Source organism: Lipophrys pholis (assembly GCF_963383615.2).
Source record: "Lipophrys pholis genome assembly, chromosome: 2".
NCBI lineage: Eukaryota > Metazoa > Chordata > Actinopteri > Blenniiformes > Blenniidae > Lipophrys > Lipophrys pholis.
The window spans coordinates 29304444-29375338 of record NC_137636.1 but is presented as its reverse complement, the minus strand read 5'-3'; the positions used below and the strand labels follow the sequence as shown (position 1 = coordinate 29375338).

The 70895-nt window shown below is 41.8% G+C and overlaps 4 protein-coding genes across 16 annotated transcripts; 2 read left to right on the top strand and 2 right to left on the bottom strand.

Annotated features, from left to right (window-relative positions):
* Window positions 1-13064: 13064 nt before the first annotated feature.
* Window positions 13065-33148, bottom strand: LOC308106752 (protein mono-ADP-ribosyltransferase PARP6). The gene is made up of 23 exons (XM_080458663.1): window positions 32866-33148; window positions 31452-31654; window positions 30836-30913; window positions 28764-28858; window positions 28537-28597; window positions 28240-28330; window positions 28012-28078; window positions 27711-27860; window positions 26081-26231; window positions 25573-25704; window positions 25111-25206; window positions 24842-24934; window positions 24185-24310; window positions 23824-23889; window positions 23426-23493; window positions 21962-22010; window positions 21634-21746; window positions 20227-20299; window positions 17997-18066; window positions 17290-17369; window positions 16917-16980; window positions 16153-16237; window positions 13065-15398 (listed from the first exon to the last, which is right to left on the bottom strand). The coding sequence occupies exons 2-23, from the start codon at window positions 31452-31454 to the stop codon at window positions 15296-15298; spliced, it is 1914 nt and encodes a 637-aa protein (XP_080314789.1). The 5' UTR covers window positions 31455-31654; window positions 32866-33148; the 3' UTR covers window positions 13065-15295.
* Window positions 33149-34853: 1705 nt separating this feature from the next.
* Window positions 34854-51728, top strand: pkma (pyruvate kinase M1/2a). 12 transcript variants are annotated; one of them, XR_013935150.1, is made up of 12 exons: window positions 34860-35045; window positions 40845-41026; window positions 41785-41876; window positions 44598-44729; window positions 44818-45004; window positions 45132-45402; window positions 45486-45636; window positions 45737-45889; window positions 47471-47637; window positions 50206-50387; window positions 50486-50672; window positions 50748-51728. XR_013935150.1 is itself a non-coding variant. In XM_080458217.1 (11 exons), exons 1-11 carry the CDS (start codon window positions 34999-35001, stop codon window positions 50590-50592), a joined length of 1671 nt encoding a protein of 556 aa, XP_080314343.1. In that variant the 5' UTR covers window positions 34854-34998; the 3' UTR covers window positions 50593-51728. The 12 variants fall into 12 exon arrangements, 10 of the variants coding, with proteins under 10 accessions (XP_080314343.1, XP_080314342.1, XP_080314348.1 ...); XR_013935151.1 differs by lacking the exon at window positions 34860-35045 and adding an exon at window positions 36249-36332; XM_080458217.1 differs by lacking the exon at window positions 47471-47637 and adding an exon at window positions 47958-48124 and having other exon boundaries at window positions 34854-35045; window positions 50486-51728.
* A 2423-nt stretch (window positions 51729-54151) lies between these two features.
* dhdh.2 (dihydrodiol dehydrogenase, tandem duplicate 2) lies at window positions 54152-60057 on the bottom strand. The gene is made up of 7 exons (XM_080488897.1): window positions 59946-60057; window positions 59027-59138; window positions 58479-58642; window positions 57815-58067; window positions 56981-57105; window positions 55070-55220; window positions 54152-54337 (listed from the first exon to the last, which is right to left on the bottom strand). The coding sequence occupies exons 1-7, from the start codon at window positions 60033-60035 to the stop codon at window positions 54234-54236; spliced, it is 999 nt and encodes a 332-aa protein (XP_080345023.1). The 5' UTR covers window positions 60036-60057; the 3' UTR covers window positions 54152-54233.
* Window positions 60058-64469: 4412 nt separating this feature from the next.
* LOC308106625 (trans-1,2-dihydrobenzene-1,2-diol dehydrogenase-like) lies at window positions 64470-69497 on the top strand. 2 transcript variants are annotated; one of them, XM_080458478.1, is made up of 8 exons: window positions 64470-64611; window positions 65685-65796; window positions 66185-66348; window positions 66931-67183; window positions 68105-68229; window positions 68476-68626; window positions 68938-69049; window positions 69340-69497. In XM_080458478.1, the coding sequence occupies exons 1-7, from the start codon at window positions 64522-64524 to the stop codon at window positions 69045-69047; spliced, it is 1005 nt and encodes a 334-aa protein (XP_080314604.1). In that variant the 5' UTR covers window positions 64470-64521; the 3' UTR covers window positions 69048-69049; window positions 69340-69497. The 2 variants fall into 2 exon arrangements, with proteins under 2 accessions (XP_080314604.1, XP_080314603.1); XM_080458477.1 differs by lacking the exon at window positions 69340-69497 and having other exon boundaries at window positions 64507-64611; window positions 68938-69105.
* Window positions 69498-70895: the final 1398 nt, after the last annotated feature.

Sequence of the window (70895 nt, the reverse complement as noted above, 5' to 3'; positions counted from 1 at the left end):
TGTTTGGCCGTGATCCAGACCCTGTTGTTGTTGTGCGGAGTGTGGACCATGAGCTGCTGCAGTGGATTTGATTTGTTGTCAGACTGCAGTCAACACGTTTACCGAGAAAGTTACTGTAAAGAGTGCTAAGTCTTCCGTCCACAGAAGCGCACGCCTGCACTGCACTGGGTTCCTGTACAAACTGAGGGGTAAAAAAAGTTGTTTAATATGCACACAAACATAATCTGCGTGAAACTTTCCCTGGGACTTTTAGTTTCTGGCTGTGTGTGAAAGAACCTGTCACTGTCGCACCAAACAAATATGTATTTTTCAATGAAGGGAGAGGTTTGCTGACAAGTGAAACCAAAACCAGTGAACCGGTACCTGTGGGTCACCGCCTGGACCTGTGGCACAGAATAATGTCTGACTTAATTCTTTGAATTTAAGCCGCTATAGGTAAGCACATTTGTATGGTAATGTCAGCGGCCACCCAGTTGCTGCTTCATCACACAAGCATTCAATCATATTTATCTACCTTGTCTACCGTACCACCATGGGATATAGCACTAACTAAAAATAAACCCATCTTTCACACTCCTGCACAGTCTTACTCTCTCGCCTTTGCATCTCCTCCTGTGTTCCTACTGTGCGTGTGTGTCTTGCTCTCTCTCTCTCTGTCTCTCCCCCCTCCCTCTCTCTCTCTCTATCTCTCTTCCTTGCTCTGCCCTTCCTCCTCCGGCCCGCCACGCTCTCATTTGTCACATTTACAATGGAAACATCCAAATTTACAGATGCTATCAATTAATCACCTCCGCTCTAATTACAATCCAATTAACCTCTGTTTCCACGCGCCATGCTGCAGGACGGCCAGCACCCTCACTACTCAATCACACTGCTCAGAGAGACAGACATGAGAGACGGAGAGGGAGAGAGCACAAAGGGTAAAGTGAGATTTAACGTAAGAAAAACTCAACGCAAAGGAAAGTTATAGTACGGACGGACTGAGGAATATGTGGTGAGTGTGCAGACGTGCCTGCCTGTTTGTTGGTTGTCTTCGTTTGGCGACACTGAATACTTACACCTGGGAAAACAGCATCATTCTGGAGTATATTAACCCATTTTGCAAGCGACACTGAAACTCTATTGCTTTAAATAATTTCATATCAAATGCTACATGTATTTTATTTATGAACGGGGCTTCCTGTTCCAACTTCACTCACTTTTTAACCATTTTGTTGTCTTTATACTGGTTTCTGAAAGTCACCAGTCAGCAGACCTTTTGATTCACTTGTAGTTTTGAAAAAAGTGTGTGAGACGAGCGTCCCCAGAAGACTGTCCAAAGGACAACCTGAGATATACAAGGAACTGGCTGTTGCTTCCTATGTGCCACGGCCATGACCAAGAGGAATCCTGGCACATAGAGCTCCAGCTATGTCTTTCTCCTTTTCTACCTCATAAAAGGAATTGTATCCCAAATCATCTTCTCCTGTTTTGAGAGACTAGGAAGAGGAGTACACAGTTTTCCACACCGGATGAAGCATTATTCTTCACATTTTGGATTAATGCAGTAGCCTGAATTCATACTGAATCCTTTAAATGTGTTTGTTTCCCTGACTGAATGGATTTTATGTGAAATATCTCCTGGTGTATAATAAGCAATAGGTTGCTTAATGCTGAACTTTAGATTAAATTATTGACTCTCTTTATACGTTGTCTTGCTTGATCAAACACGGCAGAGTTTATGTTTGTATAGATATAAAGCCTCTATTAGTGAAGTATATCTCAAAGTATCTCACAACATTTGTATCTTCATTTGTATGCTGAGTTGCAGGGCCACAAACATGTTGTTCATATTTCCCAATATAAATATTCTTGAAGTTCATGGAGGTATTTCAAACTCATCTCAATGCTTATACAAAATGATTGCTAATGTGTTTGATGGTCATCAATTCCCAATTGGTTCTGAGGATACTACGTTAATGCAAAGTGAATATTGTGCAACTGTGGAAAATGCAAAGAGAAGAATGTAAGAGAAGAATGAAGGTTCACAAAGATCTGTGTGACATACGAGTGTAATTCTGAGTAAAGTGTTGTTATTTTGTGGATTGTGACTCCTTTTTCTGTCCCCACCTACCCAAAACCTGTTGCAGCACAGAAATATGAAGAAGACTGACGGGGAGGCTTTCCCATTGTTATTCACATTGTACAATGCTACTGAGGTTCATGTCAGACACGGACATTTGAATTAAGTACAGCAGAGTTTTACTTTTTTAGCCTTACTTATCTAAATGATCAAAAAACTTAAGATATTAAAATGTGAGCAATCCATTCATCTTTCATACTAACTTTTTATAACTTTGGATGAAGTGGCATGAAAGGTTGTTGGGCTCTTCGTTGGTAGGGTACACCCTGGACGATTGTAGGACATCTCACCCACGGACAGCACCGTCAGTGGACAACTCGAGATTTCAGAATTATTTGGAGAAAATAACTCCTGATAATGTACTTTTACATATTGTTATTTTAATTTTATTTTAATATTTCTCATATATCTAATATATGTTCATATATAGTTAGTATAGTATCATGTGGCTTATTTTCTCTTGAGAATTGCTCAAATTTAGCTTATCACACCTCCCTCACCCATAACCCTGACCCTAAAGACTGCTTCATAATGAAATATATACCTTATGTTTTTGTGTCAAATATACTTAATAATCCTTCCAAATGTGTCAAATATACTTTGAAATCATTCAAATCAATAATTCTGAAAAAACTAGTCATGGACGAGGTGTCCAGGGTTGCAGTTTTGTGGACGAGTTGTCCATGCACCAACCTGGACAGGTCACAGTACAAACACTTTGCATTTGGAAACACTAATCCATCGCAAATACATATTTTTGGATGATGGGAAAATGTGTTTTTGAAAATTGGAGTGCCCAGATAGTAGCCACCCGCATAGGGAGAACATGAGGACCAGGACTCAAAGCATCAATATTCTCAGTGTGAGAAGATTTCTTGCTAAAATTATTTGAATTAGAGGAGAAAAAAAAAAAATTAAGCTCACACTGTGCAATGTAAATAGCTTTAGTGTTTCGTCAAATTTCAATAAAAAAAAAAGAAAAACAGGTAAAAAGTTTTGGGGAGCTGGCTGTGTGTTTCTCAACGCTACAAGCAAGAGCCAGGAAGATGCTTAAAGGAAGCAGACGACAGGCACGCTCAGAGCACTGAACTCAGCTTCATCACACATATCTGAGATGAGCTGGAACACCAACTGTGAGCCCATGATACACACATGCATACAGATATACGAATACAAAGGAGGAGCAAAAAAAAAAAAAAAAAGGGAGATCCGAGAGGGGACGGGTAGTCACTGAAAAGTGAGAAAGAGGAATAGAAAAGGGGGAGAGAGAAAAAAATGAAGCTCAGCTCAAGAGCTGATGTCTCTGCGGAGGATCACAGGTGTGACATGAGCAGAGACAAAGTAAGAAAAGAAAGCAAGAGGAAGGATAAGGGAGAGAGAGAGAGCGAAACGGAGGGAAGAGGGAGGGAGAGATGAAGAGCTCTTGCTGTGGATGTCAGGAGGATTGGAGAAAGAGGAACGATGTGTCCATTACGGACAGGACCGTTCTCCTGCTGCCACGGGGAAGCCGACTGTCACCATGAAACACCTGCGCATGAGTGTGTGTAAGCGTGTGTCTACCTCCATACATTTTAAACCACACGACACGCATAATACACCAGCGTATTTTGCTCCAACTTGCAGACATACTTTGATGCATGCGCGTACACAAACGTGCAATATATCCATACAAAAAAAACAACAACATGTGCAGCCATAAAAAAGGCACACTTAGACAGCACACGTTAGGATGTGCACACACGTACCATGCGGGCATTAACATCTTGTACGTGTGCACACATACAATAACAGGAGCACACACACATGCACAATCAGACACATACACTGTGATCCAGCTCTAACACAGATGGATATACACCACGACTATTAGCAGCCCTGGATTTACAGTGGCCCGTCAGCCTTCAGCTTTTAATGCCACGTGGGGCCTGTTTTACAGCTCTGCCCCAGGGCCCCAATCGGCTTTCAATTAGCAGGTGAGCTGCAGCCCTGTTCCCAATCAATAGCTCAGTACAGGAAGGCTGCAGGCACCCTGGGGCCCCCAGCTTGGAGGGAGGAAAGAGGAGTGGAGCACGAGGAAGAGGAGGAGGAGGAGGAGAAGGGTTGGAAAGGAGAGAAGCTGGCAAGACAGGCTGAGGTGGAATTATGCCATGCTTCTGGGCCAGAGGGCTGTTTGAAGGGGCTGGACCTGTCACTTCCTTGCTTTCTATACACTTTCTCCACACAAACGCACAAAGAAAAGCATCAAGACTCAAGAGGTAATTTGGATAAAGAAGTCTCACGACCTACAAGTTAAATATCTTATCTTTGATTGCATCAATTATACAGAAAGAAAGTTTTAGATTCATTCATTTAACAACATTTCAAATCTGCAATACTAAGTCCTGACAAATCCATCTTTCTTTTATTTAAAATTTATTTTTGCGTACAATGATCTGTCAAAACAGGAATAGTTTTGTGTGTTTCCTATGATTTTGTTTTTCCCTCCTCTGAGTTGAAGCATTTCCCTCAAAACAAGAAACAGTATATTCAAAGAAAGCGATTCCTCTGCTTTTTCATCTTCCAGAAAATGTCTAAATCAAGAAGAACATTTGAAAGTGACTCTGTGGCCAAAGACAAAAGCAAATTTGTCTCATGCACTGTTTTAATGAGTAAGATGACTGATTTAAACACAGATAATGGTATGAAAGAATACAAGATGGACATTTTTGGCTGTATATCTTTCATCGCGGCATCTGAGAAATCCCTCGCCTCTTTCCAGGAACATCAATAAAAGCAGCATGAGTCAAACTCGGCTGATAAACTGCCTGACAAGAGCGCTGCAATTTCTACACTTTGTGGTCAGGACATTCGAATGCGGCTGCATTGGAGGCTCAATTATTTATGACTATAGGACTGAATACAAATTAAGTGACTTATTAAAATGGGCATTTTTTTTTTTCTTTTTGCAGTGCGCGCACACGCACATACACAGAGGCAAATATGCATCTGGATGCATGCTCAGCTGTCAAATCCACACTCTCATCAAGGCTCAGCTCTGTTCAACTCCACAGAGAGGAGGAACCAAGCGAAACAAAATTAAGTGTTTCGATTCTCATCCACCTCTCTGAAAAACAATCGCATGGCGAAATAGCCAAGTCATTTTAATTAGACTCACAGAGCACCACATGCGTTGGTCCCTCCCTCCAATACATGAAAAAGAAAAAGAAAAAATCCCATTCCCTGTAGTGACACCAGAGAAAGGGGGGGATCTGCCAAAGCAGGCATCTTGGCACTGAACCGACATTCGCTGAACAACAGTACAGGGAGCCATTTTTCACTGATTGTCAGAGGAGCAACCCCCATCAAGCACTTTTCTGTCTGTATATGTCTTTTTTTTTTTTTTCTTTTGTATGTTTGTAACATCATGAGGAGTCAGTAACAAAGGGTCTGTGGAGCAGGTTCTAGAGGTTAGAGAAGATTGGAAGGCACCGAGGAGGAAGGAGAGGAGAATGAAGAAGAGGAGCTGAAGGGTTACTGGAGTGACATAGGTGTCTTTGATGGGCGCCTCCTTTCTCTCCCTTTGCCAATTTTATTCGAGGGGGGCAATGAGGTCTTTGAAGGCATCCCAGCAGGAGCCGTATGATTGTGTCTTTGCATGTGTGGTTGTGCTACACCACATATACGTGCACAGCCTCATCTGCACAGTCAAATGTGCATGTCGGATCATTATTGGGTGCATGTGGGGCAAAGAAAGCCTGCATTGGTAAATGAGGCTAAGTAAATGAGTTCAGGTATGTTATGTGCACGCACTGTAGGAAAATTAATGTAGCATTTGCAGTAATTAACTCGCTCCAATTATAAGTATCTATTTTGTACAGTGGTGTGATGGATGTGTTGTTTTTTCTTACAGTATGATCATCTTTACTGTAATTTTTTACAGTAGTGAGATTTATTTGTGATTTTTTTTAAAGCATTAATTTTGCTGTTGGTTTGTAGTGGTGTAATGTTAACCGTGATTTTTGTTTTACAATATCATAATCTCTGATGTCAATTTTACAGTCTTCTGATGCTTACTTTGATATTCTTTATGGTCTTCATTAGATTATTATCAGTTTTTTCTTTATAGTTCAGTATTTTTTCTTCTGCCATTTGTAGTAATTTTCTTTACCATATTTTCCGGAATATAAGCTCTTCTTTTTTTAGTTGTTGGCCGTACACACAACTTATATCCATGAAAAATACGGTGGCACTGTATGACAACAGTACCACCAAAAAACCTCCAGTAGCAATGGCACAAGCTCAATGTTGCTAAAAGGGAAAAGCTACAGAACAGAAATTTTAAAAAGTCATATTATCCAGCTTTTTAACACCCTCACATGGTCTCATTGGTCCTGAAACATTGTATTCAAAGTTTATTGCCCCAAATCGATCTTTTCCTTGGTTTTCATTCATTTGAATATTGGATCATATGAACTGCATTGAGAATCTGCTGTGTCTGTGTGAGCTGGACTGGACTTCTTGGGAAGAGGAGGAAGTACTTCCTCTCGTGGTGCCATGTGTTTAATTGTGGGAGGGTCAAAGGGAGGGCCTACCTTGATTGGGATTGGCTAAACCCCCGGTGACACGATTTAGGGTTTGATTTCTGATTGGCTCATTGGAGCAACACACTTTTTAAAGAAAATTTAAACAAGCCAGGAAGACAGATGACCGACTTTCTTCAGTTCTGATGTGTCATTCCAGGATGAATATTATTGTTGGAAAATGATGAGAAAGTGAATTTTGCATAATGTGGTTTGTATAAACTAAAAAGTTAAAAATGTGCAGCAGCAAATGGAGGCAGAGCAGCAGTAAGAGAGATCGTAGTGTCTGGAAACTTATGAGGGGCTGGTGAAAAAACAGATAAAGTTCCGCGAAAGAAAAAAACAAAGAAGCCTGAAATGGCCAGAGCTTGATTGGTTCTTGAATTGAGATTTATCAATGGAGCAGTGCACAGAAAGTCTGTGCCACTTAACAGTGTAACTTATGTTCCATAAAACATGATACTGTGGTTTAGATGTATTTCGTTGTAGGGGATCGTAAGAGAAGAGTACTATAATCACCTGGACAGAAACAGAGTAAATTCCACTACAGTTTTTCTACAGTGCGCGTATGCACGACTCCTTTCCCGGGTGCGCCTGTGTTTGCGCATGTGTTCCTGCATGTGTGAAGGGAGAGCAGCCTGCTACAGTACATCTCACTCTGAGTGGTGGAGAGGCAGGACTGGAGCTGCTGGAAGGCAGAGAGACAGGCAGCTCTTCCCTCCACACATCTCTGTTCAAAGGCGCCATCAAAGTCTGGCAGAAATGTCAGTGCTGCAGGCAGGGGACCGGCCTCTGAATGTCAGTCCTTCTCAGGTCAACACCGAGAGCCAGCCTGCCTCGCACAGGCAGAGTGAGAGAGAGACGGGGGGAAAGAGGAGGAGGGGGTTGATGGAGATAAAAAGAGAAAACAGGAGGACAGTGATTAGGGGAACATGATAAAATGACAAAGAAAGAGAAAGTTAAGGTGGGAAGAGAGTGATAAGAGGCGAGAGGGAGATTGCAGGGCAAAAATAATAACGGAGAGGATGAGAGAGCAGAAATGTTAGGGTTTTGGACGTTTGTGGCAAGACTCACTTTCTTTCATTCTATCAGTGTGTGTTTCTGCGGGTGCAGTTGGATGTCAAGTGACTTCGGGCCAGAAATCTGTGGGAGAATTTGAGCGGGGAACGGTTTTCAGGAAAAGAAGCAGAGGAGAAAAACGGGGCAAATCGTCCTTGCTCATGCATGCATCTGAAATGCAGGCACACACTCCGAGAGGCAGATGTAACGGCAGACGGACACACAGACACACACCCAAACAGAAGTGCACTTACGTAGAAGGCATGCACACGCATATAATAGTGATTGTCCCAGTGCAGGCCACGAGGAGCCTGTCAGATTACAGGAGGGTAATTGAATGGTAACGGAGCAGACAACACATCTAGCACAGCCGGACTCCAGAGGCAGCCGCCACCATGCCCGAGCTCAGGGGAAATTCAGGGCCCACTTAATAGTGAATTGGAGATGTGTGTGTGTGTGTGTGTGTGTGTGTGTGTGTGTGTGTGTGTGTGTGTGTGTGTGTGTGTGTGTGTGTGTGTGTGTGTGTGTGTGTGTGTGTGTGTGTGTGTGTGTGTGTGTGTGTGTGTGTGTGTGTGTGTGTGTGTGTCCGAGAGGTGTGGGGGAAAAAGAGGGCGTCTGTAGCAACAGGGAAAATAGTTTTTCTATCAAAGAAAAGGGGATGAGTAGAAAGAAAGAAAAAAAGAAAGATTACATACAGAAAAGCAGTGTGGTCTGGATGACTAGAGGAGTATACAGAAATGTGCAAAAAAAAGGAGAACGATAAGGGGAAAAAAGAGTCTTAAAGGGAGAATGAAATGCAGAGGCAGAAAGACATAAAGAGGGCAGAGGTACAGAGGAGAAAAAAGAGACTTGGAGAGTGCAAAAAAAAAAAAAAAAAAGGAAAAGAGAAGCAAAAACAAAGGAGCGCTCCGTTATGATGAACCCGAGTGTCCACCTGCCAATGAGCATCTCTAATAGAGAAAATTGGCAAGTGAGAGTTGCGAGGGAGTCAAAGAGAAGCACCGGCGCCGGCACATAAGGAGAGGAACGACAAGTGACAAATGAATGTAGATTTTATTCCCCAGTGGCACTTTAATAGCAATGAACACTCAGTGTCATTTTATTCCCTTCTGAATAGGGAGCGACGAGCAGACATGACATGCACAGAACACACATTCTGACTGACGGAGGTGGGAAGGTGTGAGCACCACTTCTGCTCTGTCCCTCCCCTCCGTAGATGGAAGCCCAAGAAACTAACAAGTAACTTCACTCGGGTGAGAAGAGGCCGAACGAGGGAGAGAATGTGGAGGGAAAGGATAGGCGAGACAAATGCCTGAGAGAACAAGAGAAATTTAGGGAAGGGGGGGTGGGGGGAGGGCAAGGAGGTCTGCTGGGTGTAAAGTTTCCCCTGGATATGATATGTGGATATGGGGATGTCATCAAGCCTGTGAAGTGGAAATAATAAAGAATTAGGATTGTCTCTGAAGACAAGAGAATTAATCCAAAATGAATTACAAAGGGGGGAGAGGAGGAGGAGGAGGAGGAGAGGGAAGGAAAAAAAAAAATCAACATCAGCTATTTCCTTTTCCTCTGCTTCGAGGCAGATAGGGGGCGGTTTGTGCGAGTACTGTGAATCCCATAAAAATTAAATTAATAACAAAAGGAAAAACACCGGCGTGTGCACGCGCACGCACACACACACACACACACACACACACACAGACACAGATAGAAGCGGAAAAATTAGTAGTACGGGGGTGGAGGGAGATAGTCGTACAGAGAGCAAGGGTACAGATGGAAAAAAAAAAAAAGACAAGAGAGAGATTTGAGGGAACTGAGGGTGGGCACTGTTGCTGCCAGATTGCACTGCTCTTTTGTTTCCCCCCCCTCGTCTTTCTGGAAAGGGCTGCCGGTGTTAAAGAGGAGATGCCGCGGAGGCCATTGTAATAAATGCCACTTGTAAATTGCGGAGTGGAATTATACAGCGTGCAGATGGATCCATACGCCTGAGCAAAACGTGGCCAAAAAAACCGGGAGCGATAATTAAGACTTAGGGGGTGAATGACAGAGCCATTTGTGACGACGGAATATGGCGTCTCGTAGCTCTCTGGGAAACAGAAGGGCTCGGAGAGGCTCGGTGTCACAAAACATTACCCACACAGCTGTTGGCTTTATGAGCAGCAATGGTGTACTCCCTTCCTCCCTCCCTCTCCCTTCGCATCCTCATCTACTCTCTATCTCTTTCCACCACCACCACCATCTCAACACCCACTAAACATGCTCAAACACCCACATACATGTCTCCCTTTGGTCGCCACACTGTGGTGCTATTCTTTTTAGTTCCTGTGTCGTTTTAAAACAGCCCATCCTTTCGCTACTACCCCCCACCAAAACATCACCGCCACTATCAGCTCCTCCATCCATCGTCGCTACATTGGCTTTCTTCCCTTTTTACAAACCATTTCTTGCCATCTCTGAGGGACCAGACAAGGACTTGTACTCCATCATTCATGTCCAGGCAAGAAGAGGAGGAGGAGGAGGAGGAGGAGGAGGAGGAGGCACTCGGCATGCACACAAATATAGAGTAACACCCAGGCTGAAAATTCAATAAAAACCACTGACACTGACAGTGCTTGGTACTGTTTTGAATGGGAGTTTGGGCTTACTGGGGCTCCAGGCTGACTGTAAAGTAGGAAAATCGAATCCTGTTGTTTTTCTTCTTTCTCCCTCTTTTTGGTGAAAAATAAATGTTTGTATGCCATCCCTGCACTCACAATGACCACACAGCTCCTTGCATGCTACACTACTTGTAAAGTTCAAGAATCATGTCTGTGGATTTTTCATATCGTCGCTTATTTCAAGCGCTTCTCCTCGAAAAAAAAAAAGATCATTAGATGCCACTTCCTCTGCACCTCCGGGAATTCACCACACCTGTTCAACAAGTGCAACCATACCGTCGTGCACCTCACAAGTACCTCTTTCGCTCTGTGGTACTGCATAAATTTGTGTCCGGGTCTTTGCAAGACAGCGGCAGAGAGAAACTTTGCACATATATCCTACTTGGCGAATGAATTGATTTTTGATTCTGATGTATCCCAAACTCTGACCTCTTGCCTCTCGCTTTCTTGAGTCTATCTATCTATCTGCCTGGCCCGCTGGCCAGCCTTGTCTTCTGGTCTTGTCTACTTCTTTGTCTCTGTCCCGGGGGCCTCCGTGGTGTGCAGAGTAGCCTGTGAAGTCTTAACTCAAATGAGACCCCTTCGCGCCCCGTTAAACCACCGACCTTCTCTGTCACTCCTGTCGCCCGCTGCTGCCGACAACGGAGGCCTGAGCTGCAAGCTAAGAGACCCCGAGCTCAATAAAAGTGTGGGTGATTAAACAACTCCCTGTAATTGCTCCTTTTGTGCAGGAATCAAATGGTCACACTTATTACAGAGGCAGGAGGGAGGGAGGCTGGGAGTGGTTGCTTCCGCCGAGGGGCCAGACACCCTCGGTGACCTTCTGCCCTCCCGTCACCGCTCCTTTATCCGACCAAACAACCACCGTGTAGTGTGTGTTTACCTGCACACGTGTGTGCCAATGTTCCGTGTGTATCCGCTGGTGTGTACGTTAAGTATGCAAAGGGAGGCGTCAAAAACAAAGGCAGAGCAGAGCAACACCAGAGCTCCCCTCGGTGGTCACAGATTGAACTGCCCATTGCAAAAGAAAAAAAGCAGCACGGCTGGACCTAAACCATGTGCAGTTGTGTGCTATCAGCCAGCTGGCTTTTGTAATGGGGGACACAGCCAAACCAGGGGACCATGTCCAACATGAGGGCCGGGTTTTAAAGATCATAGTAACATGTGAACCATACGCATCAGCTTGTCGCACGTGTACAGACAGATATCGGCACAAAGACCCAGCCACAGCCTCTGTCGAATGGGTCAGCTTGCAAAAAGGAGGGGCCCAATTACCGTAGCCACAAATACACACATAAAGTGCCTTTCAAGGGTCCATGAGTGCTTCAGCTTCCCTATGATTATGCCCACTCTCTACACACCCAGCACTTGTCAAACACACACAGGGCCTCCTGTGCCAAAACAGCCATCAGACTGGACTTTTGCAGAGGAGAAGCAATGAGCGTTGTTCCGCTGGTTTGGAAGCAGAGAGCTTTCTGTGGTCAGGGAGAGCGGGAGAAACAACAGCGTCAGTATTGGGCTGGTCAACAACTATTAGGAATCTGCTCCGTGTGAGGTGAGAGCACACCCTGCAATATTTAGACCGTGAGAGATTAGATTTAAAGGAATCAATAACAAAAACGTGAATGAATTTGTGAGACAGTTTATTGAAAAAATTGTTATGTAGTTTTCGGAAGGCATATAAGTACTGCAGTGAGCGTTGGCCTCTCCTGCACCACTTCCTTCAGCACTAAATCACTTTTGAAAGGAAAATCAGCTTGAACGCAGGAGGTGCTTAAAACCATTATGGTGTTACTTCTCTTTCACTTACCGTGTGTGTCTGTGCTGAAAATCAGCATTTCGTGTTGCATGGCATTGTGCAGCTTGCGTAGCATATGATCGTTTATTGTTATATACATTTATATGAATTCCATTAACTTTGTCACCCACTCTACTAAATGCGAAACATCTGTTTTCTTAACAGAGATGAATGTTTTTGCCAGATTCCTTTCAAAAATTGTAATTAACTCCCAATTGTTTCTGTATCATCTTTATGCTTCTGCATTGTCCTCAGTTAACTCCAAACATCTTTCCTTCACAGTCCTCTTCTATAGATAACATAAAACAGAAAGCAAGATATTTTGACTTGTATTTCTGTGTACACGGCTGTATATGTTGGTTTATTTGATGACAATAACGTACTTCGCTGATTTTTTTTTTCTTCTTTAGGAAGGACTCATGTATTTGCTTTTAATAGAATTATTTGTAAAATGCAAGTAACATGCAGAGCACAATGACAATATGTATATAAGATCTGATTTCAGTAAACTCCAGGTCAAAACTGCCCGTATATTGTAGCTCACTGGTTGATATCAACAGTAAAAACAAAAGAAGGGTAGGTTTGCAAACCCTAAATACACGGAACATAACAGTTCACTCATGATTGTCTTCGCATTTAAAAGAAATTGAATACGTGAGAGTTTTTGATACAGTTGAAAGAGTTTTGGGTTGATTTTTAGATGGGGCTCAAACTGGAATAGAGGACTCAGGTGGTCTGTGTGTGAAGTGGTGGAGTAACAGTGCCCCCTTCTGCTGCAAACACAAGCAGAAAACCTCAGGACAGGGACATTTCCCGGTTGATGGTCACAGTTTTCCCACAAAGACACCAAGGAAATTGAGTCGGTATGTAAAACTGTGCAAAATCAGGCTTTATTCTTTTTTTGTCTTTATCCCCTCATCGCCGCCTCTTATCTTCATCGTAATCACCATCATTGTCGTCAACATCATCTTTGAAAAACATCCGTCGCCGGGGACAGATGAGAGAGAATGGTCTCTCATAGTGACTCGCAGCTCAAACCCTCTCGACAAAAAAAAAAAAAAAAGGAAAGAAAAAACAGGTATCCGTTGTCTGCAGAGTCCCACAATGCAAAGGGTCAGCTGCACACGTCCATCTGTGTCTGAGCAGCACATTTCTACATAATCTCCAATGTCCTTATGTACAATTTTTTTTTTTTTTCCAGTGCCTCAAAGTCCATTCAGTAGTCCATGTTTCAGCTCCAGGAGACAATGACGGTCCATCTCAGTACAGACTTGGTACAGATGTTGGATATTATAGTCCTGCCAGGTACATAAATATTCATTTTTATCAGTGTTGTTCCTCTCCTGCTTGCCGACTGCAGGTCAGAGGACAGTCAGTTTCTCCAGTTTAGGCAAATGTTGAGTAAGTGCAATGTCTAGTATAATGTCAAGAAAATACAAAGCCACACAAACATACATACATACATACATACATACAGTACATGACTAACTGATAAACTTGATTAGCTATACAAGGTCGCCATTCTCCGAGGTGAGACCAAACAGTTGCAGATTAAAAGAACTCTGAAGGACTCAGGGTTTATTTGAAGTGTGAGCTCACCTGGACTGGATTACTGTCTGTAAGTAGCTTGGGAAACATTGTCCATGATTCTCTGTACAGTAGGTTTTGTCTGTTAATGCGGCAGTTGGTGAAGATCAGCAACAAAAATGACCATTTTGAGGTTTTTGCCACTGGACCTTCAAGTAGTAAAGGCTACTTAAAAAACATGGTGCATGACAAATTATATGAATATATTTGGAACTTTTTTTTTTGAATGCAAATTGGCTCTTTTTATTTCAGTAAGTCAAAAGATATGTAGATGTATTCATATTGCTGTTTGGACACACTATAAGCTTTAGCCTGACATCATCAATTGCAAAAGCTTGAACACCTGTGAGCAAAGAAACTAAAGTCTGGATACACGCCAAGGAAGTGTTGTTAGTATTTCTGGACTACAAATCCAATGAACCTTCAACATACTGCAGTTGCAAAGACAATAGTTGGAAAAGGCTTTAGTTGATGAAAATGATGTCGCATTTGTGAAGGTTAAAGACACGGAGGCAATCCGTATGTCAAAACACAAATTATGTAGTAATGCTAGTAATGCTAAAAACACTTTGTTTCCCCCTTAAAGGCCTTCACTGCATAAAATTTAAATGAAAAAAAATATTAACTGAATGGATCTCCTAATAAAATTTGATGACTCTTGTCCTCATGAAACTTGCAATGTTCATCTCATCTGATCAAACCGTTAATGTAATTCTCTTTATCTTAGATAATTGGGGGCTGTAAGGTGTAGTGATGCATAATAGATCAACTCCTTTTAGTTCTGCAAAGACAAATCATAATGTTAACACAATAATGGACGGATTTTACATTATCTTCATATAAAACAAAGTGCTTACAGTATAAGTAACTTGATTTCAAGCCACACCTCGCTTATTAGATCCAGGGAGCTTCATCCAGTGGACAAGGACAAAAACAACAGAACAAAGTTTGTTCCTCAGATAACCGACCGCATTAAGGGTACTGAGAAAAACGATGAGAGATAACGACTTTGCCAATAAAATGAAATAAACTTCACCAGGAAGGGATCTGTTATCATTTAGAAGGATATATAGATTTTATACTATATATTAACAATGAAGAATGGGAATATTTAGTGTGAGAAAACGGTAAAAGTGCATTAAAAAACATGGGGAAAACGCAGCAAACGCAGGATAAGAATAGTGTGTCAACAGTAATTCCAATGAATACTGTCTTTTTTTTTTTATATATTATGCAGATGGCATGAGAAAAGCCAGACTGAAGGTTAAACTGTTGATGAGTGACAATGTGGAGGAGAGCGAGAGAGAGAGAGACAGATACAGAGAGAGAGAGAGGGAGAGGGGCAAACAAAGAGACCAGAACAAAACCACTTCAGAGAAAATGTGCTCAAGAGCTCCCTCATCCCTCAGCATCAGGCCTGAGGATGGCTCACCCAAACATTCCATCGACACTGCCTGCCTGCCTCCATCAGAGAGACGTATAATATTTCCCAGCGCCACTCGGTGAACCTCCATTAGCTGGAGTAGATCTGGGTCCCAATCACACGCATGATCTCCTTCTGCACCTTAGGCTCTTGGGTGTTGATGTTGGCATCTCCCACTTGACCGTCTTCATACCTGCAAATTGAATATTTCGTAATTCTGTTAGACAAGTTCAGATTCACCATGTTACCATTCATTTTGCGTGCTAATATCTGGTGGCATAAAGGGCCCAGTGTAATGATAAAGTTTTTTTTTCTCTCATCTCATTTGAAGATTAAAGCGTATGGATGGTAAGAGGTTTTTTTTCCCCTGAGACGTCTGAGCTTCTCCAGATGCTCCTGTCTTTGTAAGTGATTTTATGAGAGGCATATTTTGGCCCGACACAACACATCCTGCTGTGTTCCTTCTAACAAAACAATCTATTTGTTCAAGCTGAATAACGGCCACACGCCGAGCATGAGATCAGAGTTCAATTATATTTAGCTGTGATTTCCATGTGATTGCAGGCCATCTCAAACTCAATCTCCAACTCAGGAGACGGCAGTAAACAGGGTAATAGACTTCAGCCGTCTGGTAAAAATAAAGCACCGTATTCAAATTTGCTGTCCTGAGAAGAACCAAGTTTAGTGGAATGATAACTCCACTCAACCGTCCCTGTCAGGATATCTGAGGCATCTTCCCTCATTTTTCATTTACATTTCATTCACCTTCATCATGTGCAATTTAGCCGGTAAGAAAAATGAGCAAATGCAAGTTGATGAACTCTGCATTTCAAGTGTGATTATGATTGGAAAGCTTCCAGCCAGGTTGCTGTGCCGTATCTTTTGGTAATCATTAGCATTAGTTCTGAGGAAATGATCTTGGATATGAAAGTGTCTTGAATACTTACACAAAGAAGAAGCGAGTACAGACGTGGTCGGATACAGGACATACCCAGATGTTACCGTGTTTCTGCAGATCCTTTGACGTTATAACTGTTCAAAAGAAAAAGGCATTATTAATAACAAAAAATGTAACCAAAAATTTGACTTTGTATTTACTATATTGATGAAATTTCTTTTGAGGGTTATTTTCTCCACGTGGCATTTTATCTTTTGAAGAAAAAAATAATAAATATGGATTAAAACACATATGTAGTGGGTAATACTGTTATATATTTCATTACAACTCACAATTAAGGATTCAAATGTATAGTAAATGTAATGTAGACAGATTTACAATCTAACAAAAGTGGGGGGAATAAAGTGAAAAGCCACAAGTGCAATGGTTGCAACTATATATATATATATATATATATATATATATATAACTATTCTAAAAGCCAACTTAACTTAAGAAGATAAAACTACTGCTTATCTGGCTTAAAATTAGTAATTAAACTATGTGATGCATTTTATATACTTTAAAAAACAAGTTTTCTCAATATCAATCATATTGTATTGGCCTTGCTATGACTTCGAAGTATGCTGATGTTTCATGTTTTATTTTTAGAGATTATTTGGACCATGAGTACTATATTTATGTATTACCATAGTTGCCTGGCCCACATTTTTGATTGGGATAGTTAAAGATAAGTGTGACTATTTGATTAAATAAATGGGCTAAGACCTCCTATCCCATCAGCTATGTGTCAAACCTTTCGTGTGCGAGTACCTTCACAAAGAGCGATGCAGTTCAAGTTTCGACTCTGAAGAAACCTTGATTGTATCGGACGGCTCTGTGGCGAAAGATACAGAGAAATATCAGTGACATCAGAGAGGATCATAGTCTCACTCAAACATCACACACATCAGGGAGTTAAGCAGTCTCAGTTGAAAAGGACAAAAAGTGTCTAAACACGAGAGTCTGATTATTAAGAATTATGAAAGACTAAACACAAAAAATATACTCTACATTTTTAGCAACAACCTTAATTAGCTGCCAATGCCAACCATCTCACAATGGAAATCTGTACTAAGAGAGCAAATTAGCATTAAAAAAGTTTTTTTCATGAATTCTACATAGAGAATAGGAACAAGCCCCTCACCTGTGGTATGGTGTTCATGCGGTTGTAACGCTGCACTAACTCATCTTTGGTGGGCATGCGATGTTGTCCTTTCCCCATTCCTGCAAGAAGCAGCGCACAGCCAGTAAATAAGCGTTAATCGGGATGGCTTTTGTCAGTCGCGTTGTGAGAAGCCTGCTACTGCCTGCCTATCTTCAACACTTTGCACAGAGAAATGATGAAGATTGATGAGACTTCAACCTTCACGTGACGGTTATTTATCAAAGATTGCTAACATGCTACATTGGAAAAAAGCTGAATATGTTTCAATATTCAGCATCAAAAGAAAAACAAATCAACAGGTACAGGTGTTTGTTACCCTATTTAAAGAAAGATGACGATGAAAAGAACAGCTGCCCAAACTCCAGAAGAAACTCATACTGTCATATCTCCATATCCCACGAAAACAATACCAGACAAAAAGCAACAAAGTACAGAGTAACACACATGAATCCACAGACAGCCACGATGTAAAATGTGTAACACCCAGGCCCCAAGGCCAATCACCAAGAATGAACACAATGAACACGTCACGGCACAGGAAGAGCACATGGAGGGGCTCCCATGTGTTGACAATGGAGGAATCCAGGATGAGTTCAAGCCATGTTACAAACACAAGTGAACATGGCGGTGGTGGTGGGGAGGGGGACCGCTGGAGTCTGAGGGGGTGAGGAATGAAACATTCCTACCTGAGTATCCAAAAGATATGCTGGAGATGGGGCTCAGATAGATGCCCTTTCCATATGCTGCGCCATGCAGCTTGGGTTTGAAAAGAGCAGGAAGGAAGGGAGGGTCACTGAGCAGTTGCACAGGACAAGCTTGCATATAAACACATGGCTGCACATCTCTCACACTCATACACACGCTGTGCAATTGATACCTAATATCAAGTAAAGCCACATAAAAATTCTATCTGAGTCAGTGTTTCTATGAGTTTCCCTGAAATCACACTCCAGTCACACTTCCACACACATCCTGAATCCCAATTGTGCTCAGATGAAAGCTGAAGAAGAGAGTGGACTTTTTACACTTTTCTTTTCTTTCTTTTTTTTTTTCAAAACGAGCCGATCCGTACGTCAACCCCCTTTCATTGTGTTGCAGTAGAGATCATTGGATGCGCTTGAATATTATGAGTGAAACCTGTGCATAAAATGTTCGGGTTCTCCAGAACACACGACATATGAGATGTAGACTATGAGTGGGTGAAGGTAAAGCGTGAAGATGAGCGATGACGACAGCAAGCCTTCACACAAGAATGCCCAACGTGATGAAAAGCAGAAGGACCGCAGGTGTAATATGGACAGGTGTTCATGAGTGGCAATAAGACCAGAGGGGGGGGGGGGGAAATCAGAGGAAGAGTGAAGAGCAACTCGATAGCTCTGGAACACGTGTGGGAGATGAAGGTCAGGACGCGACACATCTGGAAGAAATGGGGGGGAGATGGGGGGGGGGATAGAGTGACAGACAGGAGGATTTGTGTGATAGCTGGAGCTGGAGGCAGACTCCACCACTCCTCCTCCTCCTCCTGTGAAACACAATGACAGAGGAAGGGTGTCAATGCTCAAGGTGAGGCGGAGAGGAGACGGGGAGGCAGACAAGTATCGAGGCAAGATCAAAGATGGAGAGTTCAAAAAGTTTGAGAACAAAGGAGGCACAAATGAAACACACCGGCGCGATAGAGCAATCATAGCCAACGTGAACGATTCAAAGATCCTTGAGATTTCGGATTTAATTGCATTTAATCTATTTTCAGGACATGCCGGTGTATCTCCAAGCAGTCATTATCGCCCGTTTTGTGCAAATGAGACAATTCTGGGCTCTCTGGAGCTCGGCTCATATGCTATTGTTTTATTAATTTATCTTTCACTATTTTATCAGCCTGAATAACTGAGACGGCAGAACAACTGAATGACGGAGATGGATAGAGAACTGAATAAAGTATATCTTGGGTAGACCAGGGGTTTTCAAAGTGAATAACGCCCCACCTGCAGAGCTTGAATCAAATTGTGGCTTCTTCTCAACCAAAGTTGTGATCTTTGCTTGAAAACCTAACTTTCCTATTTCTCCACATTATAGGATATTAATATTAATGGCTGTTGGGACCCATCGGCAATAAAAAGTTGAATTGTTTTGATACTGGTTAAATGGCTGGTAATATACACTGCAGAATATATTGTATATTATACAGTGTATTCTACATAGACCATAGCTGTTTCACTTTGCTCAAAAGCTTATCTTATATTACATTTGTCTCTATTAAAAACACAATATATGAATTTCTCTGAATGTGTTTTGATCAAATATATTTCATACTTCTGTCCCTAGACTTGGCTGCACACCCGAGGATCGAGCTGCCCCACACTTTGAAAACCACTGGCCTGGTCAACACATATACTTTTCTTTTTATTCCCTTGAGTGACCTTCGTTTCCTTGTGGTTATTTATTCCGCTATAGTATGAACTCGTAATGGGTGGTGTGACTTACCAACCTCAAAGTGAGGCCTCTTTCCAGAGGCTTTACTCACAACCACAGAGCGTGTCCTCTGTATCCTTCAGCTGCAGACCTAGCCTACACAGTGCTCTAGGTGGTTAACCCTTACAGGGCACACAGACAGCTTCCTGACAGCCCAGCTGACATCACAGCCCCGTTCCCGGCGTCCCGCAACAGGAAGGGACGTGCTGTCGGCTGCTGCCGGCCGAGGGGGGCGCCCAAACAACGGGCCGGCATTAACCAAGAAAATCTCCCCGTGTGTCCTGCTCGCTCAAAATGCCAAAATGCAAAAGCTGACGAAAGGGAAGCTGGCATCCATTAACTGCAAAAATGAATCAGCCGGACAGCAGTCCTGCTTTGTCCCAGAGCAGGGATACTGTCCGAAAGGAGATGCAACGTAAACTCCAGCCAACTGCCAGGGCTACGTACCTGCAGTTTGGTATAAGAGGCATTGACTAGTCCATTTCTCAGAACAGAGTGCCAGTTCTCTATATGGGAACCACTAGAGCAAGTGTAGAGAGAGGGAGAGATGAGAAAGAAAAGAAAGACAAGGTGCTGTGTGAATATAAACAGCAGGGATCTCAGCGTGTGGCCACCGACGTGCAGCGGTTTAAGAACGCTGGGATAAAAACGCTCCTTCATTGTAATAAACATGATGAAATCCTTAGCTCATCTTAAATACATATTGCATAAAGTGTGATTGTGGCAAAAGAGAACAGAAGAAAAGAAAGACAAATCTTGATTTTAACTATTTTCTATCTACTTCCCCAGGTATTACTCACTTTGCATGATCATTGATTGAATACTACATCAAAACATTTTATGAAAAAATGTTTTCAGTTCTAAGAATTACTGTATTTAGATCAAAAGTAACTTTCAAATATATAAAAAGGAGAAGAAGCACAAAGAAGCTCCTGGAGTCGTCTATTTTTATCACTAGCGCAAGCACATTCAAAGGTATTCTGTTACATCATCACAGTCCTCCGTAATCATATCATTTTAATTTAGGAGGAAAAATGCTCAAAGATGGACATCAATGTACACAGAAGTCTCTACCACCACCTTTCAGCACAGTCGAGGTTAACTGACCTCAAGTTCCAGTGTGGGAATAAGATCCGTCTTAAAATAAAGTGTCACGGGTGCTGTTATTTTTAACAAGTTTGGAAGACATTTTCACATGGAGAAATAAATATTTACCTGATTAAAAAGTTGTACATATAAGCCTACAACCAACATTTGGCCTTTTCGGTCGAGAATTATTAAATTTGTAGTATTAACCGGGCAGAAAGAGAGACAGTTAGTACTGCTTGTGCATTAGTTGTGCCCCGCAAATGCCCAGATGGGTCTTGTGTATCTAAAATATTCAGTAGAGCCCCATCTGCTACTGTACAAATCTCGATCTCGCAGATCGTGTTGGCTCCATGTGCTGGCTAAGGAAGGTGGTTTTTGTTTCCAAGAGGCTGGTCACAGCTCTGTGCTGTTGTTTGTTATGGTTCCATAAAGAAATCTGCTAGATTGGCCTATTCATGCACGACACAATGACCAGGTGTTACAGCGACACGTGCTCATGTTGGACAGCGTGTGCTGTTCTGATACTAAATTATGCATGCGTCTTAGTGACTATGCTTGATTTGAGCTCAATTATTAACCGAATTTGATTACTCACATTATATATGCCCCAAAGCCACAACATGCTCAGTAATATATATAAAAAAAAAAGCAAATACACAAATGGTTCGGCTATTCTGAAATTGCCTAAAGGAGTTTAGTCTTCTAGCTTTAAAGCTGCTTATCATTCACTGAGAACTCGTATTTTGACTTGGAGGTCCAACTCACTGGAAGGCGAAGGTGCTGCCGTATAGCTTTTTGGCAGTGCGAAAACGGGCTTCCTTGGCTGGGGGGCTGCTGAGCAGCAGGAACTGGTGGGAGGTGTGCATGAATTTGAGTTGCTATTGCAATGAGGACGAGAGAGAGAGGGAGAGAGAGGGAGAGAGAGAGAGAGAGAGAGAGAGAGAGAGAGAGAGAGAGAGAGAGAGAGAGAGAGAGAGAGAGAGAGAGGCAGATGTAGTGTTAGTATAAATCATCAATTCACACAAAGCAGCATTAGAAAAAACACTAAGTTGATGCAGGTGACTGGAGGGGGGTTGCTGCGCTGGTTTCCTACCCTACTGAGTGGCAGCTTGACGATATGAGACCTGTTACTGGAGATAATCCTGCAGAAACACAAAGGGGGGGAGAACAGAATATAATTGACAAATTTCACCGTTGTGCTCCCACAGTGATTTCACCCCGCTGACGTGTTCCAGGTCACACTGACCTGTTCCAAAGTTTTAAAAAAGCGTTGGAGCGTGAAATTCTATCTGCTGGGCCCATTGAGTGGAATGAACATCCAAATAAAAATTGACATTCATTATGTTTCAGGTCAGTCTGACCTGGCAGCAAAAATTAAAGTTACAAAGTGTGAAAAATTTGGGACATTTGGACAAAAAGTCAGTTGTCTTTTATTATGTTTGAGAAATTAAATGGAGTGATAAAGTTGTATGTAATGGGTACATGTTTATAATTAAACCATAATGTAAAAACCACCCCTTTCTGTTGAATCATTTTTTTATCGAAGGGGAGAAAAAAAAAAAATCTCCATTTCACAATGTTTACGCCTCTTTTGCCAGCAGGCTGAACACAACATATCGAACACTGCAATTTAAACTCCAAATAAATTAGGGATAACAACTCTCTAGCATCAAAACATTGTTATATCCTTCTATACAGGTCTGCAACTGTCATAGCTGTTACACCTTTCATTCTTCCATATAGCTTTCCAATGGGAACACCAGCTGATATAAAGAATGCTTACAAAGTCTCCTTAGTTTAAGGGCCAGACAAATTCAAATTTAACTCAATAATCCTGGTAAAATAATAGAATAATAATCTTTATATACTCAAAGGTTTTACAACAAGTTAGTTCAGAAAAATACAATTATACCCTAAACATTTTTCACAGTTAATGTACTTTTTACAATGAATACTGAGAAAATTGACATTTTAATGTGAGCAAAGCCAGTTGTTTCTCAGGTTACAGGATTATTGTAGACTTTAGCATGCAGGTTACTATAGATGATATACAACTACTTTGTTCCCAGCCAAAACACAGCGAGGTTGGTTTCACTGATCAGCTCCCAGCAATCTGCTGCTAAGTCATTATGTCCTCTACTCTTACTGAAACAGTGCGACTCACAATTTTGACAACACCGGTTACTTTTATTAAAAACTTGCTTTTAATTGCAACTTGATTTTTTATAGTTTGCGATAGGAAACAACACTCTTCTCTGTTTTCTTTAGAAATAGCACTCTGAATATATTTGCATTGTCAAAGTAGGAATAACATGACATTAGGGTGTGTTCCACCCAGCCCAATACAGACAATTTCAGAGAATAATTGTGGAGGGCTGCGTCACTCCTTTCAGTATTGAACATGCGTTATTTACTCGAGGGTGACGGGCACAAGCACAGAATCATTATTGTGCCTCTACATTTCTTTACTTAATATGACTTATATGCTTTATTAGGCTTTCTATGAGTGAGTCAACGCAGAGCAAATCTATTTCTGGAGCAGATCCTCTCCACTCACCATTGTAGCAGGGGATGGGCCAAAGGGTCCAGTTTGTCCATCTGTTTCTTAATCTCCAGATACGAACCCTGAAAAAAAAAAAACCCACAAAGAGCATGTGCTGTTATCCCGTTTTGTTTAGTTTTTTTCTTCACAAATTTTGGGATAATTGATAATGCCTTGTGATGTGAATCATTGATAAAAGCAACAATATCAATAGTAGAATATTCTAGGTGCAGTCCAGCCGTGGGCAGAGCTGGGAAAAGATCCAAGATGCCACTTTGATGAACAAAATCAGAGACATGCAGTATAAACTACTCCAAAATAATGCAATTTAAGTATTATCGACATTGTCCGTGAGTACTTCAGTACATTTACACTCGTAGACCCTCGTTTCCCTCCCACCTCCTTTTTATTACCTGCGTCATCTCCCGGATGGACATAACACTATCGAGTGCTTTCTGCAGTCTTTCATAATTCTTCTTCTGTGTTTATCGATGGAGCCCAACATCCACATGGTATGCAGTGAGAGAGGGAGCAACATACATAAGATTAAAATCCCAAGCATGTCATTTCTTGCCACAAGCTGGTTATGTATGTGTTGCATTTAAAATAAATAAATAAATAAATAAAAATAACAGGAACATTGTTTGCATTGCAGTCGTTTTCTCTGGTCTGTTCTGACACTGTGCTCTGTTTATCAAATTAAATGTCATTTTGGAACAAAACCCGCATATTGATTTAACTGGTAATCGGGATTCTGGCGGTGTGGATGCTGACCTTTGGGTTGAAGGCCAGAGTTTTGGGGTCATTGGGATCAACAACAGACGGGTAGGGCTCAAAAATGATGCTCTTGCGAGGAGATTCTAGAGCAGCTCGGCACATCGCCACCAGCAGATCCACCACCTGCATAAAGAAAAGTTCACATTTTAGTGGCTTAAACATCATAAGTGATAGCGAAATAAATCAGAATTATAATATTTCACATTTATCACAAACACATTTAAAGTATTTTAGGCCTGTTTAGTTATAGTCCCCAAAATATTTATTTTCATATTAAAAAGAAACAAGTATTTTGTGTAGAAATATGTGCCATATTTTTGATTACAGGTGACATTTATCGTGTTTAACAAAATAAAAGATTATTATCAAAAATATGTTTGTCTGCACTTAATTTTCCTCATTAAAGTAATCTGAATTCTTTGGCCTGTAATAGCTTCTCTGTGGCTTTAAACTGACAAAAAACTCCCATGATGCTTCACTTGTAGCAGAAGATTTGAAATGTGCACAATGTCAGTTTGTCTCTCTTTTTTTTATATTATGAAAAGTTAATCAAATTCAGTGGTTTATTTATTAATGTTACTTGGTCAGTGTATGAGAGAATAAGCCACAAAGTACAAGTATTAATTTCATGCGCTGTTGGGCTGTGGGGGTCACCTCTGCTCCAGTGGCCACTTCCTCTGCGGCTCCGGACATTACACCCAGAGTGTAGAAGGAGAACACACACAACTCCCTGGTGCATACAGCTGGCTGAATACACACAGACAGAGAGGGCTGAAACTACACACACATCAATTCGCACTCGCTTTAGTATTGAAAACCAGGAGCCAAGTTTCAAGTTAGACTTTTTTTTTCACTGCATAAAAATGGTTTGTAATGATACCGTTTCGTCACGGAGCTACCACTTCTGGTTTTGTCTTTGATACCTTCAGCATGGATCCGTTCTGGAAGACGTGCTGTTCGTCACAGACCACACAGTACTCGTTGAGCGTGGGAATCCTCTGTTCTGAGTACTTCATTATCTGTCAGAAGAAAAGCACAGTGGTGTTCCCAGTCATTACACCCACCTCCAGCACAGCCGCACCACACAGGAAAGAACGCTAGAATTGATATATAACATGAATATTTCACATTTCTAGGGGTTTCTACTTTGAAGACAATGTTCAGTTGAGGCTCGACTCTCACTTATAGACACCTATGATCATGTCCCAGGGAGACATTTACAATTCACTCATGAGATAGTTTGCTGTTCTTACACAATGTACTTATAAACAATCGAAAGATATTTTACTGCTCTCCAGACTTTCCTCTTAAGCAAAGCTCATTAACGCAGACAGAGAGCCTCTGTGCCGTTTATAAAGTGGGCTCGCCTCTCCTCGAGCTCTAACCTGCACTAAGAAGCCGTACTCCAAGGTGGGGATGTTCTTGCAGTGTCCGCCCGCCTGGGATGAGAAAAACAATTCAATCAGCTGCCTCGTGGTAATCTGCGCTGGGGCCCTGGCCGCCGGGACAGCCACAGTCTGATGAGTCAAGTGAAGACAAAGCATTATGGGAAAGGGCGCACGAGGCATGTGACGGAAAGGGTGGGGAAAGGCTCGGGTGGGAACAGTGCGGGTGGCGGGTGACTCAGACGAGGGTCAGAGTGGATCACAGTGGGTCAAAAGGAAAACCAAAGGAAATATAATAAAAGAAAATATAAATTGCAACGCCATATGAATTCTATAAAAATTTGGTTGGTTCGCAACACTTTTTAAGGAATTGTGACAATTTTTTTCTGACGTAAACACAATGATAATACCTAAACATGTGGGTGACATACACTAGAAACTGATCAGCGGTATAGGATTGTTTGTTGTACTGTTAAATCTGAGCAGGTTTGTCTGGAGCGGCACTGACCTGACTATTTGGCGGGTAGCTGAAGAGCTCCCCTTTAGGGTTCTTCATGGTACACGAGATAGAGCGGTTCATCAGACGCGTCACTCTCAGCTCAGGGACACTGAGCTTCCCTTTCAAAACCGTGTCTTGGATCAGGGGGAAACTTGGAGACCTGGAAAACAATAAAACGCGCAGCATGTGGTCAACCACTCAAACACGAGCAGTATTCTGATATTTGTTCTAGACAGTGCAAGTGGAGGACTTGGCCTTAAAGTGGAAAATATCACGTTTCCGCATTGTGTGGTTTACATGTTTACATAGTCAGTATCTGGTTTTATAGTAACGTTTGTTGAAGAAATACTCACTCTGCTGTAATCACTCATCAGTCCAATTTTGTCCTATGGGACACCTTTGCATTTAAATTTGAATTGTTTGTTGTTTTTATTCTTAAATAAATGACTGCTGTTTCAGGTCGCACAGTTACAATAAGTGCAGTGGATGTTTCTCTCTTTGCCAGCACATTAGCATTAATGTGCTGTGACGTTAAATTTGTGAAAACACGCATGCTGACGGCTGTGGAAATTGTACTGCAGCAGGCAGGATTTCACATCTTTCTGCAGATTGGGATGATGGACAAAAGTGACAAAGTCGAGTAATTAATTCCATTTTTCGTTTCAAAGTTTAAAATGAAAATGCACTTTTGTTTTAAATATTTCACTGTGTTTTGCATCAGGAGTCAAGTTCACAATGAAACTGTGCTTCTTTTTCATTGTGAGCGTTTCAGACTTAATACATAGGTGTAAATATATTTCTCAATATAGATATCGAATACTTTTTGCAATAAAACAAGGGGGAAACTGTTCCCGTTGTGGTCCGTCATTTATACATTTTGCTGTCACTCATTTTTTTAGACAGTAGCTCTGGTCGCTAACTGTTGAGGTATAAGAACAGTATTGACATCTACCATTGCTCTCAGTACATTATCCATGTACCCTCTAGACATAAAACTCCTGTCAAGCGGTGAGGATATCAAGACAGCCTAGTAGTTAGTAAGGCTGACCTCCATCAAGTGGGCTGGGATTCAATCCCTGTGCACCCATAACTGTCAAAGCATCCCTGAGTAAGACCGAGGCGGAGTACAGTTGTTCCCCTGAGGCGGATTCGGTTCAGTTTGTCAAATTTTGATTTTAAGCCAATCTGCACACTCTGCAGTGTCAGAGCTTCCTCTCGCCGGCTTGTCTTCTCCTGTACTACTATTCATCTTTTTCAGACAGGCCATCACCATATATTTTCATCACTATCGTTTAAATGTCCTTGCAAAGATACTCCTAGCAAGCATTGGGTGATATGAACAAACAGAACCCTTTTTATCAGGAGGGTAAAGATTTTTTAATCATATCAAAAGGCCATTTTTGGAGATTTATATTAATGTAAGACTAACAAGGATTTGTTAAGATTATGAAATAAACTCAAATGAGTTCAAATCATCAATGGCTCAATGTACTATATCACCTTTCAGATATTGTCCAAAACGCTAATATCAACTGTACTGTGTCAGTTTAAAGGACAGACGATCCACACATTCGTTTTTCGTGGAGACTCAAAACTCTTTTGGCGAGCGAGGCTCTCTCTGTGGGGGAGCGGGACCTACTTAGGGATGGGGGAGAAGATGCTGAGCCCTGCGCGGAACTTCTTGATGGTTCCTCCAGCTTTGAACCAGCTGTGCCTCTTCTCCTGCTGGGCCTTGAGGAACTCATTACTGAGGTGCTTCCACTGCTGGGAGGTGAATGTGCTCAGGATCCTGCCACATTACACAAGCGGGGGAAATCAAGAGAGGAAAAAAATGTCGACCTACCCGGTAGAGACTAAGCTGCTTTTTCAATCAGTGTCCAATATGCTAAAAAATATATATATATATATATATATATATTCCAAAATGTCCCATCTCTTACTTTTTCAGTTGCAAGCCCAGGCTGAAGCCTTCTTTATTGGAGGGCTGGAACACTTCAACTGACGGCTCTAAATAAAGATGACTAACATCATTACATAGTACACACTCTTTCTTTCACTCTCCCACTTGTGCTGCACATATTGTACTCACCTCCCACGCTCAGTGAGTAGCACAAATACCTAAAGTCCCTCCCAGAAAAACCAACATCCACATTGACATCTTTACTCACCGGGTCCATCGAGGTACTGGGAAAGAGAAAAGCGCAGTCTCAGAATAATGGGCTCTGTTCTGATAACTTTCCAAGCTGTTGCAACCTCCTCCTGAGTCAGACACACACACGCACACACACACACACACACACACAAATATACAGAGTTAGCATCCTAATTAGGGACATGTCTCATTGCATAAATAAATGATGAGCACATGATGCATTATAAATGATGTGTTACTTTGCAAAATGTCAACGTTGGAATAGTAATGGGTAGAGTGGGAGGAGGCAGTGAGAGGGAGAGTGCTGACTCACATCTAAGAAACTGATGTTAATATGAAGATCGATGTCCACATCATCAATAGTTCCATACTCCCTGTTCAGAGACACAGACGCCGATAAAGGCAATTTATCATGCTGCACTCCAACACTTTCAGCATAATATCCCCTGAGGGTGAGAGAAACATCCTTTCCCCCTTTTCTTTTTCAACCAGATGGTGGTCAAAACTCCTCATTATGCAGTGAGTGTGATTTTGTTGTACCTGACAGAGACTGCACTGTCAGTGTAGATGTCTTTTACTGCTTCGATGTCTGCATCCAGCTGAGGATGGCGGTAGAGGTCAGCAGCACAGCTCCCCTGCAACAAGCAGCACTGTTCACAGTTATAGCAGTGAATGAATCAGCGGTTCAAAACCTTTATCTCATCAGTCACACCCCAACATCCCAACAGCCCCTTTAAACACAAACAGAGAATGAGCCCGATTCCAAAACATTAGGGCAATATGAAATGTAAATATAAATTTCCCAACATTTTGGTAGTAGTGCTGTATTATTTTCTTAAAAGCAGAAATTCTCAGCGTGAGGGAATGAGACCCCCTTCACAAAGCTTAAACTGCATCATGTCCCCCAAATGTCCCACATGGTTGAATATAACTGCTGTGTTCTATTGTTTGGTCAAATTCTCACATAAGTGAAGATTTTTTTCAGAATACTTCTAATGAAGTTAAGACAGATTATTAGTTAGTGTTTCACAACACAAGAAATAAATCATGATCTAATTTGAAATATAACATAAAATGCTGACAAAATTGTTTGTGAGCTGCAGAACTGTACATTATTGCGTCTAGTTATAGAATTTAAATCAATACCCATTACTCATGACAAATAAGTGCACTAAAATGATTCTGAAAGAGAGTCTGGTAAGTTATGCAGGGTAATCATGTATCCTTAAAGACTGTGAGGGCAGAAAAGGATCATGCTGTTTTATGTCATCAAAATAAAAAATCCCCTATTTTGAAATGTTGTATATTTTTCATGACTTGGGATAAAAAGTAGTCAAATCTAAATATCGTGAATGCATTTGTTAGTGATTCTAATATTTCCAGTGTTCTTCGACTCCCACCACAGGGAGTATTTGCCATAAAGAGCACATCTCAGTATTAATAATAACAGCGGCAGAGCCCATTCTGTCATGCAGTCCGTGTTCCTGTCTCGACTTGAAGTCAGACTCTCATCTCCTCAGCTCAAAGTGTGCAGAACAGATCCCTCTCTCCCGGCCTTATCTTCACCGCTCTGCTTTCATGTCCTCTGACTGGACTGAAATGAGCTTTACATCCCAGACTGGATTTACATTTCAATCAAACGCTTGGAAGATAACGGTTAGAAAAAAAAAAAAAAGGATAACTAACTGATTAGGATCTTCAGTTGAAGTCAAGCAATGAACTTTCCCGACATGAGATGATACATTTAAATTTCAAACTACAAATGAGTTACACAGTGCTGCTTGGATTTAATCCAGCAGTTGAAAGCAGTAAATAATGTCAGATCTACTTAGAAACAAAGCATTACGTTTCGAGCGCCTGCACTGTGTCGCTCTGGTAAATGTTGTATTTGCTATTGTGGGTTTCAGTTCGGCCGGAAACCTAAACAAAACTGTGACATATCCAATCTGAAATTCTGCAAAGAAGAACTGACAGAGGAGATGTCAGGCAGCAGGCCCATCTGTTCTGCACCACCAGAGCAAAATGTCTCAACCATCATCCACCACACTGTCGTGACTTTGGATCTGAGCATCTAAAATAATGTTGCCCACCTCTGAGCTGCTGTCTGGCATCACTATTGTGTGAAAAAAAACTATCTTGACCAATATCTGGATTTCTCAGATTGTCACAAAGACTCGTGTCTGTTTTTTTGTCACAGTGAGAATGGTTGTTTATAGTTGTGGATAATGGCGTTGGTATGCTTTTTTTTAAGTAAAAATGTTTACCACAAGCATATCTATTGAATCCAAGATACTGTAATCAATATATAAGCTGTTTGTTTATTTGATTTACTTGCTACCAACAAACACTGAATCCATTTCACTGAGAAAAACATGTAATAAAATGACCTAATTGATCTAAAAACCTATTTCTATATGTTGTTGTAATGTTTTCTCTTAACTATGGTAGCATGTTAATAATCAACATTAGATATCATATGTCTAATGTATAAAATATACCACACATGAGCACCATTCATGAAGACTACAATGCAGACATATTTAAAAAAAAAAAAAAAACAGCATTAAAACTCAACTTACATTGAAAAGGAGTAACATTTTTTCCTGCTATACCTGAATGCCGTACAAGAACTGTTCTGATTCGTTTTCCCCGTCCGACTCCTCGTCTGTCCAACACTGGCCTTTGATGTCCTGTGGGCCCACACATTGTGAAAAAAGGCCGTTATAGTGCAGCGGAAAGAAAGAAATGCAACCTCTTTCTATCGTCCTTTCATCTTTCATCTCCCTATTTAGCCTTCCGTTCAAGAGCTTCAAAACACTGCTTTTTATAGCATCGGGAAGAGGCGAGGCAAAGAGCCATGATTTATTTCAAAAACACAGGATATTGTCTGAATTTACCCTTCAAAAGAAAACCTGGCTGACAAAAAAAAAATGCTTGATTTAGCAAAAATATCTTTCTTTTCCTGTCAGACGTAATAATCATAATATCATGCATAGACTTTCCCGGCAAAACAGTCTGCAAGTGTAAATGAATCTAATGCAAAAATGGTTAAAGTCTAATTTATTATTAGCGTGACATGTTTAGAAATCTGGCTAAAAAGGAAATACGACACAAACATGTATTTCCATTTCACTTATTTAAGTTTAATAATCTTGAGTAAATCCATGAGTGTCCAACAAAGCTCAATCACATGCCGTGGTTACACCAATAGGACCTCAGCTGTCTTACCATTGGGTCCGCTGTTCATAGGGCACTCTCAGACAGGTTTGGGCCTTTGACTACTGCCAACCATCGCAGCCTGTTTCCAGGTGGAAGGGAACAAGAACAGAAAAGCAGGGAGCTTTCACAGACCGCCCCTCTCCCTCTCTCTCTCTCTCTCTCTCCCCCTCTTTCTCTCTCTCTCTTTTTCTTTCACGTCAGAATTACACAACCTTGGAAAAAAAAAACAGGAATATGAAATTCAGCAGAGCAAGAACACATGAAACAGAGGCCCCTGCCAGTGATGCCAAGCTTTGTAAACTGTGTCCTCCTCCTTTCTTTAAATGGGCTGCTCTTCACCTTGCCATGTATCCTAGCAACAGCCATCTCTGCCTCCTTTCAGAGCGGCATTAATCACTGAAGAGAGAATGTGTGGGAGATATGTGCTGTACGTTCAGTACCCAGGATGTCTCAGTTTCTTTGTTTTGTTTTCATTCCAGGAGCCAGTAATCTATTAATATCAAAGCACCAGAGGTGGATACGCCATGACAGACAGCTAGGCTATCAGTATAATTATATATGGGAATAGTAGAACAATAAATCAAGTGTTTTTATCATCTTTAATAGAAAGGTTGCATCAATATAGAAAAAAAAGAGATAAATTAGAGAGAGAATGGTGCAAGCTGCCTGGGTAAACAACATCACTCAACATGACATAGGTACTCACAGAGCACTTTGTATTTCACAGAGGTTCATTACTGTTAGACATGTCAATAATGCGTATTGACATTGCGGCATCAAAATATTAACACTAAAATTCAAACATGGAGGAGGACCTTCACCCAAAATACAGAGCAAAAGAAAGCCTTTGTTGGGACTGGATCTTCACAAAGACTGGATGGTGGCGGAGCTCAGCACGACGAGACAGAACGCCAACAAACATGAAAGTGTCTGCGCTATATATAGGTCAGCATATTTAAATATTATTTTCAAAATCTGCAGCACTGACGCCTAAAATATTGCTGATCAAGAATATTTATTCTTATTTGTTTGTGACATGGCTCCTTTGTGGGAGGAAAAAAAATCCCTTTCCCAACATCAGCTGAAGGATATAAAATGCTTGCCATGATTTAGCATTGCCATGTCCTCACCCATGCTAGCATACCCATCTCACCCCCCCCCCCCCCCCCCCCCCACCCACAGCCCCCCCTCCATCATTCCCATAGCCTCCGTCGTCTCACATACCAATGGAGTCACCGATAAACTGAGCCCACCCCCGTCTACATTCAGCATCACCGTCCTCATTATTCTTTGCGATTACTATTTTGCACAAACACAGACAGATGCAGTCAGGCAGATTTTCCCCCTCCCCCCACACGATGCAACCCCCCCACCACCACCACCACCACCACCACCACCACCACAGCCATCCATCCACACTTACCTCCACAGAGGATGGAGACTCGGATGCTGTCCTTGCCTCAGCTGCTCCCCCCCTCTTAAAGGGCACACCTGCCTTTCTCTCCCCACCTCGCAGTCGCCGACACGATGGATGACAATGAGCCCTGTTGAAAATAAAGATGGCAGAGGAATCTAACGCACAATCATCCCCGGTTCTTCCAGCGCTGTCTGCCTCTCTCGATGCGTGTCTGCGAGCAAGCCAGCCAGCCAGCCAGCTGGTGCGTGTGTGTGTGTGTGTTTATCTATTGCAGATCTCTGCTCTTACTGCTGTCTTATATTTTGCCTGACAACACTGAGGGGTCTGAGCATGCTCAGTGAGCCCAGGCAAGTGGGTCATGTGACCTGCAGCTGACTGCAATGCTGCTGAGAAATAAAAGGGAAAAATGGCTGCGCTTTGTGTGTGCATCTGCCAGTGTGTTTGTCTGAGGCGTGTGTGTGTGTGTGTGTGTGTGTGTGTGTGTGTGTCTGCCATTACATAAGTCAGAGCTTCGTAAAGCACTGCTGTGCTTTGGAGGCAGATTTTATTGAATATTTGAATAATTTTGATGTGTTTTACACATATTTTTAAATACAAAAAGAACAATAATACCAACAGAATGACTTAAATTTGAGCTTCACCTCATGACTATACTAACTTCAAATGGTTAGAAATATATTCCAGCAGTATCTTCCCAAACTCATGTACAATTACTTGAAAAGAAATCCTGCCGACAACGAATAGTGTCATTGTGTGCATGTGTATGACAACAGTCATTTGGCCTTTCCGCTAATCAGTCTTTACCCCCATTGTCTCAAGGTGTCTATTTAAGAACTGACCTAAACAATGGACAGATTATGAACCTGCGTTCGGCCATCTGTCTTGCTGTGTGTCACGGTGGGTAAAACCAGATCTTCGAGCTTTCATTTGGTCTGCAATGAAGCATAGACCACAAATGCACATGCAAATGCCGGGGTCACAATTTGAGTGCACACAGCTTGGTGATTTTATTACGCCTTTAAGAAGTGATAAATCATGAAGCAATTCATTGTGACCACTTCGAAGCCGACCACTCTGTTCTATCTCCACAAAAACGACAACAACAAATTCAAGTCTGTATAAATTATGTTCAGAAAACAAAGCTGAGGTTGTGTCATTTGTAAACTCTTACGTAATTTAGTCTTCTTTCTTTCTGCACCACAATTGTTTTTTTCATTCACAGATTTGAATGTCTTCAAATATAATGAATTATTCCCTCCATACGTCTTCTATACTGCTGGACTCAGTTTAAGCGAAGGCAGGGAAAGCACAGAGAGACAGTTTCACATACACTCACACCAAGTCGCAATTCTAATGTCAACAATCAGTCTCATTTGCATGTATTTGGACTGTGAGAGGAAACCCATGCATGCACATAGAGAACATGTAACACCACAAGCTGTTCATTATGAGGTCAGCGTGCTGTCCAGTACAATACTGTGCAGCCCAAATAGTTTTATCCAAAAACTTAAAAATATCCCCCAAAAATGTTTAAATGGTTTTCAATTTCTGCCGGATCGGAAAGGCTCTGTGTTTGGTCCTATTTGATTTGGCATTTGTTTTACCTATTGTTTCAAGTTCAGACAAATACAAAAACACAAAAACAATCGCATTGTTTTGTATTTAAGCTAAAATATAATGGCCTACGTCACAATCTTGACAAAAGCTTTTTTTTTTAATTTGGAAGAAAAACTCCTTTATCTGTTCAATTTAGAATGTAGATTATCTTAAAAAAGTTTGCCAAGCATGGTCAAAAAATTATATTTTAGTGTTCATTCGACAAATTTCACCTTTTTTCAATGTCTCAGGCCTCTTATGTGCATCATTGCTATCACTAGTTGCACTGTGCAGAAGTACTTTTAGCCACATTAATATATCCTATCAGCTCATCTCGAAGAATTATGTCAGGATATTCCCACTGTCTCTTACTGTACTCAGTGGAACAGGAGTTAGCTGCCATTAATGCTGAGTGACAGCCAGGAGCTAGAGCAGTGGACAGAGCGACTGGACGGCAAACCTGTTCCTTACCTGGACAGGTGTGTCCAATACTGCAGTGGAGCGGATCCAGGCGGAGGGGCAAGTACCCGGTGAGACTCTACCATGGGCAGTGGGAGCAGCAGTGCTAATACAACTTCAACTGTGAACAGGTGAGAACCAAAAGGGAACATTATTGGAAAGTAGCATGGACTCGGTACCACACGCATGCAGTTGTGCTCACAAGATCACCATCACTTTAACAAAGCCTGGGAGGCATTTGTATTCAAGTCATAGATTTACTTTTTAAACACTTCAGTAGAGATGATTATGTTAACAATAAAAATTTAAAAATAGATCATATTTAATGTAATGTGCACCGCATAAAAACAAATTCATTTTGCTTCCCAACAAAATGTTCAGTTGTATTTGTTACGTGGGGAGTCATATAAAATAATAAGAACAGCCCTTATCAGATTGTGCATATGTTCTCAAAACCTGATAAGCGTTTAGTAATATGTATTTGTTTTTAATGTGATGACATATCAATACAGCTTCACCACTTAGGTCATGCATTTATAGATTATTATAGTAATTATTATTTATATTCTATAGCGATTGTTTACACAATTTTCAATATTAGGAACAAAATGATACAATTAATTCCAAGGACATTTATAAACCAACTTCAGTTTAGCTGCAGTTTAGTTTCTGAACACTAGATGGCGGTACAGGCTCGCCACCTGCTTCATGGAGGCCCTGCAGAGGGTCTTCCGTCATACATCTTCCCATCATCCTTCTACTGAACTATGAATGTGGCTGTGATAAAACGGATAAATCTTTCATTTGAAGGGGGTTTTAGAGGCCGAATGGATTTACTGATTTTTTTAAAATTATTATCACATTATTTTTTTGTATATATAAAACACAATTGGAACAAGCAGGTAATGCTTCCTATGAAGCAATCGGGCAGCCAACATACTACCTTATTAAATATTAGCAATCACGTTAGGACATTAAAATGAGCAGAATATTAAATTAAGCATACTTTACAAACCACTGCGTTTCTTTTCGGGAGACTATCCCTCTATGGTCACATGTTGGCGTCCATGCGCTACTGATGAAATCAAGCATTCTGATTGGCTCCCTAACTTTACCAAGCACTTCCACCTCGTATCTGCGTATCCTTCCGCGTCGTTTTTAGTTTTAAACGTTTCCTCAACGCCTGTATTCACAATACTTATTTAGAACACTCGTTTGGTAAGCCACTAGTGACTACAGTTGAAGTGTGTACGTAAAGTCGTCGTACTTCCTCACGTTAATCAGTATGCTCTCGGAGGGATATGCCTGAGCATCACTATAAAGTAGTCCCTCAAACTGAGATAACTCGGGAGATCACCTTGAGCTGCTCTCAGTGTTACGGCACGAACTTGCGGCACAGTCTCACTCAGCGTTTCAAGGTGGGTATTCTCCAACGCACCGGCTGCTTCCCGAAACTTCAACCACGTTTTGACGCGACCATTTCACCACTGGTTTGTACATCCGCGGCGCGTTTTTAAGCGTTTATCATTTCCTCATTCGCTACACGATGCGTTGATAATCTGCCTGTGGTTGTTCATTTCCACTCTTCCGTGCTTGTTCGTTTGGGGGGGAAAGCCAATCCGAAGTGTTCATAGTCTGCACGCCTGGTTGAATTCAGATTAATGCTTTAACAGCGCTGCCAAGTAGGTGAAGTGTTTCATCAACGGTTTTGACATCGAGTTACTGGAGGGTTCAGTACTGACACGAGAAGACTGTTTGTGTTGCAAACAAATGGCGTGTTGTCGTATTTTCTGCAAAACGACGTGAATTCGCGATAACGCCATCATTGGTGATGCACAGTGTTGGACGGTGTCTCCCCGCTTCCTGTTGCCTCCTGATGTGGGTGTGGCCGCTCGCTCTTTCTCGGCCTCTGATTGGTCGGTCTCCGTGACGTACAGAGATCAGGAAAATGTGACGCAGGATGAGAACGTGACCTTTAGCGCATCGTCCTCGTCGCAACTTTTCAATGTAACTGCATTAAATACGCATCCTTTGGTCGTTCTTTTTTTTTTTAACACGTCACGTTAATTTGCTGCGACTTAAAACGTCCCCGCTTCACTGGATGCCACCTGTTTTATCTGGTTGTGTTCAACCCCTCACACGCCAGGCCGAGCTGTGCGACAGACAAACTCATCTTTTATTCATCCGCCTTTCCTGTAATGTTTCCTCGGAAACGCTTCAGACACAACCAAACCACGTAAGCTGCGTAGTGTAGAATATGTAGTCTTTGACATGTGTAGTTCAACGTGTGTGCGTTTTTCTGCAGGAGTTTGATGCAGTGTCGTTCGTGACACTGGATACACGGACATGACTGCAGGTCTCACACCCACCCTGTAGAGCTCCGTCTGTCTGCAGTTTGAACCATCCCCGTTGATTCCGTTTATATTTTACAGGAAACAAAGGAAAGAAAGCTAAATGATCCTTAAAGGGTTTCTGTAAAGTGCCACATCAGATTCGGGTCCTTTTTGGCTGAAGTGAGTGTTGACAAAATAAACCCTGTGACCCAGAGGACCAGCCAGCTCATAATGTCAAGTGGAAAGAGGTCACGTATTGAAGGACATCTGTATGCTGAAATCTTAATGCCAGGGCATCTAAAGTTTGATTAGCTCACATTTGCAGGTAAATTAAAGTTATAACATTTTACACGTTGCCTGAGCTGCACTAACCTTCATAACTAGTTTCTGTCAATAGAAACTGCTGTTGGGGTTCTGGTAATTTCTAATTATTGCAATGCAAAACCACAAACTGCCGCTGTTGGGGAAAAGTGTTATGTTATAACTAAGTTTGTGTTGGTGCAAGCAGCATGGCTCACAGCTGGCACTGCTCCCATGTCACTTGGCTGAAGGTTGATGACCAATGCATCCCAATCTTAAAACTGCCAGTTCCAGGTTTTAGTATATCGTAGATGTGCTATTGAGCAAAAATAGCGGTTTCTGTTCAGTCCTATCCAATAAGTCCAGACCATGTTGGTAAACAGGCCCAGTGTACAGGAAACATTGCTTGCATGCCATCGTACATTCTGCATCTTAGATTTCAGCAAACCAAGTCAGCATGCAATGTGTTATTATTAGCAGAGGCTGGGGTGTTGTATGACCTACTCGGCTAGTAACATTGGTTAGACGGCACTCCGGTGAGCCACTGAGGTCACATGCATGTCCGCTTTATCAGATCGTGGCGATTCTGTGATCACTACAGGCGTTCTCCATGTCCTTCATCCTCATTGAATGGATTTACTCCTGAGCCCCTTGAAGTGTGGCGCATATGCACGCGTCCTGCGGCTGTCAGTTCCGTTGCCGCAGGGCGTAGCTTGCTTACTGCCGCTGGAAGCCCCGCCACACTGGGGTGGCTGCGGAGGTCACTGGTAGTGACGTGCTCGGCTTTCCCCAGGAGGAACGGGAAGATCTACTGGGGGTATGTAGTGCAATCTGCAAAAGGTGCTTCTGTCGGGTCGGTCTAAGGTCTCCTGGAGCTAAATTGGATTAGCCCAGTGTTGCAGTACATCCATACTGGATGCTACCAAACGTCGAGACACTGGGGGCCTTGCTCCTATGGCTGCACTGACATATTTTATACACAAGTGAGGAAGACGGGCTGGATGGTGGCTGAGGGTATGTCCTAAGGTAGATGTGTTGGGGGAGGGATTGGAATGGATTATTGACAGGCGGCGCTAAAGTTAGTCCTGCGTCTGTCACGGTTACTGTGGCTGGGGTTTTCCTGTAGTGGCTGCTCACTGGCATGTCCTCCCCCCGGTGTCAGTGTTTGTTAGCAAAAGTAACCCAGTGACAGTTTAGTCCCGTTATTTTGTCTTGACGGTAATTTAACTGTCTTGAGTAAATTTGTGGTGGACACACTTTTCAAACAATCTGAGCGGAAGCGAGCTAAATGTAAAACAAGACATGATTCCGAGTCATCACTTAGTCAGCCTTGCTTAAAAAGAGACGAGCAGCAATTTCTATTTGTATCCCAAAAAGTTGCCAAGATAAATGACTATTGTTTTACCTAATTTATTTTCCTTACCCATTAACTGTCTCACATCTTCAACTGTGAATATTATGACATAAAAATAAAAAATTACTACATAGCATTTTCAATTCAGTTTGTGTGTTCAGAAGAAAGGAATTTAAGAGGTACTCATTAAAGTTTTTATTAGAAACCACTGCACAGTTTCCCCCCCTCTGCCTTTTTCCCTTGTGGTTCAGTCCACTCTGAGCTGGTGTGTGTGTGAGTTGCAGTAGTGGGATGTGACTGCTCTCACGTACAGTGCAGTCTGCTCCATTGATGGAGATGTTACATCATCAGCCAGCAGCTCCAGATGAAGCAGTCTGTTGGTGCCGTAGTTCTGCCAGGAATCCCCCTCCATGATGCATTTTGTGAAGAAAAAGACCACAAGTTCTACTGACTAATGCAACATAATTTCCTCAATTGGGCTACTATGGGTGTGCCCTTAGCTCCAGTTGTAGCACTGAGGAATTACAACATTCTGTTTATCAAAATTGCCTCTTTTTTTTAACATTTCAACAACCTTTGCTTCTTATTAGGGGTGACATTAAGAACAATGTGCAAGTGTTTTGGATTTGGATGTGTGTACCTGTTTCTCCATATAAGCAGCCGGTGAAAATTCTTTGGCTGAAGTGCGCTCTATTATGTAGGAAACCTAATCTTCCCAGTAGGTGCTTTTGAATGTGGACTTTTTTGCCACCTTGCATAAAGAGCCACGCAGCAAAATATCAGTCGAGCTCTTTAGCTGGGATCGTTTATTTTCACTGCGTTAGTCTGGATCTTAAAGTAAGAAAACCCATGAGTGATCAAACTTTCTACCTGCTCACGTTGACACATTTTCAAGGCCCACGATTGTACCTTCACATAATATTTTAATCCTGGTCAACCAGTGACTGCGTCAATGACCCAGTGCTTGAATCCCACTGATTTTTATTTTGCCAGATTGTTCAGTGAAGCATTTCACTCCGTCAGCTGTGCTGTGGTTGCATAACGGCAGCAAGCAGAGCCATGAAGGAAGCAGCACTCCTCATAGATAAGAAATGCTACTCACTGCTCAAATACACCTTATTGGCTGTTGCTTTAAACAACTGATAAACTCCATGTTGATGAGTTTATACGCCATGTGCCATAATTCTTATTTTGCTTAAAAGGAAATGCCTGTCAGACTGCATGTCTGTGTGACCTTTCTGAAACGGAAAGTGGTGATTCATTTATTTGTGCACCAGCATTTACAGTATCTCCTTGTTGTGAATTCATGTACAGTGTATTTGCTTCGTGTCGTGATGAAGGCTTGTAAAACCCAGCCCCTTTCGATGGGCTTCGTGATGTGTGGTTGCCATGGGTGACTCAGCAAGAAGGGTGTGGGGGGCGGGGGGACTGAATGCACAATATGGCGCCGCAGTGCAATAAGCTATACTGATCTGTTTTCACTGTGGAGCATAGAGGCTGCAGTGTCTCTGCATGAGCAATGTCCCTTAGCATCCCAGGGTAAAATGTGTGAAGTGTTTATCAGAAGGGCAATCGTGAGAGGATTTTTCTTTCCTTAGTTTGTTTGGTGGTTGGGTTTTTTTTGTCGCAAGCTATTGTTCACTCCTGATTTTTGCAACACAAGAGGAACTGAAGAAAAAGTATTGTGCAAAACCTGTCCTCATGAGCACATAATATTCTTGTCTTTAGCCTTGCAGCGAAGGTTGGATGGAAATAGATGAGCATTAAGGCTCCCTGTGGAGTTTCTCTCCAGCTGGGCGATGGCTCTGCTGATGTACTCTCTTGAGCATGCACAGACATGTTAGGAATTCCTGCCACCACTCACTCACTGAGAAAAACACTAACTAATCCTTTATCCTTGCTTTGCTCTTCATCGGACCTTTCCCATCTGTCTTTCCATGCAGCACTCCTCCAGTTGCACCCGTGATCGCCATGCCTCAACAAAAGTGTGACATGGGCTCTGCCTTCATCCAGACACAGCAGCTCAACGCCGCCATGGCAGACACCTTCCTGGAACACATGTGCCTGTTGGACATTGACTCCGAGCCCACCACCGCACGCAACACTGGCATCATCTGCACCATCGGTTGGTCCATTTGTTCTTGTCTCACACAAACAAGCCTGCTCAATTGCAAACATGCCTTAATAGGTTTAATGCACAAGTCACTTTGTGTGTGTGTGTGTGTGTGTGTGTGTGTGTGTGTGTGTGTGTGTGTGTGTGTGTGTGTGTGTGTGTGTGTGTGTGTGTGTGTGTGTGTGTGTGTGTGTGTGTGTGTGTGTGTGTGTGTGTGTGTGTGTGTGTGTGTGTGTGTGTGTGTGTGTGTGTGTGTGTGTGTGTGTGTGTGTGTGTGTGTGTGTGTGTGTGTGTGTGTGTGTGTGTGTGTGTGTGTGTGTGTGTGTGTGTGTGTGTGTGTGTGTGTGTGTGTGTGTGTGTGTGTGTGTGTGTGTGTGTGTGTGTGTGTGTGTGTGTGTGTGTGTGTGTGTGTGTGTGTGTGTGTGTGTGTGTGTGTGTGTGTGTGTGTGTGTGTGTGTGTGTGTGTGTGTGTGTGTGTGTGTGTGTGTGTGTGTGTGTGTGTGTGTGTGTGTGTGTGTGTGTGTGTGTGTGTGTGTGTGTGTGTGTGTGTGTGTGTGTGTGTGTGTGTGTAAACTTATTTCTGCTGTTCCAAGCTGCCTCTTAAAGGCATCATGTGCACTATGTTTGGAACAAAACCATTTTATTGCCTTGTTCACGTTTCACTGTTGTTCACTCTTTTTCATTGTATTTTTCGAAACGATAGAGTATGCACTGCACTACTAGCCTGAGCAGCATTTCATTGATCTTCTGCTCCTCATGTGTGCTTGCAGGGCCGGCCTCTCGATCTGTGGAGACGCTCAAGGAGATGATCAAGTCTGGAATGAACATTGCTCGCTTGAACTTCTCCCACGGCACGCACGAGGTCGGTCTTTTTGACACTCGTAATGTAAATGTATTGGGCAAAGGGGGCTAACCATTCAGGTCATATTATCTATGCTGATATCGTTCTGTGCCTTATCACAGTGAATAAGTTCCATTTTTTGGCATTTACTTTTTGTGGTATGTCCTGTTTAGCTTTTCCTGCGGTCTTTGCAAGTTGTTGCGTAAAATAAAGCCAGTGAATGTTGAGTCAACAGTCTCGCAAGGAAAAAGCACATAACGGTTGGTACAAACTTAAGATTAACATCTGCCAAGTTCAACTCGTAGTTGTTGTAACTTCATTCTTTCCATTGACTATTCAAATGTCTAAAGTTCAGCGATTGACAAACCCTAAGTTGACATTGTCAAGTGAAGCGTGTTCATGCAGGTTGAGGTAGAGCTGAGAAATGAATATTGAGCAAGCTCTTAAGTCTTTTTGAATACAACTATCAGAAATAGCGTCATGCTGAACATAATTAAAGTCGGAAGAGACTGACTCTTGCCGGCAGCCATCAGCCTTTATTATATGAAGTTTTGTTTTATGTAAGAGGAGTTTCCTGACGTGCCTGTATTTCCCTTTCAGGCATCTGTAGTGAGAAGTTACCGGACTATTTTAATCGGTTGCCAGGATCTGGTTTGTCAACTAGTTATTCAATCAGATTGAGATCTGTTCCTAAGCACTTATTTTTTACTGTTGTAACAGGCAGCTTGTTTTGTGCAACCAGGTATTGTTGATATGTGGCGATAGGCTGATGCATTCCGGTTGAATAGGTTGGTTTTTACATGCAAACCTATAATTTCACTCCAGCACTTCCAGATCACATATTTAAAGTCACAATGTCTTAGAAATGTAGGACAGACTTGGTAGGCGGATTATTTCAGAAGGATCAAAAGCTACTAAAGATGTAGAGCAAAGCAAAAGCTTTGTGTGCTCTAAATAATTTCTCTGTAGCTTCCTGCTCCCTTATCTCCTCAGCAGGTGGCACATCAGGCCTCATGGAGTTTGTTGCTGACATCACCAAGGCCGCAATGTTTTTTAACTACAGTTGCAAGTGTAAAACAATGTTGCATTGCTCCACATCCTGATGAGTAATGTGTTAACTTTAACTCAACATTATCTGGATTATAATCTTACCCAGTGCAGAAAATGAAAGCCATACACATCACATACTGTCATAAAACATTGGACCATGAACCTTTTCATTTCTCTTATTAAAGAACTGCAGCAACCAAAATAGTCTGGCGCATTTCCAACTTCACATAATATCTTACCTTTCTGAATCCGCTTTAAAATGTTATGTTTACGTCTTTAAAGCGTTAACACTGGATTACACATACGAGGGCCTTTGTGATGGTGAGAACATTCTGGTGTTTTTGTCACAGAGCAGCAGCTGTAGTGTCCCTCACCTTGTGTCTGACTAGAAAAGGCCTGCCAATGTGATTACCTGCCACTTAAGTTATTACTGAAAGCTCCGGTCACTCAGGTGGGCAACGTAAGCCATGCGCAGCAGACAGCTGCCTCCTAAGTCACATACTCTATACTCCTGGTGTGGCTAAAAAGCCTGTCGCAAGCAAAGTTGTTTGGTTTTCTTGTTGTCGTCCCCCCCCATACTTTGGTCAAGGAGCATACAGCTTGCAGAGTTGAAACTCGGATTAAAAAAGCATTAATTAAATTATACTTTTAATCGTATTCCTAGTTTCAAATCGGGCAGGAAATTTCTGTACACATTAATTTGAAAAACACTGCAAACATAAATTGGACAGTTTTGAATCATTTTTTCCTGATTCACAATGAGTTATTAAGAGTTCTTAGCTGTTGGGTCGTTAGTCTGTTTAAACAAATGGCTGATTTTAATATTTTTGGCGTACATCATAAATTCAGTCAAACAGGACCCCACAAACTATTAACTTCCGTATAAAGTTGTGGTCAAACGGGACCGTATTTATCAGGACGGCTAAACGGTTTCCATTTCAACATCTGCTGTCATGAGAAGGGATAAACGGTTACCTGTAAACCCCACACATGGTTTCCTGCGCCATGTACCACAAACAAGTGATCCGAACCTGGGTTAACAATACACAAGTCTTCACACTTTTGTAATGTCTGCTGCTTTCAGAATGCACAACACTAAATGTGTTTAAACCATGTGTATTCGTATTGTTTATAGTGGGTCAGGTTGGGTAGAATTACTGCAAGGATAGTTCACAGCACATTTACATGTGGGGGGAAAATCGCTGTACTCATTTCACTGACCTATAAAAAGCCAAGTCAGGTCGTAGACGGTGCTGGCTCTGCAGACGGTAATCATTAAGATTAAGGTGTGGCCTGCACTCAAGGACATGACACTGATGACATGTCACCTTTCAGTATGATACACTATATAACTTTCAGTTGCTTAAGGCATGAAGGCTTAGATTGGTTGTACTTGATGCACTCTGCCTCCTCACAACTTCATGACCCTGCTGGGATCTCGATGGCGTGACTCACGTTTATGGCCGTGTGCGTCGTCGGTCATCTTTTTTTTTTTTTTACTGCTCCAGCCTGATTTTTATATCTGTATCTTGGGTAACCCGTTTACCCGCACTACTATCGAATGATGTTTATGATGTGTGATAGCAGCAGGAGGTTTGATTAAAAAAAATAAAATAAAATAATTAACTGCAGTTGGTTACATCTAATAGTGTGATCTCTGGAGATGGTGTAAAAAATTATTTTCCTTTTTAGTACCACTCGGACACAATCAAGAATGTGCGTGAGGCATGCGAGAGCTTCGAGCCCGGCAGCATCCAGTACAGGCCCATCGGCATTGCCCTGGACACCAAGGGCCCGGAGATCAGGACCGGCCTCATTGCAGGAGTGAGTTTACCTGCAGTAGCTCTTGCTTCAAAAACACATTTTCCATTTAAAAACAACCATTAAGAAACCTTTGTTGTTGATGTGACAGAGTGGCACAGCTGAGGTGGAGCTGAAGAAGGGCAACATGATCAAGCTCACCCTGGATGACTCTTACCAAGACAACTGCAGCGAAAGCACTCTCTGGCTCGACTACAAAAACATCACCAAAGTGGTGGAGATTTCCAGCAAGATCTACATTGACGATGGACTCATTTCCCTGCAGGTCAAGGAGATTGGTGAGAAGAACGTCTTTTTTTTTTTTTTTTTCTTTAATTTTTAATAATTATTTTTTTTTGGGCGGTATTGAGGGATATGTGTGATTAAACTCTGTTGTGGGTTCATGCATAATCTTTCTCTCCTCAGGCCCTGATTTCCTCATGTGCGAGATTGAGAATGGCGGCACACTGGGCAGTAAGAAGGGAGTCAACTTGCCTGGAGCTGCTGTGGACCTGCCCGCCGTCTCAGATAAGGACGTCCAGGACTTGCAGTTTGGCGTTGCTCAGGGAGTCGATATGGTGTTTGCCTCCTTCATCCGCAAAGCCGCAGATGTGCACGCTGTCCGGGCAGTGCTGGGAGAGAAGGGCAAAAACATTAAGATCATCAGCAAGCTGGAGAACCACGAGGGCGTACGCAGGTGTGCTCATGGGGAGCGTGGTTTGTTTACATTGGGCTTTATTGCAGAAGTTGACAGGTTGTAATTTCCTGTCTACTTTGTAGATTCGATGAGATCATGGAGGCCAGCGATGGCATCATGGTGGCCCGTGGTGACCTGGGCATTGAGATCCCCACAGAAAAAGTCTTCCTCGCCCAGAAGATGATGATTGGTCGCTGCAACAGGGCTGGCAAGCCAATCACGTGCGCCACCCAGGTCGGATTACAACTGGTGGAAATAACAGTTTAGAGTTGGGTTGTGCAAGCCTTATGCTATGAACTGTGAATTCTCACTATAATTTTCCTGGACCCTTCAGATGTTGGAGAGCATGATCAAGAAGCCCCGTCCCACTCGTGCCGAGGGCAGCGACGTAGCAAACGCCGTACTGGACGGGGCCGACTGCATCATGCTGAGTGGAGAGACTGCGAAGGGAGACTACCCTCTGGAGGCGGTGCGCACGCAGCACATGGTGAGTCCACGTTCACAACAATAAAATCAGAATGGCATTAAATACTGTTGAATAATCGTTCATATTTTCAAAAGTATTTCCTCTCCCTCTTAACTTTTGAATCAAACCCCAAGTGGGAAATCGAATTTTGATTCCATAAATTTTGCCTTCATTTCTCATTCATTGACGTTTTTTCCACTTGGCTGAATTTGGGACAAACGGCGTCTTCCGTCCAATCATTGTCTAGTAAAATACTGTATGATATTCTAATCCATCATGACTTAAAAGAGTAATTTCTTTTATGATTTGTTGGCATGCTCTTTCACAGCTGGAGCACAATTCTTTTGCTTGTTACCTCTTCACCTAACAATTTCACTGTGGCTGCTGCTTTTTCTGAATTCTGTGCAACTTCCACAAGCCGATTCTGTCATTTTTAAGGATTTGCTTAAGGGCTCTGCTCAGTTAAATGTCTGGCAACAGGCAGAAACTGCATTAATTCACATAATTATTGTGGTATAAGTGTCAAACACTACAAAATCAAACCAGTTATGATTTGCATGTCAACTAATGATTACAAACAAAAACCTGTTTACAAAAATTGGACAAGTTTGAGTGATGCCGTAGTTTATATTTTCCCATAAACCCAAGTGTTTGAAACGGTTTTTTTTAATCAAATTTTTTTATGTTTTGAGATGGGATTTTTTGGCTTCTCACTTAATATTGTATTTGTGTCTGCACTTGTGTGTCGGTTAGGGAAAGAAACCGCTTAGAAGCCCCAGTCTTGTTCATAATCCATTCTCTAATATTGACATTAGTACCTCTGCATGGATGGATGAAGCCCCCGTTTTTCTCCTGCCTGCCCCTCACTGTTCAGGCCTGACTTGGCTCGCTTCCACAGTTCAGATCCACTGCAGCACAGTTGCAGGAGTGACTCTGCAGTCCTCCGGTGCTTCTTTCGAGCTTGGTGTTGAAATGCTGAAGTTGCACGTCTGAATCCGTCTTGCAGCCTTTATTCACCAAGAGTCATCTTTCAAAGCGTCTCGCATGGACTAATGTTGCCTATTATAACTTCTTTCCTCGTACTTTTCTTCTCTGCTCCACCTGGCTGTGTTTTAACCATTTCCTCAGCTTTGTGTGCAGTGTCTGGCATCCTCTTCTCAGCGGGTTACTCAGCTGTCTGTTAATACAAAATCTGGCTTTTCAATAATCTCGAACACTATCTTTTTCTAGGCTTTGTGTCATTTAGATGTATTCTTTTTATGTCAAAGATTTACAATTCTTAAGCTGTAGTCTTAACACTTTAGTTTCGGCTGGTTTTCCTTTATTTTACTTTGATCATGTACATGCCTGTGGATAAGATTTAACTCTGTTTCAACATTGTTTCCCCATGTGTGCCCCCCCCCCCCCCCCCCCCCATTCCCAACTGTTTTCACATCTAAACACTTTTCCACTTGGCTTTTCTTTTCCTTTCACGTGAACCTTTTGAGGGCTTTTTGTGTCTTTAACTTTGTCATCCTCTTGTCCTTCTATTTTTCCTTTTCTCACCGTCTCTGTGTGTGCGGACTACCTTTGCTCGATACATCTTGCCCTCGTCCGTGCCAGATTGCCCGTGAAGCCGAGGCGGCCATGTTCCACCGACAGGTGTTTGAGGACCTGCGTCGCTCCACGCCGTACTGCAAAGATCCCGCTGAGGCCATTGCAATCGGCGCTGTCGAGGCCTCCTTTAAGAGCTTGGCCTCTGCGATCATTGTGCTCACAGGCTCTGGAAGGTAGGCAGGTTATCTGGTCCCGGCAGACTGTGAAGGACACCGATCTCGGTTACTTGAGGGAGAGTAGGGCCAGACAGGGGCTGACCGGGGGAACGGCGGGGAGAGCTGGCACACACCCTCACTGGACTGCTGACTCGTTGCTTATTTGAGCACGTTCTGAAGTGCAGGCATGAGAAGATAATATTCCTCTGACGCCCTCATTGGCTCCCCTCGTTCATCCAGGAGTCCAGCCAGTTGTTTGCCAGCCTCTCCCTGCAGTGTGTGTGTGTACTTGTGGTGTGTGTGACTGAGAGTAACCCACCCACCCTTCCGGGGCTCAGATAGCGCGCGAGGCCGAGGCAGCCACCTTCCACAGGAAGGTGTTCGAGGAGCTGAGGAGAAGCACCCAGCTGACCAGAGATCCTTCAGAGGCTGTAGCCGTGGGAGCGGTTGAGTCCTCCTTCAAATGCTGCGCTAGCGCCATCATTGTTCTGACTAAGTCTGGGAGGTAAGAAAGGGAGGGCTAAAGATGAAACTCTCCTGGTCCTTGAGGTATGATCTCGCCAAATACACGCCAGCTCCCAATCCTCCCAAATACCTTCTAAATTTGAGTGTGTGTGGTTGTGTGTGTGTGTGCGCATGATTAGCTTTGATACTTGGGGTGGGTGAAGATAGCGAGTGGAAGTGCAAAATGTCATGTGGGGTCCACCTCAGCAGGCTAAAGCCTGGCACACGCTACAGGATTTTTCAAAGCTTCACAGATTTAGAGACCTCGCACAAGATCTTCCTCTTCTGATCTGGTGGTGTGAACTGCGGATCTCACACTAACGATTGTCAGACCTATCTATATAGAGCCTGTGTTCTTCATGCTCAATATTTCAAATCTCGCGTAATCAAACATGACTTTAGTGTAAAGCACGGCATCTAGGTGTAAACAAACATGTTGTCACAAATCAACCTCGGTCCTATATTACGACTGTGGATTTTCTTTTATGGAGGTAACTTCAGGATTAACCCTGGGATTTCCTTTACTGCCACGCAGATTCACTTCTTACTTGGATAAATCACCCCCGGTACTCTGATCTTTAACTCCGGAGCAGAGAATGAAGGCGCCGTCGACTGACCAATCAGATCTCTTGGAAAATGACCTGCCTATTTTTAGAATATCCTGATTAGTGTGTGGATTGCACCGCCCACTTGGAATACTCGGAGCGAAGCATAGACGTTTAGAGCAATGTTTTTGACCTAATGAAATAAATCCTCGTCACTGAGGCTTTGAAGGATGTTTTTCTTCCTGACTTGTTCCAAGTCTGTTTACCTCCATGAGGCTTTGTCTGTAATGAGGTTAATAATAATGGACACGTCTGACAGAACTCCAGAAACATGAATTTATGGAGCGCACATCTACTCTGCCGTCACGGTGATGGATTAATATTCCAACACAAAATGCATTCACACCGGTCAAACGGCCTCAAAACAAACTGATGGAAAATCTAAAGTTAAAGAAGAGCAGTGAGGAATAATAAAGTTAAACTGAGCGATCACAGTGCCGTGCGGGTCCGCTTTTATTGTCCGATGAGTTAATATCGTATAAAGTCACTCATTAACAAGTCTGGAACTTTCTGGCTTTGGCAGCAGTGTTGCCTTCAGTCTGGTTGGTTTTCATCCCGGTGCTCATGACGTCACACCCCCTGCTGCTCGGCTCCTCAGAGCAGAACAAACGGTACAAGATTTCTCTCCGCAAATATTGAACATGTTCATCATCTACGATCTCTCCTTCCAAGCAGATTGGAATGGATAAAGTCACTCTGAACACGCCCCACAACACAGGAAAATTGGACACGATTTAAAAAAAATTCTTGCCGACATCCGACAATCGGGCTTGTGTGTTCGAGAGGAGATCGAGACAAAAATCGGCCCAATTATCCTGCAGCGCGTGCCGGCCTTAAGATTACATCTGATTGTACTAAATCAATGTTGAGGGTGCATCTGAGATTAGAATTGAATCAGGATATCTTTCTAATGTAGAATCTTCTATATACCGTCGTTGGATTCTATACAATTATACCTAAAAATAAGCAGAGTCAAGTCTGAAACTTAGAATATGACTTTGTGAGGTAATTTTTAAGTTTCAGAGATGGTAACTGTACTAAATCTTTAACACATTGAACCGCCAGACATGTCGTAAACTGACACACAGGGCCAATTTTAAATTGAGACGAGATTTGGTGTTTTCCAAGTAGGGATACATGTAAATGTCTTTAACCCATTCCCCAAAACATTTTTAGGAATGAATCAGTAATCTAATTGTTGCTTCATTGTCTAAATAAATGTCCCAAGTTTTTGCTTCTCATAAGAGATTTGTTGTTTTTTTTTTTTTTTTGTCATTAACAGCAATTACTGAATGGACTAAAGTTTTGTTTTTGATATTCAACCAACATTCAATGGGCTGTGGGGACGTGACATGAATCAAACTTTGACATTGGCTCATCTCCCAAATTTTAGAAAATTAAAATAAAATCCTCAGAATAAAGTTCTGTATAAATATTTTTTGAGTTTTTCTCAGTTGCAGTTCTGTTCTCTGTGCAGGTCCGCCCACCTGATCTCCAGATACAGGCCCCGCGCCCCCATCCTCTCTGTGACCCGTAACGCCCAGACGGCCCGCCAGGCCCACCTGTACCGCGGCATTTTCCCGGTCCTCTACACCAAGCCCGCCAACGACGTCTGGGCCGAGGACGTCGACATGCGCGTCAACTTTGCCATGGAGATGGGTAAATCATCGCGTCGCCTTTTGCCGTCCTGTAGTCTTGTCCAACATAGTGGAATATTTGGACTCAAAATGTATATTTTTATGTTTAAATTTTTCCAGGAAAGGCCAGAGGCTTCTTCAAAGAGGGTGATGTTGTCATCATCCTGACCGGCTGGCGTCCCGGCTCCGGTTACACCAACACCATGCGCGTGGTTCCGGTGGTCTAACCTTCTCCACTTTCTCCACCTCATCTATCTTTCATAGCGCTCCACAACACGGCTCTCCTCCCTTTCCATCCAACACCTGGGCCAACAGACTGAACCCTTCAGCAGTTAAGCACTTAGGAAATAATAAAAAGAATTCAGTATCCGTGGCCCAAAAGCTGTGTTGGGTGGGAGTGGAGTCTTGTTCTGCACATTTCCATTCCTCTCGTGTTGATTCTCTTTAATCAAGCCAGTCTTCAGGGCCTCAGATTGATGCACCCTGGCCAAACTGCTGTATTTATTCACTCAGACACTGGTGTAATTAAAAGTCTATGAGTGAATGCCTCCTGATATATATATGTGTGCGTGTGTGTGTGTGTGTGTGCGGTCTAAGTGGGCTTTAGCGGTGGAGCCGTCTGACCTTAACAGTGCACCCCGAGTACTTTAAGAGCCGACTGATCGCACTCCTCTGCCAATTGAACAAAGTGGCGTCGACCCCAACCAAGGGCTCCCTTCAACAAGTGCAGCCTCGGCTCCAGCGCCCCCCCCCTCCACATAGACCACCCCCTCCCCCCGCAGTGCTGTTTGTACTAAATATCCTCTCTATGCCAGCTTTCACTGTGTTCCAGTGTATCTGTGAGCGTTACACTCCGACTACTCTACACAATGTTACATTTGCTATACTTGACTTTAGTGAGTGGTGAACGTTTATTTTGGACATCCAGAACTGCTTCTATTTTGTCTGACTAAATTTGAAAAGAAAAAGTGTTTTGGACGTCCACTTCCTGAGCTGTCCGATCTAGTTACTGTGTTTGTGTGTTTATTAGACGTTTCATGAAGCCTTGACATTTCTTTGCATTTGGACCATATCCAAGGTGGCACTACTGAATCGCTCGTGGTTCACTGAAGTCGACTTACCGATATGAATGAGCACTTTTAGAGTGAGTTTGTTTTTCTTCTTTTCATTTGACTGGCATTGAGTGTAGAAGTCTATGTTGACAATCTGTTGTAGCTGTCTCCATGTGTCTAACTTGCTTTTTTTGATTGTAATGCTAGAGTGCAAGAACTAACTAAATGTAAAGGAGCGTTGTAACGTGTAGCTGGTGTACTGAGTTGTCCTTTAAGACTGGAGTTCCAACAATAAAGGAGATGAGCACTTACCTGAACTTGGCCTCTGTTTTACTTGACGGATTTTAGAATTTTTGTTATAACTAATTTCTGTGTTTAGCAATATATATACGTGCGGATAAAACACTAAATTCAGTTTTATGGGAGGGGGAAAACTGGCTCATACCAAACATTTGTCTGGAGCTGCAAAACACAACTTCAAATTGAAGTGAGCACAACTTGTAAACTTGCTATATATTGGGGAAAGTACAGCTTGTGCTTTGTGAACTGATAAATACAATGAAGAGCCTTAAACATTTTTTGGGTGAAAAAAAGTTTCTTAAAACTATTGTTTTGAACTTCATTAAATTCCTGAGTTATGGCCTGCAGGAGGAAAGTAAATGACAATTAAAAACAAATCTGTCCAGTCGAAAGTGGATCACTGCAGCCAATCCAAGCTCACAATGTTAAGGTGGGTTCAACCTTTAAGTTCCCAGTCAAACGGCTTTAAGTTGCTTGTAATGTGTTTGTTTGGTCCGTTAAGAAATCCATGTGCAGTTATGAGGCAAGAGTCACTGTGCTACTGTGCAATGAAAAAAAAAACTTATTGGAACTTTGATCTTTATGCCAGGGGGAATGTGCAGATTTTAACTTTCACAAAGTTTAGCCACTGAACATGAATTTACTTGAGAAATTGAGCCAATAGATCAAGTCACAACATATTGATTGTAATAACGTGTTAAAATAATTTGTCCATCTGTGCCTCTTAAAATAGAAATGGTAGCTGGCATATAGTCATCGCACTCATTCATTCAGGTCACATACTATATACAGTACTCAGTTTTGGTCATATAAAAAAACTTTTATTACATTATTGGTTACTACAAAGCCATAACTCATTCACACCATTCAGCTCAGTGGATTGCAAGCTCTACGGTATCTTGTTTTTTTCACAATGGAAACTAATATATTCTTTTTGAAAAATTTTGCATTAAGGTTTTAAAATTTTGTTGCAGAAATTCAAAGTGGAAGACATTAAGCTACTCAAGAACAATAAAACTGAGAAGTCAAGTCTGTAAGAATAAACTTTTCATCTGTTCAATGTTTTGTTGTACAAATGTTCAAATGGACAATAAGTGTCAGACACCACGTCTGACACTGTGATCAGAAGCACTGGAGCCCCCCAGGGCACAGTGCTGGCCCCTCTTCTCTTCACCCTGTACACCTCAGACTTCTGCTACAACTCAGAGCTGTGTCACATACAGAGGTACGCGGATGACACAGCCATCGTTGGATGAGAGGAGGAGTATCGGAGTCTGGTGGGGGATTTTGCCACCTGGACCACCACCACTAACCACCTGGAGTTCCACACCTCCAAGACAAAGGAGCTGGTCATAGACCTTGGGAGGTCCAGACCAAAGCCCAGACCAGTCCTACTGGAGGGAGAGGAGGTGGAGGCTGTTGACTCCTACAAATACCTCGGACTGTGGCTGGACAACAAACTGGACTGGTCAACACCAACCGGCCACCTGTACAGGAAGAAGCAGGCTGTACTTCCTGAGGAGACTGCCATCCTTCAACATCTGCAGCAAACTACTGTGGATGTTTTATCAGTCTGTTGTGACCAGTGTCCTCTTTTACACCGTGGTGTGCTGGGGAGCCAGCACATCCAAGGAGGACACGTCCAGACTGGACAAACTGCTCTGTAGTCGGCATGAAGCTGGACTCTCTGGTGACGGTAGCAGAGGCAAGAATACTGAATAAACTGCTGGACAATACCAGACACCCTCTGCACACCGTCATCAACAACCAGAGGAGCATGTTCAGTGAGAGACTGCTTCTTCCCAAATGTCGGACTAACAGACTTAAGAACTCCTTTGTCCCTCAGGCTGTACAACTCCTCACTGGGGGGGGGGGGGGCGACAGAGGACAGAAGGGAAGGAGCAGTAGCCGCTATCCAACTCATCCACCTCACCATCCTACATCTCACATCCCATAATGCAAAACTGTGCAATATCTAATTGTCTATTCACTGCAAATGATCATACTTGTGTAATAATTCTTTCTGTAACCACAGTGCAATTTAACGTTCGGCCACTTTCACTCCGATATTTTGTTAGGAGTCTGATTCTTTTTGCCATTTCTATATTTAGTTAAGTTACGGTTAGTTAAGAGTTTATATCATTTTCTGTACAAAATTTTGGTAGGAGTTTTATTTACTCCTTTTGCCATTCTATATCTAGCTAAGTTAAGGTTGGTTAAGCGTTGATATTATTTTATATTTTTTGTACTATATTTTGCTAGGAGTCTAATTCATTTTGCCACTTCTATATTTAGTTAAGTTAAGGTGAATTACCTTTTTCTGTAACTCATCTTTGTTATCCTCTGTGTGCTGCTCCTCTTCTATTAAGCTGCTGGAACTCAAATTTCCCTGACGGAGTCATCCCAAGGGATTAATAAAGCAAAGTCTAAAGTCTAAAGACAAATATTTGGTTTTTTTATTGTAACAATCAGTTTTTTTTCAAATGGCATTCTGAGCTGGTTCTGTAGATTGACTGTTAGTCCTGACTGTAGAACGATCCGATCTGCCTGCGAATCTCATCCTCTACCTCAGCCAGCAGAGAAGAATCAGCGTGGGACATCACTTTACTCTCCTTCAGCCCTGCAGGATGGAAAAAGGCAAAATGCACTGAAAAGTCTGTTAGTAGAAGCCAAGCTGTTGCGACGTCAGTGTGGCTGATGCCACCTTGTGGTAAATGTGTGCATAACATGTCAGATTTCACAAACTCCTAAACGCGTTCATATGTTAATAAAAATACAGTACTGTGCAAAAGTGTGGAAACATATTACCATCACAGTGTATGAGTGACTAAGTACTGCAACAGAGGCCAATAATACAATAAATATAATAATATGATAGCCAATGTACCTATTTTCATTTCAAGTTAGATTTCAACTGTTCATCAAAGTTTATTTGTGCTGCTCTTTAGACAAAGTGCTTCACATCATAAAAAATATGCAGCATACGTTCAATTAAACAGCATGAGAGGAATAAAACTGGACTAGAAATACAGCTGTACAATACACAAAATACAAATCCATGAAAATGGAAATACAAAGGGAATTCATAAAATCTCCACAAATACATTAAATGAAAAAAATAAACGAGACAAATAAGTGTTGAGGTTAAATCTGAAAGCAGTCAGAAGTAGTGCAAATTTCATGGTTTATTTTCGTTTCTCTTTGTTCATAATGTTTGTATTTAGTGATTAAAAAAACGAATTATTGACCGTTTTAAAGCAATCCTCATCCATCAACCTCACACTCCGAATGTTTACACGGTACTGTATATACACACACGGATATCTCTAACTGATGCTGAATTTTGCGGTACCTGTGAGCAAACACTGCCGGACCTCCTCCGCCTGGTAGCGCATCCCGGTGCTGCTGGTGAAGTTCAGCGGCATGCCGGGCTCCGGCAGTGGGTAGTCCGTCCTCTTCCCATTCACCTCTAATGTCGTGGGGCACCACATGGTACTGGGGATCTGAAAACAAAGGTACGATTGATTATATATATATACACACACACACACACACACACACACACACACACACACACACACACACACACACACACACACACACACACACACACCAGCCACTTTATTATGTACACCTTGCTCGTACCGGGTTGGACCCCCTTTTGCCTTCAGAACTTCCTTAATCCTTCGTGGCATAGATTCAACAAGGTCCTGGAAACATTCCTCAACGAGTTTGGTCCATATTGACACGATAGCATCACGCAGTTGCTAAAGATTTGTCGGCTGCACATCCATGATGCGAATCTCCCGTTCCACCACATCCCAAAGTTTCTCTATTGGATTGAGATCTGGTGACTGTGGAGGCCATTTGAGTACAATGAACTCATTCTCATGTTCGAGAAACCAGTCTGAGATGATTCACGCTTTCTGACGTGGTGCGTTATCCTACTGGAAGTAGCCATCAGAAGATGGGTACACTGTGGTCATAAAGGGATGGACATGGTCAGCAACAATACTCAGGTAGGCTGTGGCATTGACACGATGCTCAATTGGTACTAAGGGGCCCAAAGTGTGCCAAGAAAATATCCCCCACACAATTACACCACCACCACCAGCCTGAACCGTTGATACAAGGCAGGACGGATCCATGCTTTCCTGTTGTTGACGCCAAATTCTGACCCGACCATCCGAATGTTGCAGCAGAAATCGAGACTCATCAGACCAGGCAACGTTTTTCTTCTATTGTCCAATTTTGGTGAGCCTGTGGGGATTGTAGCCTTAGTTTCCTGTTCTTAGCTGACAGGAGTGGCACCCGGTGTGGTCTTCTGCTGCTGCAGCCCCTCCGCCTCAAGGTTCCACGTGTTGTGCGTTCAGAGATGCTCTTCTGCATACCTCGGTTGTAACGAGTGGATATTTGAGTGACTGTTGCCTTTCTATCAGCTGGAACCAGTCTGGCCATTCTCCTCTGACCTCTGGTGTCAACAAGGTAAACCCTAGAGATGGTTGTGCATGAAAGTCCCAGTAGATCAGCAGTTTCTGTAATACTCAGACCAGCCCGTCTGGCACCAACAACCATGCCACGTTCAAAGTCACTTAAATCACCTTTCTTCCTCATTCTGATGCTCGGTTTGAACTGCAGCAGATCGTCTTGACCATGTCTACATGCCTAAATGCATTGAGTTGCTGCCATGTGATTGGCAGGGTAGAAATTTGCGTTAACGAGCAGTTGGACAGGTGTACAAAGCTTTATATTAGTTAGCACAGTAAATCATTTCTAAACCATTCACTTGACCAGCTCCCCAACATTTCTACAAACACAGCTCTGACCCACTCTGCAATGGAACCCACGAATGTCCAATCAGAACCACCTTCACCTTCTGAGGTCGGTTCAGTGACAATAAATCCTCCATTGGATCAGACCACACTGGCCAGCATTCACTCCCCCACACACATCAATAAGTCTTCTTACTGTTTTACCGCTCTTCCTTCCTCTGAACCATTTTAATAGAGCATAAGAGCGGCAGGTTTTCAAATATAACAAACTGGGCCTTGTGAAACCCCCTCACCACCTCACATTGACCCACTTCTGTGATTCCAACACATGAACCTGCTGTCTAGAACATCCCACCCACTGACAGACGCTCAGATCATCAGTGTTATTCATCTCAGTAGCCACAATGTTATGGCTGATCAGTGTAAATGCTCACAGTACATTTTAATGTTGTATCTGAGACTCATCATACATCCCTCCTTTCCTTACTTACACAGATGCTGCCTTTTGTTCCCACTATGAGAGCGTCATTGGGCATCACTACACGAGAGGAGCAGATGAACGTCGCCATCCTGTCCTTGGAGAACTTCATGGTGACGACCACGGTCTCGTCCACTCCTGCAGAATATTTGACACAAAGATATAAAACATGATGAATGTTGTTTCAAGGAAGGGTTGAAAGCTGCACATCAATAATAGCCGGATTTTAACCTTTATTGTGACACAGAACAGTAACAGATTAGGGGTGGAGTCTCACTACAGGCTAAAAATACATGATCTAAAACGTTACTGTATGAAGAAGTGTGAACACAAACTAACCTGTTAGCATCGGCGCAGGTAAGATTTAAAAATTGTGATGTTGCGCCAACAACACTATTCATCCGAACCCCATTCATAAAAAGGTTGGTACTACCGTAAAACATCAATTCAAACAACCCGCAATGATTACTGACTCTCATAACATCGTATTTTATTCACATTAGTACATAATGTTGAAACAAGACCATATTTTCTATGCTGTCTGAAATTTCAAAGTTTTAAAGGGATGAAACTCGGATTCTTTTGTTCTCTGGCAGAATTTTTATTCTTTGACGTGTTAAATCCTTCCAATGTGTCCAGGTCTTTTCTTTCCCCGTCCAAACATTTTGAGATGTTTTAATGTCCATCAAATTGAACTTGAGCAATTTGATTTCATGATATAGCACAACTTCTACTTTTATTACAGTACATGGATTTCTGATGTTGGAAGTCATTGGATTTTGCTTTAATTTACATCTTATTTTGACAAAAATACGAGCTCATAGTAAACCGGCTGTTATTTCTTTACCGTTCTCCAGAAGGACCCCGCTGGCTTGGACGCTCTCCGGTTTCTCCCCGTTGAACACCATGAGGATGAACTGCAGGCAGTAAATGCCGAGGTCCAGTACCACTCCTCCGCCCAGCTCCTTCTGTGTTGTTCTAGCGATGTGCAACAGCGACTGTCCAAACCCCGCTCGGACCATCCTCACGTCGCCCAGCTCCTCCTGCTCCAGCAGCCGTCTGATCTCCACCGAGGCCGGGAAGAAGCGGGTCCAGACGGCCTGAATCAAAAAGGTAAAACATGTAGGAGCTGGGTTTTGTGATGTAGACTGAATTACTCGGGTGTTTTCTTTGTTTTATCCATGAATTCTTAATTACATTTTTTCGATTCTAATCTTGATGCAAAGAACTGTAATACAAACACTATTAGACTCATAAACTCTGCAAAGACCAGTCCCATCCACCTCCTTTACTCATATTAATACATATCCAGTTTTGTGCAATCATGATAATCGCACTTCCAGTATGTGCAAATTGACTGCATACCTGTTACCATTGCTGCAGATAAATCTGCATATATGATGTGTGCGTTTAGCCTTTCAAAGACTGTGTGAAGAAATGATCTCAACCTGAACCTGAGGTTGGTTGTGCAGAAGTAAACTGAAAAAGACAGAAGTGTCTTCAATTTTTACCTCCATGAGAAACACGTTGTTCTCCTTGGCGGAGGCCAGGATCTGCTGCACCTCCCTGCTGTTCATGGCCAGCGGCTTCTCACACAGCACGTTCTTCTTGGCGTTGGTGAAGATCAGACACGTCTTCAGGTGGTGGGGGTGGATCACACCGATGTAAACCACGTCTACAAACGTATGAAAAGCATATCAGAGTCAAAATAACTGGCAAAACAAATGACTTTTCATTGATATTGTGCCCGTACATGATACTCCAGACAACTTTTAGTTGTGTATGAAAAGGATTTCAGTACTTGTATATGTAAATTGTGAAAGGTGAAAGTGTCAGTGTTGTACATGGGGGAGTTTGTTATTTCAGTGCTCGTTACATGGTAGTCCCAAACAGAAGACCTGTAGAAGACATGTAGACCTGTCTTTAACTGCCATATCAATACAGTGACAAATAAAACTGCAGAATAAGCAGTTAAGACATCTAACAGGATGGCAGTGTGTCAGTTCTGGCTTTAGTAATAACTTTAACTCTGAATCACAAAGAGCAGACAGAAACTGACCGATATTTGGATCCTTGGCCAGCTCCTCATAGCTGCCATACGCTTGTGGGATGTTGTGTTTTTTGGCAAATTGCTGAGCATCTTCAAGTTTTCGAGCCGCCACTGCCACGACCTGTGGAAAACAGTTAAAAGACACCGAAATAATAAAGACAAAATGAATTTGTAAAATAAGTTAGCACGAATAAAACCAGTTGCAGATTGCATTTAGAAACATACCCATCTGTCTCCAACCAGTATAGGTTGGTTATCTCATTGCCAATAGATCACAACAATAAATGCCAACAAACATATTTATTGCAAAACCTGTGCAAAAGGCTGAAATCAGTCAATAGTTACTGCTTAGTACTCCAAGTACCTGCAAAGTGTAATGCATATTTCACGTTTAGTGCATCACCCAGTTTAGTTTCACTTCATATCTCACATTATGAAATATGAAGTGACTTTAAAAATTCGGACATTGAGGCAATCCTATAAACAGGGCAACAGGAACTGCAGATTTTAAGTTTTTCAATAATTTAAGAAACAGACAAAAAAACAATACAGACAATGAGTGACATCGGGACCTTTCATTTACATTTTGGTTCCTCTTTATTTCGTTCACATAGATCCTGATATTGTTCACTAAAAAGTATGAAAGTATGCTCTTCCATGATCATGTTTTGTTCTAGATCAGACTCATTCACTTCCTGGTGATAAAGCAATCCCGACACAGCTACTCTATGATTCGCTGGTCCTGGTTTCCATCATAATCTAAACCAATCACAGGCAGGATAAAGGTTGGAAGACCCGCCCATTTGTCCTGCACAGTTTGAACTTTGTGTTTACAATGTTTGACTGTCTGCAGAAACAAAGCAAACAATCCCGACTGAGTCCTGAAGAACGAGCGAATTAAAGTCTCTGTCTCTACTGATAGTTTCACCTGGTGGTGCTCAGGTGGGAGAGTTCTCAGGGCCACAGTGAAGTCGTGGCTGATCTTCCCCGCGCTGCAGATCGCCCACCTGGTCGCCATGTTGGACACGTGATTGCAGCCTTCTGCCACGAGGGGGCGTACACGTCATTAATATTGACTGGGAGTTGTTTTGTTTTTTTTAACATTTCAACTAAAACTTGTAATACTCCCACTTCTATAAATAAATAAACAAATAAATAAATATACATACATACATACATACATACATACATACATACATACATACATACATACATACATACATACATACACATAAAGTGTGGTTTTTTTAAAACAACGTGAAATAGTGGAACAAAACAAATAATAAGCCATATAAATTATTGAATAGATAAATCTGTGTTTTTATTTAATGTATACCACTCACTGTTTAGAGAAAAGTGTTTAAAGACTATAGCGGTAAACATTTGCTGTGATTCTCAAGTACATTGATGAAAAATTCAGCTCTAGAAAATACAAAAATAACCTAGAGACATGTTCGGCTTGTAATGAAATACAAACGCTAAAAAGAAATTGCAAGGGTATTAAAAGGTCTTAATATATGTTGTCATATTCCTGCAAAATGAACAAAACTCTGACCTCTAGAAACAAGAGTAAATAAATGATGTTATACTTTGTGTTTTATGGTCTCCTATCTTCTGTATTCACACAGAGGGGAGCGCTCCACTTGTAATCACACTACTTTGTATTTTACTATGCTTTGTGTTTACTGCTGACTAATGATGTGTGCCGTTCGCTGCACTGGAACTGTAATTTCCCTTCAGACTGATAAAGGATTAATGGATACCCTTTAATCTAATAATAAAAGTTTGTTCATCTATAAAGCGTTTCAACATATCTCACTTGGATTTGTGTTTTGTGTGGCATGATTATATATCTTTTTTAAAAGCTGAATTACATTAAAAACTAGATAGATGTATACATTTTTATCTAGAGAAGGTTTTTTTGGTAGATTTTATAGATTGTATCCAGTGTCCATGTGAAGGAGAAACAGGAACAACTAAACAGACTCATAAAGGCCTTTCTGTGTCCAAACCTTGAAAATCAGACACTGCAACCTGTTTGTGAATATATATAAGTCTCTAGGTCTGTGCTCGTCTCTCACAGATTATATTTGTAAAGCTTTCACAGTTTATCTTATATCAGTCACTCCAGCTGGGTTTGTCTCTAAAGGTGATTCAATCTGATTTAGTGCATCATTAAGCAAACCTCCATAGAGCAGCGGTGCCATTGAACGCCTTTTATAAAATAATCTCTTCAAAGACACATAGGAAACACAGATCGGAGCCGCTCACACTGGTAATATGTTTGTGTCGGTCGTTCCGTCAACCAGAAGACAAGAAACTAAATCGGCTGTCCGAACCAGATACAAAATCTTGTGCTTTATTTCATGTAACCTTGACGTTTCTTTGCATTTGGACCATATCCAGGGTGGCGCTATTTCACATGTGGCTCATTGAAGTGGCCTTGCTGATATATGAGTCAGCACTTTTTCATGCCCGGAGTTGTATGTTTGCCCTCTTCTGTGTGTTAAAGTGTGTGATGGGTAGAAACCGCTCTGCTCACATGTATATGTTGACGCTCTGTCGTGTTCATGAGTCTAACTCGCTGTGATGCTTGTGTGTAAGAATGAACTGGATGTAATGAAGTGTTGTAGCTGGTGTACTGAGCTTATTCAAACAATAAACTTATCTGAACTTGGCCTCAGTGACTGTTTGCTTGCTAAATGATGATATAAGAGTATTTATGGGTGCAGCTCACTGACATTGCAATACGTTTGAAGCTAAAATACAGGCAATTAATTTTTTTCTGCATTGAAGTGCAGGAGTCTGAAAACATTACTACCAATTTAACCTTCTACCATCAATTAACATCTGTCTGAAGCTATAAAACCAACAAAATTGAGATATAATAGCTTAAAAATGTTTCTTCTCTCTTGTGTAATTTGTATTATAACTTGAAAATTATACAACTGCAATTAGGAGATACAGAAATTGTTTTATGTTTTATCCATTATAAAACAAAAAAACATCAAATCCTCATTAGGATTTATGAAAATAGAAAAATAATTCTTTTCTCCAGAATTATCCTCCATTAGCTCACAACATTAATGGCTTGTGGTGAAAAGTGGCACGTAACAGGAGAATCAGATGCTTATATTAGGTGATGAAATACTGACGGAATCTAAATCCACTCATCTGCAGTGCAACAAAATAAAAACTAACAAACAGGTGAAATAAAAACAACTTTATTTATGTATTTACGCAGCTTTATGAAACCTACAGCGAGCCACTACAGCGTGGGGTTAATTTTCCAGTGGAGGCCACTTTAAATCATTTATGGGATCTATTTCATTCTGCTCAGTGTGAATACATCAGTGTTCAGCTGCAGGTTACATGCTTTTGATAAGGTATACTCAATTTACTGTGTCATTAATTCTTTAATAACTCACACAGATGTTGCCCTTTGTTTTCTCTCTTATGGCCTGACTAGGCATCTCTGAACGTGAGGCACAAATACAAACCTCCACTCCATTCTTGGAAAACTTCAGAGTCACAATCAGTCTCATCCGCTCCTGCGGTGGCATGTCATGTTGCATAAAGCGATATAAAACAAGGTAAAGATGAATTCAGAGACATGGCTGAAGGCAACCCGTCAATAATTAACCTCCATTGTGCCGGTTAACCCACAACAGTAAAAGAGATAAGTGGAGTCTTATCACATGCAAACATGACTCGTCAAAATTGTTTATCATCTGTTGAACAGATAAAAATGATTCTGTCAGTGTCAGCTTAGGTTATGTGTAAAAGTAGGATGACTTTGCAAATACACTACGCTTGATCCGACTCCATATTCCAAAAGGTTGATGCGTAAAACAGTAATAATAACAGGGAACAAGGACTTGTTATTCTAACAAAACCATATTTGTGTGCACATAAGAACAAGGGCATAATATCAAACAGCACAACTAAGCTATTTTACGATGTCATTAAAATATTTGCTCAATTTGAATTTGATTGCCGAAGTGCATCTCAAAAGTATTTGAGACAGGGGGCACGTTTTCCATTGTCTCATTCTATTATTGAGGTTGACTTTGCTCAACTGACACAATGTCGAAATTGTTATTTGGCATCTGAAGAAGTAGTAAGCCTTACTTACTGTAAGGCATGTACAAAATCCTTCATCACCTCAAAATGTACAGACCAGAACCTACGTGCAACATGTTTCATTTTCATTTAGCCTTTATTTGTTCAGGAGAAAACACATTGAGATTAACAATCTCTTTTGCAAGTTTGTCCTGGTATACACTTACTAAACAGACAAACAAACAAATAAACAAATAGATAGATAGATAGATAGATAGATAGATAGATAGATAGATAGATAGATAGATAGATAGATAGATAGATAGATAGATAGATAGATAGATAGATAGATAGATAGATAGATAGATAGATAAATAAATAAATGAATAAATAAATAAATAAATAAATAAATAAATAAATAAATGTTTGTCCCTAGCACTCTGTGGCAGCAATGTGTCGTAGTGGAGGTCGTTGTAATTATTCTGAGAGAAGAAAATTAGAAAATGACAGGTAATCATAAAGAAGATGATTCTCTGGCTACAAAGTGGTAAAAATATCTTGATCTTTATGAGCGTCATTCAAATAATTCAATCATATTTTAACTGAACACCCAAAGTTTTACAAATCGGCCTAATTCTTTTTATTTTTATCATTATCACACATTATGGCTAAAATAAAGGGCTCTATTTTTGCAGAGACTTCCTGGAGTCGTTCCCTGTGTGATGAGCGATATGAATCCAATTGATAGTTCATTGTAACTATGTGAAAATATTTCTTGAATATCGGTTATTGCTTCTTAGTGAATTATTCAGTGAAAAACATTTACATCTGTTAAGGAACAGAAGATGCACTTGCACTCCGATCCACTGAGCTGGAAGGAGTCCAATATCTGATTATGCTTTGTAGCACAAGGTCAATACCCCACGGTTGAAATATGATCATGAGCATTAAACAAAGCCAAATTCAAAACATATCATCAATAATGTCAAAGGAATATCTGCTTTGTTGCGACTGTGTTTTTGTTACATGTTTGATGTTGTACATCTGATGTTCCTCTATCCATCTAGTACTCAGTAACGTTCACCTGTTGCCACAGTACATGCAGGCATTAGGGTCACGTGAAGCTCCACTATATGTGAGGTATTGACATAACCACACTAACATCACTCATAACTCCAAAGTAGTGAGACTAAACAGACCTAGTACAGGAGTAACACAACGTTTAACTCTGATTGAAAAAAGGAACAACATACATTTATCTGTGAAGAAAACCGACTGCAACAAAAATATCGATATTTGAACATGAGAATCGATCCCAACACAGACCCACGTGGTATCCGGAGCGTCGCCACGATTGGTGTCGGTTACGCGCGACGCGCGACGCCCCTTTAAAAAGCCGCCAGGTGAACGTGGACCCTGTCAGTCCTTCTCGGGTGTACAACATGGCAACCAGGTGGGCAATCTGCAGCTCGGGGAAGATCAGCCACGACTTCGCTGTGGCCCTGAGGACTCTCCCAGCTGAGCACCACCAGGTGAAACTATCACATATAGACGTGAATTCGCTCGTCTCCTCTTGGCTGCTGCGCGCACCGCAGAGTGTTACAATCTCTTAAAAGACCGTTTGCACAAATGGATTCTTAACTTCATCTTTTACCAGCTTCGTGCAGCTGAAAACGATACTGAAGTTTTGAAAAAAGCAAGCTGTGTAGTTTTAATACGTTTGCACTTATACTGTAACTTGCGCACCCACAACCTCAACCACACGGTGCACCATGAGCTGTTTGTTTTGGTTCTAAAGTATTTGTGGTTCTTTATTGAGGATTGGATCCGGAATAAACGCATCCACTCACTGTGTTTTAAATCAAGATGAAGAAGGGCTGAAAATGGAAAGCGCTTAATGTGAACCATGCGTAATTACGCAGTACAGAGGTTTACTAAACTGCAAAAAATAAGTGATTTAAATCTTTTTAATCTGCAACAATAAATGATTTCTGACTATTCAGATCCGTAGGCAATAAAATACATTATTGGAGGAATGCTGTTTGGAAGCTTTTAGTTAAGAAAGTGTGAAAGAGACGGCCAGGGTCTTACATCTTCAACTGGAATACCTGTTACATATATGGTGTATCCATGTGTTATTATGTCATCTTCAATACATTTACACTACATTTATTTTTAAAAACTGAAACTTTTAATAAAATCAGCGCTTGTCAGAACCTTTACCTGTTCAAATCACAGCGGAAGAAACATTTATACTTTATAATTTAAATGTTTTTTTGATTTAATTTACATTATGTTGTGTTGAAAAACGAACTCTTGACTAAAGAAGCACACATGAACATGGTTGGAAACACAAACCTCCTCGATTCTTTACAAATCTACCCAAAATTGCATTATTACATTGTACTGTATTGTATTGAATGCAGGTTGTTTTGACCAGGTGTCATTAAAACCTGGTGAAATTATGTTGTAGTAACACTTGTAAAACTTGATTAGTAAGAGAAGATAGAATTATCAATATATGTGGGACATAGATGGGAATACAAGTGACTGATGAGGCTCCCATTGAAGTACAGGACTGACTCCTCTCTGACTCTTTCCACAGATTGTCGCTGTGGCGGCTCGTAAACTGGCAAGCGCTCAGGAGTTTGCTAAGAAACACAACATCCCACGAGCCTATGGCAGCTATGAGGAGCTGGCCAAGGATCCAAATATCGGTCAGTGCATCCTTTGTGTTTTATTTGTTTATATTGTGTAAATCTAAAATCAACAGAAGTTTCAGTTTTTAATTATGTTTCCAAAATGAACATTTCCGTCCTTTTTTTTTGGAGATGCAGCAGTGTGTTAACAGGATATTTTCTAAGTGAAAGCCATTTAGAATATCGTGTATGATCTTTGTTCGCTCTTCGTGCATGTCACTATTCAAAGCGAGAAATTGCATGCTCAAAAAAACAAAATGACTCCAACACTTCCAATCTGAGCATTAATGGTACTTCTATTAAATGTCCAAACTCTGTCCGTCTCTGGAAAGCGAGGTTAGTCCTTCTGTCTTTCTCCTCACACGCTGTCTCTTTCTCTCTGCTCGGGGTTTGTTTACGTCCTCAGATGTGGTTTACATCGGTGTGATCAACCCCCACCACCACAAGACGTGTCTGATCTTCACCAACGCCAAGAAGAACGTGCTGTGTGAGAAGCCGCTGGCCATGAACAGCAGGGAGGTGCAGCAGATCCTGGCCTCCGCCAAGAAGAACAACGTGTTTCTCATGGAGGTAAATGTTGGACAGACCTTTCCAGTTTAGCGTTGCGCAGCCGGCCTCGGTTTAGTTCAAGTGCAGGAAGTGAATCGTTATATACATTTTGGAATAGAGAGTTGTAAACCATGAGAAAAGTGACATTGCATAAACACACACATACTGTACATGCACAGAGATCTGCAGTAATAATGAGAGGCATTTCTGTACGAGAAAAGGAAATTGCACATTGATTTCTCAATCGTCGGGATTGCACATAACTAGATGTGTGAGAGGAAGCGGATGGGACTCGGCTGTGCAGTTCAAAAGTCAAGTAGTCTGTTTGTAGGGGCTCTTTGAAAACCAGGATGTTGTGACGTCTGTGTCGCGTCTCCCTGATGCCAGATGTGTGATTTAAGTTTGAGGATATGTGTTGATGGGGTTACGGGTCCTGGTGATGTAAATGTCTCCCAGCATTTGGTGATGGCAGTCTGGACCCGACTCCTGTGTAAACCACTGAGGATTCTGGTCAATATGCCAAATTCCTTAGGACGCAAAGTCATGATGTTTTGATTATTATAACAATGCTCTTTCAGTCTCTCTTCTACCTTGTTGCTTCAGGCCGTCTGGACCCGCTTCTTCCCGGCCTCGGTGGAGATCAGACGGCTGCTGGAGCAGGAGGAGCTGGGCGACGTGAGGATGGTCCGAGCGGAGTTCGGCTATCCGCTGTTAAACTCACAGAGGGTGACACAGAAGGAGCTGGGCGGAGGAGTGATACTGGACATCGGCGTTTACTGCCTGCAGTTCATCCTCATGGTGTTCAACGGGGAGAAACCGGAGAGCATCCAAGCCAGCGGCGTCTTCCTGGAGAACGGTAAAGAAATGTCGGAACTTTTTGACTGGCTGCTCTTTAAGGACTGTCAGGAAACGTGTACAATCGCTGCCCACAACACTGAGGTGAAGATTCCTGCAGCGACCGGTTGTATTCACACTTTGCTGAAACAAATCACAACAATGTGGAAGAATGGGGTTTGGACAATGTCTGAGATGCAATTTAAGGCAGAAACCGATCGATTGGCAGACCTCAGGAAAGCATATTTTCCGTACAATAGAACCTTGATGTCATACGTTTAAAAAAAAAAAAAAAGGCATCTTGCTAATTTATGATTAAACATTTGAGTTTTTGTCAGTGAAGCAAACATAGGGCTACATAAATCTCCAAAAGTTAGTGGTACCAATTCAATCAAACAAACAATAGCTGTTAGCGATGGCACTTTAGTCCAATCTGTTTTACAAACTCTGCATTTCATCTTTTAAACTTGTCTATAGTAATCTGCTTTTTTTTTTCATTTTTTTTTTCATTTTAGCTATTTAATACTGTGAATGTGTTCAAGATTCATTAGAATAAATTGAAAAAAGAAATCGGTTAAAAAATCTTTGGATATCTCTCAGTCTATTATGTATGAAGCGTTGGTTATATGAGAATCAGTAATCATTCCGAGCTGCTTGAATTTATGTTTTACAATCATACCAACCTTTTTGGAGGAATACTGCTGTAATAGCAAAGTCACAATCGTTAAATCTTTCCTGAGCGGACACTGACAGGTTCATTTCTATTCAAACGTCCTCGTCATTGTTAGCCTGCGATAAGACTCCACCTCTTATCTCTATTATTACTGTTGTGTTACAATAAAGGTTAAAGTCCAGCAATCGCTGATGTGCAGGTTTCTACCGTTCTCTGCAACAACATTCATCACGTTTGAACTCGTTTGTGTGAAATATTCTGCTGCTGCAGGGGTGGATGAGACCGTGGTCGTCATCATGAAGTTCTCCAAGAACCGGATGGCGACGTTCATCTGCACTGCCCGGGTCGAGATGCCCAATGAGGCCGTCGTCGTGGGAACCAAAGGCAGGATCCGTGTAAGTAAAGAAAGGAGGGGACCTACGATGAGCCCCAAATGATCAATTAAAACGTACTGTGAGGTTTTACACTGATCAAACATAAAAAGGTGACGGCTCAGGGGAATAACTCAGAGTGATCAGTGTGTGTGGTCATGATAATATTAATAATTTACTCTGGAAGTAAAAGGTGTGTTGACTAACAAATTGCGTCGTCCATTTTTCTTTTCTCCTTTTGTGAAACCTGCCTGTGCTTGTTTTGTTTAGGTCCCTAAATTGATGTGGTGCCCCACGACATTAGAGGTGAATGGGAGGATGACGGAGTACCCACTGCCGAAGCCCGGCATGCCCTTCAACTTCGACAATGCCACGGGCATGAGCTACGAAGCGGAGGAGGTCCGGCAGTGTTTGCTCAAAGGTACTTCAGCATCGTTTCGATAAACCTGTCTTAAACACAGACTATGTCACACCCAGTCAAACCCCATCAAGTCGAGATTAGAGGTGTTTGCTCGTATTTAAGATGAAGATATCTCTTCGTCACATTGACCAGCTCTGCTGCAATGTTTAGTCAGTCCTTGATGGTAACAGGGTGGATAAGTAACACTTTCTTATATAATGTGAAGTGACATACACTCAACACCAGGTGGCATCAGACACAGTCAAATCCCCAGAGTTCCCTCTTTGCCAGCAGATTTCTGAGTGCATTCTTCTCCCCTTTCCCTGCTGCAGGGCTGAAGGAGAGCAAAGTGATGTCCCACGCTCACTCTGCTCTGCTGGCCGAGGTCGAGGATGAGATTCGCCGGCAGATCGGATCCGTCTACAGCCAGGACAAACAGTAAATGTACAAAATGTGTCTTAATGTATCTTATTAATAAAATAATATCATAATTATGAACGATTTGGTTGTGTTGTCCACATTTATACACCATAACATGGAACATATGATGGATGGATGGATGGATGGATGGATGGATGGATGGATGGATATTGTGTTTTGATTAGAATGATCTCTCTCGTATTCTTTTACCCTGCATCAAAAATGTGAAATGATAATTCATTGTTGTTGTTTGTATCACAACAGAGTAAATCGAGCACGTTTATGAATAGACTGATACTACTTTTTTTCTGTAGGTGACATGAATATGGACAAGAAAAGCAGCTTTGAGTCTCTGCAGAGTGAATCCTTGAACACAACCTCGACTTACATACACTCCTACTATATTCTATTAATTAAAGTCTTTGAGGGGCTCATCTGCCAAATAAAAACAACCCCTCATTGAGGTTTATTCAACATGTCTCTTATTAGGAATGTTTTTTTTGATTTTGCCAGCCATTGCAATGATCTATTCTAAGAATGGGTTTAAATGAATCACACATATGAACTCTCGTTCTTCTGATCTCAAGTCAATATTTTTAAATATCATCTATATACAATTGAAACTTGTTTTCTGTATTTCAGTCAGAGGGAAATATTGATTTCAAACTAAATATATACCTGCTTCTATTTACTTGACGCCAGAAGGAACTGGAGCAACTTTATGTCCAGGACAGGAATTATTATTATTGCTTGTGTATTAATATTAATATTAATAGCAATAATAGCAATAATAATAATAATAATAAGCCCCACCAAGTATTTACATATAGAAATGCCACTGCATACAAATATATGGATTTTCATCTAAACTCCATAGTGTCCAGGTAACTGAGGTTCAGGTTCCAGAAATAGTGTTGTAAGAGTTAAGACTGTCTTGAACGTGTCATTTCAATGCCGTACTCGCAGCCACAAATCCTTTTTACACAATCATTCACCAAGCAAAACCTCAGTGAGACCGAGTTCACTAAAGATGCTCCTGTAGGATTTATTGTTTGAACTCCAGTCTCAAGGCCGGCTCAGTACATCAGCTACACACCACAACACCCCTTTATAATTTAATGACTTCTTACCCTCCAGCATTACGATGAAAAGCAGGATAGACTGATGAAGACACCTGCAACACATCAGCAACATATAAAACTGAGCCGAGGAGTTTGTACCCGTCACACACAGTTTAATACACACACACACACACACACACACACACACACACACACACACACACACACACACACACACACACACACACACACACACACACACACACACACACACACACACACACACACACACACGCACGCACACACACTGACAACTCAAAGTCAGTCATCTGAAAAAGTGCTTACTCATATCTGTAAGTCCAGTGAGTGATTTAGCGCTGGCAGCTTGGATGATGTCCAAATACAAGGAAATGTCAAGTTCTTCCTGAAACATCTGATAAACACAAACATAGCTGATCTACTTTCTCAGTACTTTAGGACAACAAGTTGTTAAAGTGAATAAATCACATAAATAGGGCGCAGCACCCCACAGTTATCATTTGCATTTGTCGTTGTCTTTGAATGTATTTATGAGGACAAACTGCACCTTTACCCAGTGCATTAGTCATCAGTGGACATAAAAAGCAATAAAAAAACCAAACAAAAGTAGTGTGATTACATGGAAAGAGCTCTGCTCTGTGAGAACAAAGACGATTATAAAACTGAAATGCTTTTCTGCTTATCTTACAGAGATAGCAGTGTTGTTCAGATATCATCGACATGAGGCCACAGAGTTACTCTACAAAGACAATTAATCTCAATCACTGTTG

What these genes read in the sequence shown, in the direction of transcription:
- LOC308106625 (XM_080458478.1), top strand. Translation starts at nt 64,522, where the DNA reads ATGGCAACCAGGTGGGCAATCTGCAGCTCGGGGAAGATCAGCCACGAC. An exon ending in TCCCAGCTGAGCACCACCAG is followed by an intron (nt 64,612 to 65,684) that starts GTGAAACTATCA and finishes CTCTTTCCACAG; the next exon opens with ATTGTCGCTGTGGCGGCTCG. An exon ending in GGCCAAGGATCCAAATATCG is followed by an intron (nt 65,797 to 66,184) that starts GTCAGTGCATCC and finishes TTACGTCCTCAG; the next exon opens with ATGTGGTTTACATCGGTGTG.
- pkma (XM_080458213.1), top strand. Translation starts at nt 38,102, where the DNA reads ATGCATGTCCGCTTTATCAGATCGTGGCGATTCTGTGATCACTACAGG. An exon ending in CGGTGCGCACGCAGCACATG is followed by an intron (nt 45,890 to 47,470) that starts GTGAGTCCACGT and finishes CGTCCGTGCCAG; the next exon opens with ATTGCCCGTGAAGCCGAGGC. An exon ending in CAACTTTGCCATGGAGATGG is followed by an intron (nt 50,388 to 50,485) that starts GTAAATCATCGC and finishes AAATTTTTCCAG; the next exon opens with GAAAGGCCAGAGGCTTCTTC.
- dhdh.2 (XM_080488897.1), bottom strand. Translation starts at nt 60,035, where the DNA reads ATGGCGACCAGGTGGGCGATCTGCAGCGCGGGGAAGATCAGCCACGAC. An exon ending in TCCCACCTGAGCACCACCAG is followed by an intron (nt 59,139 to 59,945) that starts GTGAAACTATCA and finishes TGTTTTCCACAG; the next exon opens with GTCGTGGCAGTGGCGGCTCG. An exon ending in CGGGGTCCTTCTGGAGAACG is followed by an intron (nt 57,106 to 57,814) that starts GTAAAGAAATAA and finishes AATATTCTGCAG; the next exon opens with GAGTGGACGAGACCGTGGTC.
- LOC308106752 (XM_080458663.1), bottom strand. An exon ending in GCTACCCGCCAAATAGTCAG is followed by an intron (nt 25,705 to 26,080) that starts GTCAGTGCCGCT and finishes TTGACTCATCAG; the next exon opens with ACTGTGGCTGTCCCGGCGGC. An exon ending in GGCAGCACCTTCGCCTTCCA is followed by an intron (nt 20,300 to 21,633) that starts GTGAGTTGGACC and finishes CACTTGCTCTAG; the next exon opens with TGGTTCCCATATAGAGAACT.